Source organism: Durio zibethinus, chromosome 2, assembly GCF_047325235.1.
Source record: "Durio zibethinus cultivar Kanyao isolate XHJ-2024 chromosome 2, ASM4732523v1, whole genome shotgun sequence".
Lineage (NCBI taxonomy): Eukaryota > Viridiplantae > Streptophyta > Magnoliopsida > Malvales > Malvaceae > Durio > Durio zibethinus.
Window position 1 is genome coordinate 32,271,183 of NC_143163.1, and position 72,089 is coordinate 32,343,271.

The following is a 72,089-nucleotide window of genomic DNA, read 5'->3' on the forward strand; positions in this document are numbered from 1 at the left end:
AATATTTATGTGGTAAACAATATGCCTTTTCCTCTTTTCAATCTTTTTTTTATCAAAACACATGTAGAATATCTACAGATTTACAAACAAAAACCCTTCACTTTTCTTTTTGATTTCAAGTTTTTGAGACTAGGATTAGATGGAAAAATAAGTGAATTTTAATAATTTAAGAGATTTTTTTTTCATATAAATTTTTTGGGAATTAGGTCTAGCAAACATTGTTGCAGTTTCATGTACCAACAAAAAGTTTTAACTTTTTGTTCTGAAAATTCTTTAGGGACCTAATTTGGTTTTCAACTTACATTGTTTTTATTTTCTGGAATCATTTTTTTCTTCATTTAATTTCTTTTTACATTTTATTTTCCTTCCATGTTTATCTTGATAATATTATAGTATTTGTTATTGAATTGCAAATAACGAAAAATTTTATTTTACATATATAAGTCATATTTGATGCATAAAATAAGGGATAGGATAGAATAATAATCATCCTATACTATATTTGATTTGTATATAAAGAAAAAGGATAGGATTGTAAGGAGGATTAATCACCCTCTTGGCATAGGATGATTCAATCCTCTCAAAGTGGAGAAGATTATTTTTAATTTTTGGAATTGAACTTACATGTCCTATTATAACCTTAAAAATTACATCAATAATTTAAATTACATAAACTTTGAAAAAAGATAATTTTGATCAATAAATAAATTATTTTATCCTAATCCTAGCACACATTAAACATAAAATAGTATAACATTATTTAATTTAATGCTAATCATAATATCATGTTATCATATCCTATCATAATTTTATGCACTAAACACACTCATAAATACCTGTGTTAAACATTCGACATTTCATTTAAAACATGCATGTCCAAATTTACTTATATAACATGAATCACTTGAACCTATTATTATCACTCATATAATAAAATTAAACAAAACTTTCAATGCCTACCAAGAACATTCATTAATTGTTGCATGACAGATATTGAAACACCAAGAACTACATACCTTAGAGGTTTAATGTCAAATGCATTTAGAATGGATTTGGTACAAGTGAATAACAACATCTTTCTTTGGAATGGATGAAAAAATTTTATTACTGCCCACAACATTGAATTGGATGACTTCCTTATGTTTAATTATAACCATGATGTCACATTCAATGTTTATCTTTATAGCAAAACCACTACTATACTAACAATCACTGAGTTATTGATAAGAAAATGTAATATCTTATTTTCAAATACTAAATTATATTATATACAACTAATTAATTTCACATTGTTTTTTCCCATGGAAAAACAAGCAAACAACTAGCAGCAAAAACCTCCTAAAGTTATCAAAATCGAATATTCAAGTTTAGAATCAGACTCAAATAATGACCTTTCATTCTTTTAATGCACAATGAGCCCAACCAATGTTCAAAGATCTTACATTTTGGTAAAAAAAAAAAAGCTTTATAACACTTTAATTATTGTCTATCTACATAAATCAACATAGCTGTGTTCTCAGATTTTTTTTTTATTTTGTAATGTCATTTTGTAATGTCTGTTTACGTGCACTGATTTTTCTACATATATTAACTAAATATTTTTCCAGATTAATACTTTATAAATTTAGTCATACTATTTTTTCATACATGGTAGCTACTTCTCATTTTGAATGTTTTATTTTTGAAAATAAATTTGTTTTACAAAGTTTAAAGATATTGAAATCTCTCAACTTTGATCACTTTGATTAACTTTTGTTTAAAATGTCAATGTTACAACAACTTCAGCATTATAATACTCATATTCATGTTGAACATATTTTGTCAATGTTAGACATGCATGTCTAAGTAAAGTTAGATTGAACATATTCATGTTGGTCATCAAACATACATGTCTAACTTTACTTATACAACATGAACATATTCAATTTTACAAAATAGGATTGAACATATTCTACGTCTAATTTGATCTCAATCTATAATTTGAATAATGTGGTTATATTCATAATTAATACAATTCCTACTCTTTTATGTAGTATATCCCTACAACATTTGTCAAATGCTTCCTTCGAACTCATCCACTAGATTTAACCTTTTCACCCAAAAAAAAGAAACAGATTCCTCTATTCAAAACACTGGCATTAGCATGAATAAGCAGTAAACAGAATGGTATATCCATTTCATTTACAAAAAAAACAACAAATCATTTATATGTGGTGTCATAATGTATAGATCCGTGGATCTATCACTAAACATGAATTAAAAGAGTCACTACCAATCTTTTTTATTTAGGTGTGATTGGTCACCTAAAACGAATTTTGATATGCAAAATTAGATTTTAGATTCGAGAGTACGATTACATGTGAAGAGGGTTATAACACTTTCACAACACTCATCCAAATGATGATACCAATTTGATTTCAAATTATCTAAGCCTTGAACATGTTTATATTTTACCAAAATATTTAATATTGAAAATTAATCCTAAAATTGTCCTAATAGTTTGATAACAATTTAAGATAATTCTCTCATATCATGAGTATTCATAGGGACTAGTATTCCACCTTAAAGAGGCTCCGTCATCGAATTTATTAAGGTTTTTTATTCATAAAAAATTAGTAAAATCTCTCAATAGTTTGGTAAAACTTACTTTGAAATAGATTTCCCAATAGTTTGATAAAATTTTATTGTAAAAGATTTATAAAAATTTTATGAATTTTATTAAGTCTCCCAATAATTTAGTAAGATTTAATTTGAAGCAATCATCCAATAGTTTAAATGATAAAAATTACTTTTTTATTTTTTAAAAATTGATTTATGAACTTTTCCAATAATTTGGTGGATTCCATAAAACGATTTGAAAAGATTTTTTTTATTCTTTTTTTTATCTTTTGTTTTTATTATTATTTTTTATATAACAACAGAATTTTATAAAATATTCAGTAAAAATAAACAAATAATAAAAATAGTAAAGTAAATAAAAGAAATTTAAAATAAAATAAACTAAAATTATAAAATAAATAAAATCAAAAAATAAAATGAAAATGGAAAATAAAAACCTATGATTCGAATCGAGTCAGAGTGTGGGTCGGTGCAAGGGTCAGCAGGTCAGCACGCAAATCCTGGGTTGTTAAAATGACATTTTTTTGACATCCTATATAGGCCAAACTAAGTGTTTTGGCCTCAGAATTCCCATGGGACTCTCTTTCTCTCTAACTAAACTATCTCTGTCATTTCTCTAAAAATCCTAACAACATCCACTAAAAACTTCAATCGAAAACTGAAAAACCCACCAATTTTTGGAATAGTCATTGAAAAATTCAATTGAAAACTAAAAACCCACTGGTTTCTAAAAAACTGGTCAGAATATGGTTAAAAATTTCAACCTTTTGCCAAAAAATTCATAGTTCATCTAGAACACAATTTCTTCTAGGAAAATCCCATAAAATTCCCAAATTCTTCAGATTTTGCCCAGATCCTTTCAGGCACTTCTCGAAAACCTAAATCTAAACCCAAAAATTCAAATGAACCTAGAATTCCTAAAGATAAAAACTCCAAAAACTCCCTATTGTCCAAAGTTGCAACAACCAGATTTTTGTTTTCACCAATCTCTCGTTCTTACCTAAAATCCCCTGTGTTTGTTCTCTATAATGTTAGCTCAATTTATAGGTAGCCTTAGAATAAATTTTAGGAAATGGACAAAAGTAATACCAAGCTTAAATCCTAAGATTGGATTATACCCGAACTTTAAATTTGGTTTAGGTTCATTGCTGATTTTTTAGATTGATCCCAAAAATCTTCCCTTTGACTGCATTGAATTCCAGGTTTTGGTTTCAATTTCACTGGTTAGGAAAGACAATCGAAAAGAAATAAAATAAAATAAAATAAAATAATAAGGATAATAATATAATATAATATAATATAATATGTTATACTATAGTATAATAATAATAATATGATATGATATAACATATAAATCAATATTAAAAAAATAAAAAAAAATAATAATAGCAATAAAAATTGGTTCAATGGACCTCGGACACAGATAAGTGTCTACAGCTACCCCTCTTTACACAACCTTGTTAAATAGGGATGATGTAAAGATCTAGACACTCACTTTATTTCAAGAGTCAAATCAATAAGAAGAAATGATTGGGACTGAGCCACAGGTTAAGGAAATGATCTGGATCGAGCCAAGATTGAATAGTCAATAAAATGATCTGTACTGAATCGAGATTAAAAATTCAAAAAGATGATCTAGACTAAGTCAAGATCAAAAAGTCAGGAAAATGATTTAGACTGAGCCAAGATTGAAAAGTTAGAAAAATGGTTTGGATTGAGCCAAGATCGAATAGTCAGTAAAATGATCTAGACTGAGCCAAGATCAAATGACCAAGATGAAACTACGAGTCTAAAAGATAAAGTGATCAGGACCAAGTCGAGGTCAAAGATGAATAACCAGAACAAAATCGTGAGTCAAAAAAATGATCTGGATTGAGCCAAGATCGAATGACTAGGACAAAACTATGAGTCCAAAAGATAAAATGACCAAGATTGAGTCAAGGTCGAAGATGAATAACTGAGACAAAACTACAAGTCTGAAACATGATCTAGACTAAACCAAGATCAAATAAACAGGTCAAAATTGCGAGTCTGAAAGTGACCAGGACCAAGTCAAGGTTGAATATGAATGATTGAGACAAAACTATGAGTTAAGAAATGATTTGGATTGAGCCAAGATCGAAATGAATGATAATACGACACTACAAATGTATGTCCTATCTAGGATGCAAAGTAAACACAATGTATATAATGCTGATGTTATGAAATTTTAATTGTAGTGATAAAGTTCTTAAGACTCCATCAGTTTTTCTTAGCTTCTAGGTATTAATAATCTCAAAGCAAATTTTATCAGTCGATCTATGTCATTCTTCTCATCTGATCATAATTCGTAGGTCATGTTAATCGATCTATTTCTAAATTCATCACTAAATCACCTTGTTTGCCTCCTTGTAAATCATTTTCTTATGCTTCTTTCATTCATCTCATCTTGGATTTCTTTCAAAAGAATGAAAAACTCCTTATGAAAAATGTCATTAATTTATTTTTCATCATTCAAATTAGTGACAAATGTGATGCAATTCTTTGGTTCATTTAGGGAATGCTCATTTGGTGAAGGATAAGAAAAATAGGTTTTTATTATTGAAAGAACAAAAGCTATGGCAAAAAATAACTTAAGGGTGAACAAAGGTAAAATACTGTAATTCATTCAAATAGGATATTAACATCCAAAATAACGATTGTTTAGACAATTTTGAACTCAAACTAAAGATCATCTTTCAAATATACATTCCATTAATATCTTCAATCATTGAGCTAATCATTATCTTTATTCTTAAAACCTTCACATGAAGTTATTTTTTCAAGTTTTCATCTTTACTTAAATTGCATTTTTGGGTTTTCAGCTTAAGTCTTCCTTTTTCTTCTTTTTCTTTTTTTTTGGCTTTTTTTCTTTTTATAGTTTTTTTTTTGTATGCATACCTTTTTCTATTTATCCTCTGATCTATCAGTGGCACTTCGATCAAATCTTCAAACAATCCAATGGTAAACCCGCCTAATTCAATTAACGATTCTCCAAATCAAGTATTCACGTTTGATCAAAATAAACTTTTAAAAGACGTAACATAGGCTAGGGTAAAGGTTACCGAAGAAATGAAAAAAGGAGGCCTAAATTGTATTTGTAGGGTAATTAAACTAAGGATCATTTCTTCATATGGAGCGCATTGGTGTTTTACCCTAACAATTTCTCTTCATTTTCTTTGTTTTTCCTTATTTTTTCTTTCTTTTGTCCATCATTTTTTTTTAGCATAAGATGGCTTTGCCCCTGAAATTAGCAAGGGTAAACAAACTTCTCTGATTTTGCCTTTAGTGTGGGGGTGATCTTTGGTTAGGATTCCTTGAAAAAAAATTTCAACAGGCTCAAATGGGAAAACAAAGGATAATTTTACTTTTTTGTTTGTTTTATTTTTTTAGGATAGAAGAAAGATGGCCATTTCTCATTTCGAACATGAATAGTCATAATAAATAACATTTATTGATCAAGAGCATATTTGTAAATGAATAATTACAAATATCATGTGTTGCATCACTTTTAAAACCTTTCACCTGATTTACCTTCCTTTTACTTAGCAATCCCAATAATCTATCATCAATTCAATCATCATGAATGATGTTTTCAAAATCAAATCCTGAATTATGATTATAGCTGTCTGAACATTCATTACTTAAAAAAAGTATGAGAAAGTAAAAGTACACAATAAGGATTCACACAAAAGAAGAATATCATAAAATGCATTAAGTATGTCATTTTATTAAAATGATGAAAGATAAAATGAAATCCAAGTACATAAAAGAAGATACATATTCTCAAAAAGTCCAATATGATAAGTAATTCCACTTAACTTCCTCAAAATTATGCTTCTGAATAATTGGGTGATGAGTTACCACTAACATTGGATCCCGTGTTTTCACTGGTATTGAAATTTATTAGCTCTTTCTTGATCAGACTCTGCATCATATATTTCAAAAAGATATAATTTTATGTGGAATGGCCTGTCACCCTAAAATGGTAGTCACGTTGAACAATGGAGTCATATCATTTAGGATAGGAAAGTTTAGATTATTTTACAGAAATGGGAGTAATCAAATGGTTATTGTAAAGCTTTTAATACAAATCTATGTAGCTCATGGAATAGGGTCAAATATAGGCTTTTCTTGATTTCATGTTTTTCGCACACCATTTGTTACGGTAGTTGGACAAATAGAGGGCCTACGTGTGGATGGATAAAAAAGTCATGGAGTTGATTGGTAAACTACAGCAGAGGCATAACTCATAATAGGATGATATATGGGATAAATTGACTGAGGATGGTTTCTGAATTATTGCCTATCAAAACTCACAGCTTGAGTCTCATTTTCTTTTTTCTTGGGTATCTTTTCAGCAACAAAAGACTCTTCTTCTTTCAATTTATTGCTCTTGATTGTGTTTTCAATGATTTCCCATGAAATCATCATATCGATAAAATTCTTATTCATGTTCCCCATCATCTTCTCATAGAATGTTGACTTTAGAGTAATTATAAATAGTACCATTATTTTTTTATCTATTAAAAAAAGTTATACCTGAACAGTGACATCTCACCACCTTTGGGCATACTCTTTAAAAGATTTAGATGTTTTCTTCTCCATCCTTTATACTAAAAAGTGATCAAGAGCCATATCTATGATGTGGCGATATTGGTTGATGAAAGATCAAGTCAAATTCCTCTATGATTTAATGTTAGTCCTATTAAACTGAACAAACCATCTTACGGTAGACTTGATCAAGCTATCTTGAAACATATGCATGAGCAGCGTCTCATTACTAATATGTGCTGTCATTTTATAACAGTTCATTGTGATGTGTGTAATAGAGCACTTACTATCGTTGTACTTCTCAAATTATAGTACTTTGAATTTTGAAGGAATCGTAATGTCTTGGACCAAACAAAGGTTAACGGTATCTATAAAACCATGGAAATCAATGCCTTCCACAACCTGTAGTCTTTTCTTAATCATATTCATGGCTTGATCGATCTTTGAATCTTTTGAAGGTATAATTGTTTGTAACTTCACCTCTTCTTTTGCTTTATCTATTTTGGGAATTTAGATGGGCACATATATTTTTTCAGCAAAGACAAGAATGGTATAACTCTGAACATTTTTGTAATTTAGGAACATAGTTTGTTGTGGCTAAAAATTTGAAACAGTCTAGGTTTGGTATGGATTAAAGCTTGAAGGGTATGGTAATTCAGTGTCTCTATGTAAGGTATCTTCTTCTACTTCTTTTCTTTTGTTTATCTTTTTTAGAGCTTTAAGAATCTTACTTAACTTCCCCGCTATTATCTCTTGAGCTTTTTTTATTCTCTCAAAATGGCTCACATTGTCTTATTTCATCTTCTTGGCTCTAATCTAAGTGTAATATTGGTGTTGAGCTATCTTTGAACCTTGATTTTCATAATGTGCAAATTTAAAATGATATTTATAGAACCTTCAAATTATGCATGAGAATGAATGCAGAAATAAAATTCATGAATGCAATAAGGCGAATTTACTACATAATAATTTTTATCAAAGAAAATTTTTATTGAATTAAAAGTCACTTTTAGCTGAATCCAACATTACACCCATAAAAAGTCTAGAACTATTGGGAAATGAAATCTATAGCTCGTTGATACTGGCTTCGCACTTCATTAATGAAATCTAATCAATTTTTGGCAATATGCTCCCATCGATGGTACTTTCGCTTTCCATTTTTCAATCTCTTTTATCATGTCTTTGGCTTTGTAAACAACCACAATGATTCAGTCTAGTAGGGATTTCAACTGGTTATGTTTTTGCACATATGCTTTTTTCATTTGCTGACATTCTTCAGTCATGGCCTTCATTTGCACTTTGATTCCCATCACTACTCCATTTAGCATTTGGATATGCTTTTGTGCTTCAAAGAGCATTGCATCCCTTTTTGGTAGTTTTACTTGCAATTATTTGTTTTCTTGCCAAAGTTAGGCCACCTCTTGGTTAGTGGATGACAGTGTTGTATTAAGGTCAATGCATAAATTTCTCAATCCATCATTTTTTTGCTTCAATGTTTGGACTTCCATTTTTAGCCTTTTGTTTGCAAGATTCAACTTTTCAGACTCTCTTTTTAGGCCAACAAAGGATTTACCTAGGCTTTCCATGGACATAACTAAGATTTTCCTTGTTAAAAATTATTTCATGGCAAATATTCCTTATGATGATGTGAATGCATGATAAAAGAAAAGAGTCAGTAAAAATATAAATAAAAAGACCAGCATACAGGATTAATACAAAAAGATAATGGATATCCAACCATATGTCCTATTTAAGGTTTTCTAACAAAAGGGGAGGCATAATTCTACCTATGATTAGCCTTTTAAAGTTGACTATATGTGGTTTGGATTAGTTTTAAAAGGTTCCCAAATTATTCCTTACATCTTTGTCCATCACAGACTAATAAGGTACCTCAATCCTCACTCATCATAGACTACAAATGAAAAAGGTTTAATTTGAGTGGGAGTGTTTCGTAGGCCTATGCGAAGACATGAATCTCACGAGGGCATAGGTACTTCACTCCCTCCTAAGGGTAAAGCTCGGGTAGAGAGATTTATATTATGTATATGCAAATGAATGACAGATATATACAATAAATAAATAAATAACTAAGCGAGTAAAAAAAAGAGTAAATAGGAATAAGAGAAAATAATCCAAAATTTATTAAGCAAGGCTTGGATAATAAAGAATCATTTACTGGCTTGACTCTCAATTTCTTCGGTGGAGTTGCCAAACTATCATAACATATAAATTTGTGGATCTACCACTAGACATGGATTAGAGGAGTCACCACAAATCTTTTTTGTTTAGGTGTGATTGGCCACTTGAAACAAATTCTGATTTGCAAAACCATATTTTAGGTTCGGGAGTACAGTTACGTGTGAAGAGGGTTATAGTATTCTCATAATGCCCATCCAAAGGATGATACCAGTTTGATCTCAAATTATCTAAGCCTTGAACATGTTTATATTTCACCAAAATATTTAATATTGAAAATTAATCCTAAAATTATCCTAATAGTTTAGTAACAAATTTAAGATAATTCTCTCACCTCAAGAGTATTATTCATAGGGACTAGTGTCTCACCTTGAAGAGGCTCCATCATCGGATTTATTAAGGTTTTTATTCGAGAAAAATTAGTAAAGTCTACGAATAGTATAGTAAGACTTACTTTGAAATAGATCTCCTAATAGTTTGGTGAGATTTTATTGTAAAAAGATTTATAAAAATTTTGAGGATTTCATTAAGCCTCCTAATAGTTTAGTATGACTTAATTTGAAACAATTCTCCAATAGTTTAGATGATGAAAATTATTTTTTGAAAATTGATATATGAAATTTTTCAATAGTTTGGTGGATTCCATAAAACTATTTGAAAAGATTTTTTTATACATTTTATTCTTTTTTTTGTCTTTTGTATTTATTATTATTTTTTAAATAACAATATAATTTTATAAATATTCAGTAAAAATAAACAAATAATAAAAATAGTAAAATAAATAAAAGATATTGAAAATAAAATAAACTAAAAATATAAAATAAATAAAATCAAAAAATAAAATGAAAATGGAAAAGGAAAATTTACGATTCGGGTTAGGTCAGAGCGCATGTTGATGGGTCAGCGTACAAATCCTAAGTTGTCAAAACAACATCGTTTTGACACCCTATATAGGCCAAACTCAACATTTGGCCTCAAAATTCCCTTGGGCCTCTATCTCTTTAACTAAACTCTCTTTTCCCTCTTTCTAAAAATCTCAAGAACATCCATTGAAAACTTCAATCGAAAATTAAAAAACCCACTGGTTAATGGAAAAGTCACCTAAAATTTCAATCGAAAGCTGGAAAACCCATCGATTTATGGAAAACTGGCAAGACTATGGCTGAAAAATTCAACCTTTCACCAAAAAATTCATCAAAAAATTCATAGTTCATCCAAAACCTAATTTTTTCAAGAAAAATCCCAGAAAATTCTCGAATTCTCTAGATTTTGCCCAAATCCTTGCAAACAGCTCCGAGAAACCTAAATCTAAACCTAAAAACCCAAATCTAAACCTAGAAATTTCAAACGAATCCAAAATTCCCAAAGATAAAAAATCCAGAAACTCCTTACTGTCTAAAGTTGCAACAACTAGATTTTTGTTTTCACTAATCTATAATTCTCACCTAAAATCCCTTATGTTTGTTCTCTGTAATGTTAGTTCAATTTATAGGTAGCCTTAGAACAAATTTTAAGAAATGGACATAACCAATCCCAGGCTTAAATCCTAGGATTGGATTATGCCCGAACCCCAAATTAGGTCTAAGTTTCATACCAATTTTTTTGGATTGATCCTGAAAATCCTCACTTTGACTGCATTGAATTCCAGGTTTCGGTTTCAGTTTCACCAGTTAAGAAACATAATAAAAAAGAAATAAAATAGAAATAATAATAATAATAATAATAATAATAATAATAATAATAATAATAATAATATAATATGCTATACTATAGTATAATAATAATATAATAATAGTATGATATAACATATAAATCAATAATAAAAATACAAAAAATAATAATAACAGCAATAAAAATTAGTTTAATGGATCCAGGACACAGATAGGTGTCTATAGGTGGCTAGTGTCACATCGTAATTAACAATCACCTCAACCTTAGAGATCAATGCATATTTCACAAGACTAAACCGAACAAGTTCGATATTTTCATCTATCACATTGTTTAATTACACAACCAGGCAAACATTACTATTCCTATTTTGTTAAACAACTGTTGATGTTCCTATTTTGCTAAATTGCATTTTAATCTTTATTCATGTATATAGAACATCTTTTATTCCCATTTTGTTAAACAACTGCTAATGTTCATATTTTGTTAAAATTGACTCTAATCCTTATTCCTGTATATAAAACATTTTTTTTTGTATTTATCAAACAACTATAAAAGACAACCTTCTTTGTAAGTAGTAAAGTGTAGTTTAATGTCTATTATTAAAAATGAAGCATATGGTTGCTTCTATTTGTCATTCAAATTTTTTGCATTTGCATTTTTTCTCAAAAATGAATAATAATTCACAATGAAAAAAAAAAGGGGCATAACTGATAAAAAAATAAAAAATGAAAACTTAATTTTTTATAATTGGCCATCTTTAAAGATAGAGGCATCAATTTTTTCTGACGAGAATAAGTTGTGAATAGCATAGGATGGATGAAGTGATCTTTAGGAATGAAAGCTATGTAATACAGATCACATTTAATGGGTAAATTCCTCTACCCTAAATGAGGTTTCTTTATGGCTAAGAGGAAAATCACTCTTCACTTCAAGCCACTTTAAAAAAAAAAAGAGGTCATGAGCCTGATGACATCATAAGAGGAGTCATTGGTAGACTTGATTAAGAGTCTTGACCCCAGATTTCTTCATAAGATAAAGGATCAAGAAAGTCTTTTTAGAAATGGGATTTGTCATGGTTTCTAGTATGCATTACTTGGAAGGAACTTGGTCTAACTAGGACAATCTACCTTTGGGTGTGGATCTTTAGATTAACCATTTCACCTTTGAGTTGCTCTCCAGACTCAATGAAGTCTATCAAATGGGATTGAATCTCACTAATCATGGAATTGAGGAGAGAAAGAGAACTAGAACTCAAAAATTTTTATAACACTCTTGACGTTTAAATATTATATATATATATATATATATGTATAAAAACAAATTCATCATTAGCAATCTTTGATTAAACAAGTTAGTGTTATAATTTTGAATAGAGTTAAATATGTATTTGGCTCCTAAACTTTAAATTTTCTGTCATATTAGTACCTAAAGAATTATAACTACCACATTAGTACCTAAATTTTTAATCTGTTATCACACTAGTATCTCGAACTAACGATGTTTGTCAATGTTACTAATGTTGTAGGAACATCTAATAAGATGTTGACACGTGCCAAAATGTTCAGTCAATGCCATATCACTAATAACATGTAAGCATAAAAATAAATTTTTTAAAAAACTTTTTAGAAAATTCAAAATCAATTAAAAAATTCAAAATAAAATTCTAAAAACTTTTAAAAAATTATAAATATATCTACAACATATTTTAAAAGTCTAAAAGCTTTTCAAAAAATTCCTAAATAATATTAAATTTTTTTAAAAATAAAAAAATTCAAGAATTTTAAAAAATTCTCAAATAATTAAAGAAACTTAAAATTTTTCCAAAAATCAAAAAATTTTTAAAAAATTAAAAAATCAAAAAATTATGATTTTAAAAAAAAAATTTTCTTCAAATTCAAAAAATTCACAAACAGTTTAAAATACTTTAATAAGAAAATAAAAAAAATTTTGAAAATATAAATATTTTTAAAACATTCAAAAAATATATAATATTTTTTCATATTTTTTTAATCTTACAATTTTTTTTTTTATATATTTTTTGAATTTTATTAAAATTTCAAGTTTTTCTATTTTTATTTTTCATATTTTTCAAAATTTAAAGAATGTTTCCAAAATTTGAAATTATTTAAATTTTTAAAATTTTTTTATATTTGTTCTTTTTTAATTTTGTGTTTTTATTAATCTGTAAAAAAAATTTAATTTTTTTAGTTATTTGGAAATTTTTATTAAAATTTTCTAATTTTTCAAATTATGTTAATTTTCTAATTTATAAAAAATATTTCATATTTTTAATTTTTTAAAAATTTTAAAAATTTTTGGAATTTTTCAAAAAATTTTAGAATTTTTAGAAAATTTTGAAATATTTTAGGATATTTAAAAAAGATTAAAAAATTTTAGAATTCTTTAAAAATTTTGTTCGTATTTTTTGAGATTTTTTTTAAAAATTTTTAAATTTTTAATATATGTTAAGATTTTTAAAAATGTTTCAAAGTTTTTTTAAGTTTTTAAAATTTTTTAGAAATTGTTAGAAATCTTTAATAATTTTAGAAATTCTTAAAAAAAAAATTTAGTATTTTTTTGGAATTTATTTTAATGTTTTAAATTTTTTTTAATTTTTTAAAATTTTGTTTAGAAATTTTGTTTATGTTGATGTGGCATTGATGATATGATATTAATTGGATTTTTTTTATACCTGACAATATCTTATTTGATGTTTATGTTACGTCAGCAAAATTGACTAATAATGTTAGTCACTAGTACTAACATGATAATAGAATAAAAGTTCAAGTACCAATATAGAAGCTATATTCTTTAGGTACCAATATAAGAAAAAATATAAAGTTCAGGGACCAAATATGTATTTAACTATTTTGAATAAAACGAGTTATATTATAAATATAATATAAATTCAGTGTAAATTAAATAAAGAATTCAACCTAAAAAATTATTACCTTAGCCCAATTCAAACATAGGTTAATGTTACACCATGCTAATAAGTTACGAATCCATAACACTAAAATTCAAGCTAGAATAAACCCAAACACATGAAAAGTCAAATATGCATGTTAAATGCTATTCCATAAAATTAAATATAACAACAAAATACAAATATGTGAAAATTTAAATGATTTTCAAACCCATCTAACCTCAAATTTACCTCAATTCATATTGTAGACACCCATTTTTGTCTGGGCCCAATTGGGCCCATTTTGTCAAGCTCAACTAGGCCCATTATAGCCCATTCTGGTCTAATTAGATTTTATTATTTTTTTTTACTTTCATTTTTCTGTTTCTTTTTCTGCTCAATCTACATGTGAATGAAGATCAAGATCATAATATTTTTAGGTCAACATAGAATCAAAGTAATACTGCTAAAATTTTGCACTTAAAATCTCGTTTGAACATAATGCAATCCCAGGAATCAAGCCTAGGATTGATTTTGTTCGTTTCTCGAATTGAACCTAGATTGCCTATCAATTGGACCTATTCTGCAGAGAAAGAACACACAGAAGATAGACAAACAAACAGAGAGAAAATCATTGAAAGAAGTTTGGAGAAATTTCGGGTAGAAAGGGTTCTAGAAATTGGCCTTAGGATTTTGGGGTTAATTTGTGATTCTGGGAGTGAATTCAAGTTTTTGTGATGACTTTAGGGTTGTAGAAGGTTTGAGGAAGGTTTTAGAATCATTTGGGAATTTTTCTTGTTGTTTTGGAATTTTTTTTAATTTTTTTGAATTTTTCTAGGTTTGGTTGAATTTTTCAACGAAGTATGAATTTTTCGATGAAGTTTTCGATGATCGGTTGAATTTTTTGATCACATTCTAGCTAACTTTCTAAAAATCGGTGGTTTTCCAGTTTTCGATTGAACTTTCTAGTAACTTTTTCAGAAACTGATGGGTTTTTCGATCCCGATTAAAGTTTTTGACAGCGATTTCTAGAGAGAAGGTAGAGCTTCTCGGTCTAGAGAGAGAGGGCAAAAGGAATTCTGAAGCAAAGGCATTAGAATTGGCCTGTATAGCTACATGGAACAACACAGTTTCGATAAGCTAGGATCTGCGCGTCGACCCGAAGACTTCACGCTGACTCGTATCCTGACCCGACCCGATCGTAGGTTTTCTTTTTTTCCATTGTATTTTATTTTTTTGATTTTATTTGATTTTATTTTATTTCTAACCCATTTTCTTTATTTTATTATTATTTTTTAAAAAACAAATGAACCAAAAAACAAAAAATTTTATCTTTGCCACTATTATCTTTTTTGAAAAATATATTTTTTAAAAAATCGAAGAAAAAAGGAAAAATTTTTCTTGAAAATAATGTTTTCAAAATAATAAATAAACGAACAAAAATTTTGAAAGGGTTTACTATTATAAGAAAATTCATAAGTTATCTGGCAAATGATAAAAATAAGCAAGGCTCAGATAATTTGAAATCAAATCGGTACCATCCATTGGATGGGTGTTTTAAGGGTGCTACAACCTTCTCCATACACAATCGACTTTCAAATCTAATCTTTGTTTTACAGATTAGCTTCAATCAGGTGGCCAATCACAGCTAATCAAAGCAGATTGGTGGTGACTCATTTGCATTCCAAGTCTAGCGGTAGGTCTACGAATCTATACGTTATGATAGCTTGATGACTTCGCTAGGGACATTAAGAGTCAAGCCAGTAAATGATTTCTTAGTATCCAGGCCTTGTTTAATAAGTTTAAAATTATTTTATTCTCGTTTATTGCTTATATTTGCATTATTATTTATTTTCTTTTTCATTGTGTATACCCGCATATTTTTCATTGCTTATATTTGCCTAATTATCTATTTATATATTTGTCATTCATTTGCATGTGCATAACATAAGCCCTCCACTTGGGCTCTACCTTTAAGAGGTAGTGAAGTACCTATGCCCTCGTGAGATTTCATGTCTCCGTATGGGCCTGTGAAACACTCCCACTCAGATTGAACCCTTTTTGCTTGAAGCTTATGATGGGTGAGGATTAGGGTGCCTTATTAGTCTATAATGGATCGTGATGTAAGGAACAATTTGGGAACCTTTTAGAAATGGCCCAAACCACGTGTAGTTGACTTTAGAAGCCTAACCGTAGATAGAGCTTTATTTCCCACCCTCTGTAGATAATCTAAAATTCTAGGTCATGTTGTTATCTTAATTGTTATGAAATGACTAATTTCTTTATCTTCTTTTATTTCTTTTTGCACACATTCATGAACATGTTCACAAATTGCATAGTACTATTACCCCAAAGATATTTCAACAAAAGTCCTTATGGATTCCATAGAATGTCAGGTTTGCAACTCATCTATGCTGTTCAAATGTGATTTTCTTATAAAGATGAAGATTGAATAAAAAAAAATAGCTAAAAGAAGGAGATTGTTTGCCACCTAGTCATGTCTTACACTATCAGGAAAAGTCCACCTATTTCTCAAGCATAATAACTTGAAAAGCCTATTTGACACATAGAATGGTATAACCCTTTCAAGGCAGAAGGCTTTTTGTGAAAAGTTTGGACATATAGCACATCTCTTGTCAGTAGAGGTTGACTACTCACTTAGCAATGGTACAATTTTGGGATCCCTTCTATCGATGTTTCATCTTTAATTAGGTTGATTTAGTACCAACAATTGAGGAGTACTCAACTTTGATAGGGCATCTATTGTATCCAGATAAAATATACATGAAGAAACATAAATCAGGGAGTCACAAGAAGTTGTGTCAGATTCTAGGGGTAGAAAATGAGACTATAGATTCATACATTTGAGAGAAAGGTGATTACAAAGGTATTCCATAAGAGGGTCTTTTGAGATTTCATTATCAAGCATCCAGATGATGACCATGGAATGAATGCATTTGCTTTAGCCATATATAGGTTGGTCATTTTCCCCAAGGTCTTAGGATATTGAGATAGAAGTGGTGGATCTATTGAATAGATTGAGAGAGGTTATAACCCTTCACCAGTTATCTTGGTAGAAACCATCAAATTCTTGAATTTTTGTAGGCAGATGGACAAAGCACGTTTCATGGGTTATATACCTTTATTATATATATGGATAAATAGCCATTTTGAATGCAAGAAAAGTGTCTTTACCAAACTTTATCTCCATACTTGGAATCCGATTAGAGAATTCTATCAAAGTACTTGACCAAAGGCAAGAACTCGAAAAGAGTGAAAATGTTTGCTATAAGGACTTATAGCTAGTCAAGTAAGATGGTTAGCTCCATGGATGGGCAGAGAACCTATGCTATACCAATATGAAGATGAGATAGGTCCCACTTTTAGGCCTATAAGGGTTAACAAGTTATGCCCCATTAATGGTAAGGAGGTAGTATGGAGCTGAACAGTTTATTCTTATGACCCGCAAGCTTGGCCAGTTCGACTGCTCATATGAGGAACCTAAAACCTTCTAAAAGATTGATAACATGATTAAAGCCTGGAAGAAGCCCAAGAGAGTAAGCTTGGGGCCATTCACTGATTAAGTTACTTAGGGATATTTGGTTTGGAGAAATAAGAGAAGTCAAGAGATTACACTTGGGCCATAAGATCGTCACTTACCAGTGGGTCAAGAGTTCGATAAAAAGCTTTCAAAATTAGAGCATGAGATGAAAAAAGAGAAACTGAGACAAAAGGTTTTGAAGTTGCATGAAGAAAAAAACTAATGGCAAAACAAGGTAAAAAAACTAGAGGTTCAAGCCCATAAAATTTCCAAAGAATATAGCAAGGCCTAAAAAGTTGTTAGAGAATAGGATGATGCCTTAAAAGAGCTGAAAGAGTTACAACAAGAACATAAGAGGTTATGTATACAGGTACAAGCCAAAGAAATAAACAATATTGAGTTGGCTTATGAAAATGAAAAGTTGAAAGAAGAGCGCGACCACATAGAAAGTGCTTTCATAGAGGTTGAGTAGGAGAACCAATAGCTTTCAAACCACATTTTAACTCTGACATAAAAGTTGAGTGAATAGAAAAATCATGTCAGGTTCCTTACAAAAAGGCATAGAGAATTATCCCATCAGGTATGACGCAACAAAAAAGATGAATTAAGAAGACAGAGATACATAAAACACTTCACTGCTCAGATAGGCAAGGTCATGATCCAAGCAGGCAAGATAGCAAAAAAGGCTAAGACTCTGAAAGCTTTGATCACACCAATAGGGGCATATGGATAAAAATTGTTAAACTTCATTGAAAAAGCTAAGGACCAGTATGAGCAAGTTAAACGTGTTTATAGAGGAACAATATTAGGTTTGATGTAAAATATACTTCTGTGGAATAAATGAAAGTTTCTTTTTGTTAGATCTTTTTCAAAGGGTAAATTTTTTTTTTTGTACTTTTTGTTTTCTTTCATTTGCATCACATTCACTCATGCATTCATTATCATAACATTATCATTAAATCTTTAATTATGGTACTAAGGTGCAAGAATAGCTACTCATCAATACAATACTCGAGCTTGAGCTAGAAAGATGGAACATGATAATATAAGTAACTTTGAAAGGATAGAGAAAACCCAAAAAGCAAGAAAGCTAAACCAAATTTTGAAAACCTTGGAAAAGATAAATAAGAAAAAATCAGTAAAAGAAGATACTTCACAGTAAATCAAACTTTTGTATCTTTTCACCAGTCAACTACTCAACCATCTTATCCATCATCTCTAAGATCTCTTGTTACCCAGTCAACACCATAAGTAATACCAAAACTAGAGAAAGACTAACCTTTAACCTCATACCCATAAGTTATAGGAGTTGTACCAAAAAGCTCTACAAAAACCACTTGATAGCCTTTGTCCTTACAAAATAGCTTGACCTCCTTACCCTAAATGGTATGATTCCAATGCCCATTGTGACTACCATTTCAGGGTGGCAAGACATTCTATCGAGAACTGTATTTCTTTTAAACATAGGGTATAGAGTCTGATTAAGGAAGAACTAATATGCTTTGATACCAATGAACTTTTGCACCTAATGTCAATGGGAATCCTTTACCTAGTCATACAATCAATGCTTTGGACACAGGTGAAAGACATGTGAAAAAGAGCATTCATGTGGGAAAACACATCCCAAGTCAAACATGTAAATATCATGATAGGGCACTAGGTCATTCAATTGATGTCTACAAACAATTCTGTGGTGAAGTTCAAAAACTGATAGACTCCCACCAAATAGAGTTATATGAAAAATTGAGAGTCTCAAAAGACGCTAAAGTGGCTATGATAGATAAGTGGGTGCCTAAACCTATAACTATACACTATAAAGAAAAGCCACAATCGGTTGAAAATAAATTTATTTCCAAACTAGTAGCCCTCAATGTTTCACGCCCATTTTCTTACAAAGATAACAAAGTGATACCTTAGAATTATGAATGTGGGGTAACAATTTAAGGGTAGCAAAAAGATGTGCTAAAAGCTGAAACTACCCATATAACATGAGTAAGGGGCATAACTAGAAGTGAGAGATGTTACACTCTGGAGACTTTGAATAAATAAAAAAAAAAAAGAGAAACAAACTAAACCAGAGATCCCAAAGAAGGATACATCAAAATCTGTGCTTGAAAAAGAGGCTTGTGAGTTTTTGAAGCTAGTAAAACACAATGAGTATTCTATGATGGAGCAATTGAATAAGATGCCAGCCAGAATTTTTTTATTATTGCTTCTTCTGAACTCTAAATCATATCTCAATGCCTTGTTAAAAGTATTGAATCAGGCTTATGTGGCCCATAATGTCTTCATGAAGTATGTGAATCATCGACAGGTAATTCAGTAGTGCTACACCATATCTTTTCCAGTGATGATAAGATTTCACCAAAAGATAGAAGAAACACCAAGGCATTGCATATCACTGTTAAATATAAGGGCCATATAGTAGCCAAGGTCCTTGTTGATAATGGGTCAGCCATTAATGTTATGCTCATGTCTACTTTGAAAAAGTTACCCTTTGATATGTCTCATATCCAAGATAATCAAATGGTAGTCCTAGCATTTGATGGGACTAGGCGAGAAGTATTAGAAGATGTTAAGCTACCTATATAGATTGGTCCATGTGTTTTTAATATAAATTTCAAATTATGTATATATTTTCATCATACAACTGCCTATTAGGAAGACCATGGATCTATAAGGCAAGCGTTGTTCTTTCTTCATTGCACCAAAAAACCAAATTCAATGTAGAAAGACAATTGGTGATTATGGTTGGAGAAGAAAATTTACTAGTAATCTAACCTATAAATGCCTTATATGTAGAAGTAGCAGAAGAATCATTGGAATGCTCATACAAATCTTTTGAACTTGTTAATGTAGTGGGTAAAAGGCTTAAATTCAGTCAGATTATGATTAATCAGATGGTTAATAAAGGTTAGAGTATTAGGTTTGGTTTGGGCAAGAACCTTCAAGAGATAAGAGAATTCCCAAGGCTTGAGGACAATAGTGGCAGAGCAAGACTGGGTTATGAGATGGAGAAAGTATCAAGCCTTAGTAGAAGGTTAAAGAATGAGTCGATGGTTGTTTTCCATCTAAATGAGACTTTCACTCATTAAGGATACATGCTTCTAAAAGCTGAAGAAGACACAGAAAAGAACCAAAATGGGAGAAAGATTTCACCAAGTTATCCATTTACATGGTGGATGATGGAAGCCAAAATAAAGAAGCCATGCTTTGTCCTTACCCACCAAGATATGGAGTGCAGAATTTAAGGGTCATCCAAATGCCAATTATTTTTGAATTTCTTTCAATGTAATCACATCTCTTGATCATTTATGCCAAAAAGCATTAGGATGAAATCTTATGTTTGTGCCTTTTATTTTTCATTATTTCAATAAAAGTAGGAGTATGTATTTTGTTCATTTCCTCTATTGCATTCATTCCACCATCAAAATTTCTTGCCAATATTTCCTATTATATTAACTTTTAGGTCCTCAAATGAATGCAAAGATAATCATGACAATGATCTAGGTCTCTGGATTTAATGAGCCTAATTGAATAAGAAGATAAATCTATTGAGCCTCATCAAGAAATGGTCGAATTGATCAATTTTGGTGATCCAAAAAAAAAAGTCAAGATTGGCACTTCACTTTTAGTTGTTGACCAACAACGGTTCGAGGATTTGCTTTAGAAATTTATGGATGTCTTCACTTGGTCCTACCAAGATATGCTCGAACTCAACACCAAAATAGTGGAGCATAAGTGACCAATAAAGTAAGAATGCAAACCAATGCAGCAAAAGCTAAGAAGAATGAAATCGAAAATGTTGTTGAAAATCAATAAGGAAGTTAAAAAATAATTTGATACAGGCTTCTTGCAAATGACAAAATATTTTGAATGGGTGGCTAATATAGTACCTATCCCTAAAAAAGATAGCAAGATGTGAATATGTGCAGATTATAGAGATCTGAACAAAGCTAACCCTAAGGATAATTTTTCTTTACCTCACATTGATACCTTGATGGATAATATAGCTCGACACTTAATATTCTCTTTCATGGATGGATTTTCTGGCTATAATCAAATAAAAATGACCCTAGATGACATGAAAAAGACCACTTTTATCACCATGTAGGGAATCTTTTGCTAAAAAGTTATGCCTTTTAGATTAAAAATTGCTAGGGTAACTTATCAAAGGGCTATGGTGACACTCTTTCATGATATGATGCATAAAGAGATTGAAGTGTATGTGGATAACATGATTACCAAGTCTTGAAAAAGAAAGGATTATGTAGTCAACTTCAAAAAGTTATTTGAAAGGTTAAAAAGGTTCTAACTCAAGCTGAATCTAGCTAAATGTACATTCGGAGCCATGTCAAAAAAGTTACTGGGATTTATAGTTAGCAAAAGAGGGATAGAAGTAGATCTAGACAAAATTTGGGCTATTTAGAATTTATCTCCACTAAGTTCACAAAAAGAGGTTTGTGGTTTCTTGGGTAGAATGAATTATATTTCCTAGTTCATTTCTCAACTCATTCTCAAATGTGACTTTATTTTTAAACTTCAAAAAAATAATCTCGGGGAGTGGAATGAATAATGCCAAGAAGCCTTCAATAAAATTAAACAGTACTTATTGAACCCTCCAATATTAGTACCCCCTATTAGCGAAAAACGATTAATTTTATACCTAGTAATACATAAAGGCTCGATGGGATGTGTGTTGGATCAACAAGATAAATCTAGTAAGAAAGAAAAAACTATTTATTATCTGAGCAAAAAATTCACAAAGTATGAGTCTAAGTATTCATCACTAGAGGAAATGTGTTGTACTTTAGCTTGGACAGCTAAAAGACTCAAGTGGTATATGCTATACCATACAACTTTGCTTACAGCTAAATTGGATCTCATCAAATATATTTTCAAGAAGCCTTCACTATTAGGAAGAATCGCAAGATGACAAGTGATGCTTTTTGAATATGACATAGTATATGTGAGTCAAAAAGTAATCAAAGAAAATATTATTACTGAATTCTTGGCAGATAGGGTCATTGATGATTATAAGCCATAAAGCTTGATTTCTCAGATGAGGAATTAATGGCCATTTTGAAACCAGAATAAGATTATGATGAAAAAGAAACATGGCAGATGTATTTCTATGAGGCCCCTAATGCCATGGGGTATGGGATTGGAGCAATTTTGATATCGCAAATGAAGCACTATTACTCTATTATAACAAGATTGAATTTCAACTATACTAATAATGTCTCTAAATATAAAGCTTGTGTCATGGGGTTGCACGCAGCTTTGGATAGGAAAATTGAAATACTAAAGGTGTTTAGGGATTCAGCTCTAGTAATTTATCAACTGAAAGGTGAATAGGAGACAAGGGCTTCTAAACTCATCCCTTATCATAAATACATTTTAAAGCTGAGCAAGCAGTTTAAAACGATTCAGTTTGTACATTTACGTCGAGAAAAAAACCATATTGTAGATGCCTTGGCTATCTTGGCCGTAAGGGTACAAATTGATGACACTACAAAGATTTAACCTATCAAATACATTATGCTAACTTGGAGGAAAAGAAAGATGGCCATCCTTGGTATCATGATATTATACGATATCTAAAGAACCAATAGTATTCAGACCTAGCCACAAAAAATGATAAAAAAATCTTTAAAAGATTGGCCATGAGAATTTTTTTAGACGGGAAAGTTTTGTACAAAAGAGGTAAGGACTAAATGTTACTGCATTGTGTAAGTGCATCTGAAGCTAAAAGAGTTGTTGAAGAGATGCACAATGGTGTATGTGGAGCACATGCAAATGGGTACATGATGGCAAGATAGGTTATACGAGCTAGATATTACTTGTCGACAATGAAAAAAGATTACATCGATTATGCTCAAAAGTGCCATAAATGCCAAATTTATGCTGATAAGATTCATGCTCCAACCAATACTTTGCATGTCATAGCACCACCTTGGCCATTTTCTATATGGGGCATGGAAGTCATTGGCCCTATAATACTAAAGGCTTCAAATGGGAACAGATTCATTTTTGTGATAATTGACTACTTCACTAAATGGTTCAAAGATGCCTCTTTCACAACGGTGACTAGATTAGTGGTTTGTAAATTCATCAAAAGAGAAATAATTTGTAGATATAAGCTTCTGAAAAGAATCATATCTGACAATGCAAAAAATTTAAATAGTAAGATGATGCAAGAAGTATGTGCTCAGTTCAAGATCAAGCATCATAATTCAGCCCTATATCGCCAAAAATGAATGGGACAATGAAAGCTACAAATAAGAACATCAAAAGAATTATGGAGAAGATGATTGAAACGTATAAAGATTGGCACGAGAAATTACCTTTTGCTCTACATGCGTATCGAACTTTTGTACGCACCTCTACTGGGGTAACTCCCTTCTCCTTGGTTTATGAAATGGAAGCCGTACTATCAATGAAAGTAGAAATCTCATCTCTAAGGGTCCTAAGAGAAGTGGGATTAGAGAAAGCTGAATGGATTCAGGAACGTTTGAGCAATTAAAGTTTATTGAGAAAAAGATATTGATGACCTTGTGCCATGGCCAGTTATACCAAAGAAGAATGATGAGAGCTCATGATAAAAAAAGTCACATCTTGGTAGTTTCGAGAAAAAGAGTTGGTGTTGAAAATGATTTTTTCAAGTCAGCATGATGATAGAGAAAAATAAACTCCGAATTGGGAAAGGCCTTGTATGGGGAAAAAAACTTTTTTGGGAAGAGCTTTGATCTTCTTAGAAATGGATGGAGATTAACTTCTTGGTCCTGTCAATTTTGACACAGTAAAGAAGTACTTTGCTTGATTTAAAAAAAAATAAAATAAAAAAAAATCAAATCGAAAACCCGAAAGGACAGCTTGAATCATAAAAAAAATAATAAAAAAAGAGAGACGAAAACTCGAAAAGGCAACTTGGAACCAAAGAAAGGGTCGAAACTCTAAAAGGCAACTAGAATTGGCATATTAGGGACAGTAAATTTTGAAGAGCTTTGAAGTGTTGGGACATTAAGTTTTAATTGAGTTTTTGAAGGAGATCCAAGATTTGTTGTCATGGCTATCTAATCATTTGTCCTGGGGCATTGCTACCTCAAAATAGCCACTATTGTGCATTTTTTTCTTCACACCATTATTTGTAACTAATTATCCAAATAAATGAAAGCCATCTTATCATTATCTAAATCCTGTACATTACTCTTTTTTTTTATGTCTTGCCAGAATGAAAGAAATACATAACTTGCATCCTCATGCTTAGAAATTGGGATAATGATTAATAACTGAAAAAAATCTTAAGTGTGTCATTTTGAAGGATTGAAGGAAATAAGGCAAAAGATAAACCAAAAAAATAAAAAACATAAAAAAAGAGAAAATTTATTTCTATCGCTATTTTGGCATAAATAGACAAGCGGAAGCAAAAATTCCTATGCCAAAAATGCCTCCAAGATGATGAAAAATAATTTTTTTGCATGCCTCTAGGTTGATGAAAGATGGTTTCTTTACCAAAAAAATACCTCTAAATTGATGAAAAGTAGCTTATTTACCAAATGTAAAAGGGAATTTCTTCACCAAAGTACACAGTGAACATACAGAATAATATTTGTGGTTTCTTTGCTTAAGGTGTACAGAAACAAGAATACACAAGCCTTAGTACCACAATCAATGATTCATTTGCATCCTAGATAAGGCATACATTTGCATTATCTCACTCACTTGATCTTGGCTCAGTCCATATCATTTCTTATGATTTGTGGTTCCATCCTGATCATTTATTTTTGACCTCAGATTAGTTTTGGTCGCCTTATTTGACTCATGGTTCCATCCTAGTCGTTTGATCTTGGCTCAGTCTAAATCATTTCTTATGATTCATGGTTCTGTCTTGATTATTTATTCTTGACCTTGACTCGATCTTGGTCATTTTATTTTGACTTGTGGTTTCATCCCGATCACTTGATCTTGGCTCAGTCCAGATCATTTCTTATGATTCATGGTTCCATCTCAATCATTTATTATCGACATTGACTCAGTCCTAGTCGCTTTATTTTGACTTATAGTTTCGTCTCGATACTTGATCTTGGCTCAGTCTAGATGATTTATTATGATTCGTGGTTACGTCTCAATTATTTATTCTCGACCTTGATTCGATCCTAGTCACTTTATTTTGACTTATGATTTTGTCCCGATCACTTGATCTTGGCTTAGTCCAAACATTTATTATGATTCGTGATCCATCCCGATCATTTATTCTTGACCCTGACTTGATCCTGGTCATTTTATTTCGACTTGTGGTTTCATCCAGATCACTAGGTCTTGGTTCAGTTAGATCATTTCTTTTGATTCGTGGTTCTATCCTGATCATTCATTTTTGACCTCGACTTGGTCCTAATCATTTTATTTGACTCGTGGTTCAATCCCGACTATCCGACCTTGGCTTAGTCCAGGTCATTTTTAAACTCATGATCAGAGTGGGTGTCTAGGTCTTTACAACATCTTTGTCTAACAAAGATGTGCAAAAAAAGGGTAGTTGTAGACACCCATTTTTGTCCTGGCCTATTTTGGTCCAAGCCCAACTAGGCCTATTTTAGTTAAGCCCAACTAGGCCCATTACAGCCCATTTTAGTCCAATTAGATTCTTTTATTATTATTATTATTATTATTATTATTCTTGTTATTTTTTTTTTCATTTTTTTGTTTCCTTTTCTGCTCAATCTGCACGTGAATAAAGATCGAGATCGTAATATTTTTTGGTCAATACAGAATCAAAGTAATACTGCTAAAATTTTGTACTTAAAATCTCGTCTGAACATAATACAATCCTAGGAATCAAGCTTGGGATTGATTTTATCCGTTTCCCGAATTGATCCTAAGTTGCCTATAAATTGGACCTATTCTGTAGAGCAAGAACACACAAAAGATAGACAAAAAAATAGAGAGCAAATCATTGAAAGAAATTTGGAGAAATCTCAAGCAAAAAGGGTTCTAGAATTTAATCTTAGGATTTTTGGGTTAATTTGTGATTTTGGGGTTAATTTGTGATTCTGGGAGTGAATTCAGGTTTTTGGGATGAATTCAAGGTTGTAGAAGGTTTGGGGAAGGTTTAGAATCATCTGTGAATTTTTTTTTGTTTTTATGAAATTTTTTTCAATTTTTTTTGAATTTTTCTGGGTTTGGTTGAATTTTTTAGCAAAGTATGAATTTTTTTATGAAGTTTTTGATGACCGATTGAGTTTTTCGATCACATTTTGGCCAACTTTCTAGAAATCAATGGTTTTCCAGTTTTCGGTTGAATGTTTTGGTAATTTTTCTAGAAACTAATGGGTTTTTCGATCCCATTTGAAGTTTCTGGCGAAGATGTCTAGAGAGAAGGCATGGCTTCTCGGTCTAGAAAGAGAAAGGGCAAAAGGAATTCTGAAGCAAAGGCATTAGAATTGGCTTATATAACTATAAGGAAAGACACCATTTTGGTAAGCCAAGATCTGCGCGTCGACCTAAAAACCTGCGTGTTGACTCGCGTCCTGACCTGACCCGATCGCAGGTTTTTCTGTTTCCATTTTTATTTTATTTTTTAGTTTAATTTAATTTAATTTTATTTCTAACCCATTTTCTTTATTTTATTATTTTCTTTCTTTTAAAAAAAGAAATGAACCAAAAAACAAAAAATTTTATCTCTGCCACTAATATCTTTTTTTGAAAAATATATTTCAAAAAATAATTTTAAAAAAGAAAAAATTTTTCTTGAAAATAATGTTTTCAAAATAATAAATAAATAAACAAAAATTTTGAAAGGGTTTACTGTTCTAATAAAATTCATAAGTTATCTGGTAAATAATAAAAATGAGCAAGGCTTGGATAATTCGAAAAAACTGGTACCATCCATTTGATGGGTACTTTTGGGGTCTACAACCTTCCCCATACGCTATCGACTTTTGAATCTAATCTTTGTTTTACAGATCAGCTTCAATCAGGTGACCAATCACACCTAACAAAAAAAAATTGATGGCGACTCCTTTTCATTTCAAGTTAATGGTAGGTCCACGGATCTATACGTTATGACACCTATCTCTCTCCTTGCCAAACCCTTAACTGATAATGTTGTAATAATAAAAAAACCTTGAATGTTCTAGCTTCCACCCCACAAATGCCTTTTGCTAACTTATTTTTCTATATGCTTGACCCTTATTTCATACAACTATTATCATCATCTTTTTTAAGCTTCTTAAACTATTTTGCCCACAAAAAAATTTATTTTAGGCTAACCTATTAATAAGAAAATCCAAAACTCAAAGTCCAAAGACTCAAATCCAAAACTCATTTTATCCCATAAATATACCTGACTATATACTATGCTACAAGCTTTATCTTCAATCTATTTAAATTAAACTATAAATTCCACACACCACAAACCTTATCAAAATCCATCATCTATAAGAAAAACCATGGCCGATCTTGATTCTTCTCATATTGCAAATGTTAGAAATTTCAACGAACGATCACAATTTATCATGTTTTTTATTCATGAAGATATTATTCAAAATTTTATGGTAAAAATCTTTGGAACACAACCTAATTTTTTTATGCCATTTGTTTTTTCCTTGTTGTTATAATTTCATATCTTAAAAATATCCTAACAATTTGATTTTTTTTCTTGTTTCCCTTTTTATATTTGATTTAGGGTTTAAAATTGTATTACTATTAGTCACACGGATTTCAACTTTTCCCTCTTCGATTTCTTCATTTCTTCCAATCTTTTTTTCGAATAGCTTGTTCTTTGCTAATGATTTTTTGTTCTTTTTTTTTAGAATTGTTGTTTCTACATGTATATGTTCTGTAATTAACTATTTCTGTTTTCATGCACTAATTTATTTTGAGAATTTCTACACAAAAGGGTAAAATTAATGTTTCTGGGAATTTCTTTCCTTTTCGAATTGCTTTTCTTTTCATGCATTTTTGTGTTTTTCTTGCTTAGAATCAGAATTATAAGTTGTGAATCCCTTTTATGTTTACAAGATTTTTTATCAAAAAATTTCCAAATTAATAGTATGAATTTTAAAACCTTATGAAACTACAATCATTTTGCTTGTATAAAATATCTCCATTTAAATCGAGAGCTATTTCAACCAATTGTAACACCATGTATCCTTATATTGTCACTGCATTTTCTTTCTTAAAATAGATTAATAGTTTGATAACCAATTCATTATGCAATGAAAGATCAATGTCCATATTCAATCATTTTACATTCTAAAAACGTTAATCTTACCCTTTGTTGTTAATTAATTAAAGTCTTAACTATTTACATATAGTAAAATTTTCATGTTCATTATAGTTTTTTATTTTTGTGCTAAAACTATATTGATAAACTAAAAACAAAATATAATTACAAGAACTTCCAAAAGGTTTTGTTCAAAAGTGCATTTCAACTATTCAAATTTCCATAACCATGAACATAAAAGGTTTTTTTCTAAATTTATTCAAAATGGAGTTGACAAAAATCAATGGCCGGTTATGCTTCCAAAATAGATGGAAGAAATTTATTGATGCACATCATTTTAAAAACCAAGATATATTAACTTTTACATACACAATTATATGACTTTTGAAACATTTTTGCACCCTAAATTAATCACTACTACAATAGCAAATGACCTGTAAGAAATCAAAAGTAAGATCTTTGCTTGATATACATTACATTTGTTTTCATTGTAGTTAAATTATATTTATTCTATTTCTTTCTGTCAACCTCTAGCTTAAATTATAATACTCAATCCTATTATACTAAAGTTGTCAAAACTAAAAATGGCATTGATTTTGACCCTCTGATTTTTCATTACTTAATGACCAATGCAAATGTTGATATCATAACGCATAGATCCATGGATCTACTGCTAGACATGGTTTAAAGGAGTTACCACCAATCTTTTTTGTTTAAGTGTGATTGGCCTCTTGATTGAATCTGTCCTATTTAAAGTAAAATCCTAAAATTGACTTAGGTATATGTAAATAGTAAATTATGATCTACGAAACCAAAGTTTAAGTTCAAGAGTACAGTTACGCGTGGGGAAAGTTATAGCATCCCTATAATGCCTATCCAAAGGATTGTACTAGTTTGATTTCAAATTATCCAAGCCAAAAAATGTTTATGCTTTACCAAAATATTTAATATTGAAAATTAATCCTAAAATTGTCCTAATAGTTTGGTAGCAATTTAAAATAATTTCCTTACCTAAAAAGTATTCATAGAGACTAGTGTCTCACTCTAAAGGGGTTCTGTTGTCGGATTTATTAATGTATTTTATTCAAAAAAATTAGTAAAGTCTCCTAATAGTTTAGTAAGACTTACTTTGAAATAGATTTTACTATAAAAAAAAAATTTGAAAAATTTTGAGAATTTCATCAAATCTCCAAATAGTTCGGTAATATTTAATTTGAGAAGCAATCCTCCAATAGTTTGGAGGATAAATTTTTTTTTTTAAATGATTTTTGAAATTTTCCAATAGTTTGGTGGATTCCATAAAGTTTAAATCCATGTAAATCCTCTAATAGTTTGGTAAAATTCATGAATTTATTTTGTAAAGAATTTTATTTTAAAAAATTATTTTTTTATTTTTTTTATTTTTCTTCATTTTTTTTCATTGTCTACTTCTTCTATTTTCCAGAAAAGAAAAGAATTTTTTTACAAATATTGAATTACTAAATAAAATAAATAAAAAAAGGTAAAATAAAATAAGATAAAAAAAATTGAAAATAAAATAAAAACTTAAAATATGAAAATAAATGAAAATAAAAAATAAAATAAAAAGAAAAAAGGAAACTTTATGATCAGGTCGGGTCTATGTGTGGGTCAACACATAAATCAATGGGTCTGTTCACTAGTTTAGGACTTTCGAAATGGTGTCATTTTGGCGCTGTATAAAAGTCATGCTCTTCAGCTTTTTCTCAGAATTCCTCAAGCCATTCTCTATCTAATCTTAATTTTCTTTCCCTTGTCTCTAAAATGTCCCAAGAAATTCAATTAAAATCTGGGTTTATTATCAATTTTTAGAAATTTGGCCATAATCTAGCCAAAAAATTCATCGGCCAATTCAAACATTCATCAAAGAATTCATATTTTTTAGAAAAAAACCCAGATTTTCAAAAAAAATCTCAAAATTTCCCAAAATTTTCCAAATTTCTTCCAAATCTTTCTAGAATTTCAATCCTCACTCTAGAAACCTAAAACTAAACCCAAAAGCATCAGTATTCCCAAAAAAATTTTACATCAAAATCCATAAGCCTATGCCTAAAATTTTCTCTAAGTTTTCACCACGAAATCGAAATCCACCCTTTTAGTTCTGTGGTTTCTTGTCCAAATTATAGGCCTTTTAGGATAGCTTTTAGGAAACGGACAAAATCAATCCCAAGCTTGAATCCTGGGATTGGATTCTATTTGAACCCTAAATTGAGTCTAAGTTCTTGGCTAATTTTTTGGGTTGAATCTGTAACCCCAATTATGCAACAAAATCGTTGATTGTGTTAAATTCCTCTGATCAAATTTTAGTTTTCAAAATTCACACCAGACTCAAAACAAGATAGGAAAGAAAAAGAAAAAAAATAATAATTATAATCACTATAAGATAATAATACTAATATACCATATAACATGATATAATATACTACCATAATATAATATAATAGTATTGATATACTATACTAGTAGTAATAATAGAAATAATAAAATTGACCTGATTGAACCTAAACACAAATGGGTGTCTACAATTGCCTCTCTTTACATATTTTTATTATACAGGGATGATGCAAAGACGTAGATACCCATTCAGTTCAAAGAGTGAACTCAAAAAGCAAAAATGACCAGGACTGAACCACAAGTCAAAAAATGATTTAGATTGAGCCGAGATCAAATGACTGGGACAAAATCGCAAGTCTAATGATAAAGCAACCATGACTAAGTCAAGGTCAAGAATGACTGACCAAGACAGAACGATGAGTTAAAAAATAATCTAGACGAAATTAAGATAGAATAACTAGGATGAAACTGTGAGTCAAAAAGATAAAGTGACCAAGATCGAGTTGAGGTTGAAGATGACTGATCGAGACGGAATCACGAGTCAAGAAATGATCTGGATGAAACTGAGATCGAATGACCGAGATAAAACTACAAGTTAAAAAGATAAAACGACCAAGACCAAGTTGAGATTGAAAATGACTGACCAAGATGGAACCACGAGAAGAAATGACCTGGACAGAATCGAGATCGAATGATTAGGATGAAATCACGAGTCAAAAAGATAAAGGGACTAAGACTAAGTCGAGGTCAAAAATGATTGACCAAGATGAAACCGCTAGTTAGGAAATAATCTAGACAGAATCAAGATCGAATGATCGGGATGAAATCATGAGTTAAAAAGATAAAGTGACCAAGACTGAGTCGAGGTCAAAGATGACTGACCAAAATGGAACCACAAGTTAAAAAATGATCTAGATGAAATGAAGATCAAATGACCATGAAAAAATCATGAGTCAAAAAGATAAAGTGATCAAAATCGAGTCGAGGTCGAAGATAATTGACTGGTTTGGAATCGTTAGTTAAGAAATGATCATGATGGAACCGAGATAAAAACTGAGTGATAAATGATATTACGATGATGCAAATGCATATCCTATCTAGGATGAAAATGTAAACACAATGTATAATGCTAATGTTATACAGGGATGATGCAAAGACGTAGATACCTATTCTGTTCCAAGAGTGAACTCAATAAGCAAAAATGATCAGGACTGAACAGCAAGTCAGAAAATAATTTAGACTGAGCTGAGATCAAATAACTGGGATAAAATCGTAAGTCTAAAGATAAAGCAACCAGGATTGAGTTGAGGTCAAAAATGACTGACCAAGACAGAACCACGAGTTAGAAAATAATTTAAACAAAACTGAGATAGAATAACCAGGATGAAACTGTGAGTCAAAAAGATAAAGTGACCAAGATCGAGTTGAGGTCGAAGATGACTGACCAGGATGAAATCACGAGTCAAGAAATGATCTGAACGAAACTGAGATCGAATGATCGGGATAAAACTACGAGTTAAAAAAATAAAGTGATCAAGATCGAGTTGAGATTGAAAATGACTGACCAAGATGGAACCACAAGTTAGGAAATGATCTGAACAGAATCGAGAACGAATGATTGGGATGAAATCACGAGTCAAAAAGATAAAGTGACCAAGACTAAGTCGAGGTCAAAAATGATTGACCAAGATGAAATCGTTAGTCAAGAAATGATCTAGACAAAATCAAGATCGAATGATCGGGATGAAATCGTGAGTTAAAAAGATAAAGTGACCAAGACTGAGTCGAAGTCAAAGATGACTGACCAAAATGGAACTGCGAGTCAAAAATGATTTGGATGAAACAGAGATCAAATAACCATGACAAAATCATCAGTCAAAAAGATAAAGTGATCAAGATCAAGTTAAAATTGAAGATGACTGACTGGTTTGGAAACGTTAGTCAAGAAATGATCATGACGGAAACGAGATAAAAAATGAGTGATAAATGATATTGCAATTATGCAAATGCATATCCTATCTAGGATGAAAATGTAAACACAATGTATAATGCTGATGTTATGAAATTTCAATTGTGGTGACAAGGTTCTCAAAACTTCACCAATTTTTCTTAGCTTCATGGTATTAATAATCTCAGAGTAAATTTTGTCAGCTAATTCATGTCATTTTTCTCATCTGATCACAACTCATAAGTCGTGTTTACCAATCTATCACTGGATTCATCATTTGGTCACCTTGTTTGCCCTTTTGTAAATCATTTTCTCATGTTTTTTCATTTATCTCATCTTGAACTTCTTTCAAAAGAATGAAAAACTTTTAATGAAACATGTCATTCATTTATTTGTCATCATTCAAATCAGTACAGATATGATACATTTCTTTCATTCATTCAAGGAATGTTCATTTAGTGAAGAATAAGAAAAAATAGGTCTTTATTATTAAAAGAACAAAAAGGTATGGCCAAGACGAAGAATGACTCAATGATGAACAAAGGCAAAATGCTATGATTCATTCGAATAAGATATTAACATCCAAAATAATGATTGTTCAGACAATTTTGAACTCAAACTCAAAATTTCTTTCAAAAACATGATTCCATTAGTATCATCCTTATTACTGGGACGCTTATATGGAGCTGTGTTTCTAAATTTTCATCTTTATTTAAATCACCTTTTTGGGTTTTCAGTCTAAGTCTCCTTTTTTCTTTCTTTTACTCTTTTTCTTTCTTTTTTACTTCTCTTTTTGTTTCTTTCTTTACCTTTTTTTTTTTTTGCTTTTTACTTTTTGGTTTTTTTTCTTCTTTTTTTTTTTTTTTTGCACACATTTTTCTTTTTTTTTTTTTCATTTTTCCCCTTTTATTAATCAATGATGCTTTAATTAAAGCTTCAAACAATCCAATGACAAAGCTGCCCTAATTCAATTAATAATTCTATAAATCAAGCATTCACATTTGATCAAAATAGACTTTTAAGGGATGTAATGTAGTCTAGGGTAAAAGGTGCCAAAGAAAAAGATAAAATAGGCCTAAATTGTATTTAAAGGGTAATTAAACTAAAGATTATTTCTTTATATGGATCACTTTGACATTTTGCCTCATCAATTTTTTTCTTCTTTTTTTGTTTTTTTTTTTTTTGTGGAGCACATTGGCATTTTGCCCCATCAATTTTTTTTATTATTTTTTTATTTTGTTTTTATTTTTTTCATGAAAATTTGAACATAAAAGGGCTTTACCCCTGAAATTACAAACTTCTTGACTCTGCCCCTAGTGTAAGGGTGATCATTGGTTAGGGTTCCTCAAAGAAAATTTTTAACAAGCTTAAATGAGGTAGCAAGGAATTTTTTTTTAAAGGATAGAAGAAAGATGACCATTTATCATTTCGAGCCTGAATACTCTCAAAGAAAAATCTTTATTGACTAGGAGCAAACTTGTGAATGAATTTCATGAAGATCATGTGTTGCATCACTTTTGAAAATCTTTTTTACATTTTTTCTTTTATGCAAATGGACCAACAATCCCAAATTTATCAAACAAATGGTGTTTTCAAAGCCAAATCTTGAATTATTATCATAACTGTCTGAATGTTCATTATTTTAAATCAAAAAAATAAGGATGAGAAAAGGTATGAAAAGATAAAAATAGATAATGGGTACTTACAAAAAAAAATCATGAAAATGCATCAAGCATGTCACTTTATTAAAATGATGAAAAACAAAATGAAATCCAAGTACATAAAAGAGGATTCATATTCTCAAGCAGTCTAAGATGATAAGTAATTTCAATTAACTTTCCCAAAATTATGCCCCTGGATGATTGGGCGACAGGTTACCACTAACATTGGATGTTGTGTTTCCACTGGTATCAAAATTTATCAGCCTTTCTTTAATCAATCTTTGCACCATATGTTTCAAAGGAATATAATTTTTAGTGGAATGGCCCATTTCCCCAAAATGATAGTCACAGTGAATAGTTAAGTCATACTATTTGAGGTAGGGAGGTTCGAGTTATTTTGTAAAAATGGAAGCAATCAAATGGTTTTTGTAAAGTTTTTGGTACAATTTTGTATAACTCATAAGGATAGGGTCAAATGTAGGCTTTTCCTAGCTTCGTGCTTTCGCACACCACTTGTTAGGGTAATTGGACGAACAAAGGGCCTAAGTGAGGATAGGTAAGAAAGTCATGGAGTTGATTGGTATACTATAGCTAAAGCATGACTTATTGGTGAATGGTATATGGGATAGATTGACTAAAGATAGTTTCTAGATTGTTGCTTGTCAAAACTCACTATTTGAGTTTTTTTTTTTTTAGACATCTTTTTAGTAGCAGAAGATTCTTCTTCTTTTAATTTACCGTTCTTGATTGCATTTTCAATGATCTTTCCTAAAATCACGATGTCAACAAAGTTCTTTGTTGTGTTCCCTATCATCTTTTCATAGTATGGTGACTTGAGAATGCTTACAAATAGCACTGTTATCTTTTTTTTTGTCAAAGGGGTTGTACTTGAACAGTGACATCCTGCCACATTTGGGCATACTCTTTAAAAGATTTAGATGCTTTCTTCTCCATCTTTTATAATGAAAAATGATCAAGAGCTATATCTATGATGTGGCGATATTGGCTAATAAAAGACTAAGTTATATCTTTTCACAACTTAATGTGAGTCCTATCCAACTAGACATACCATCTTATAACAGACCCAATCAAGCTATCTTGAAACACATGCATGAGCAATTTCTCATTGTCGACATGAGCTGTCATCTTACGATAGTACATTGTGATATACGTAATAAGGCATTTGGTACCGTCATACTTCTTAAATTTTGGTACGTTAAACTTTGAAAGAATCATAATATCTAAAACTAAACAAAGTTTGGCAGCATCTATGGATCCATAGAAATCAATACCTTTTACAACTCGTAATTTTTCTTCAATCATGCTCATTTCTTGGTCAATCTTAGAGTTTTCTAGGGGTACAACTATCTGTAACTTTTTTTCTCTTTTATCTCATCCAGAGTAAGAAATTGAATGGGCTCGATTGCTTTTTCAATGAAAATGGGATTATTATAACTTTGGACATTATCATGACCGGGTGTATAAGTCATTTTCAGGTAGTTGTAATTTGGAATGGTTACCTATTGTGGTTGAAAATTTAGGGCAATTTAAGTATGATGTGGATCGAAACCTAAAAGATATGTTGATTTAGTAACTTCAGGTGAGGTATCTTCCTCTATTGCCTTTTCTCTATTTCCCTTTTCCAAAGCTTTCAAAATTTTGCTCAATTTTCCTTCAAGTATCTCCTAGGCCTTTTCTATCTTTTCGAGATGATTTGCATTATCTTGCTTCATTTTCTTGGTTTTAGCCTAAGTGTAGTGCTGGTGTTGAGCTATCCTTAAACCTTGATTTCCTACAATTATGGTGCAAATTTAAAATGATGTTTATGGACCTATCAGATTATGTATGAGAATGAATGCAGTGATGAATGCATGCGTACACAATAAAAAAGTTAGTAAGCATAATATACAATCTATATGTATGTTTATGAATATGCACAAGAAGATAAAAAAAAGATAAAAAAATTGGTTCGTCACCTCAATAAAAAAATTAAAGAATAAACACTATAAAGCAAGTAAAATAGTAACATGACCCTAAATTTTGGGTTAACTATAAAGGGTGAAAGGACATGGCTCTATCTATGATTAGGCTCTTAAAGTTAACTATATGCGGTTTGGATTATTCTAAAAGGTTCCTAATTGTTCCTTACATCATAATCCATCACAAACTAGTAAAGTACCCCGATCCTTACCCATTATAGGCTAAAAAAAAATGGTTCAATTTGAGTGGAAATGTTTCGCAGGCTCATGCAGAGACATGATATTTTACGAGGGTATAAGTACTTCACTCTTTCCTAAAGGTAGAGTTCGGGTGGAAAGCTCTATGTTATGTACACGTAAATGAATGACAGATATATACAGGTGAATAACTAACAGAATATAAACAATGAAAAAAAAGAAATAGGAAAGAAAGAAAATAATCTCAAATTTATTAAGCAAGGCTTGGATAATAAAAACTCATTTATTAGCCTGACTCTCGATATCCCCAGTGGAGTCGTCAAACTGTCATAATATATAGATCCGTTGACCTACTGCTAGACATGGTTTAGAAGAGTCACCACCAATCTTTTTTATTTAGGTGTGATTGGCCACATAATTGAATCTATCATATTTAAAGAGGAATCCTAAAATTGATTTAGGTATTTTTTAAATAGTAGATTTTGATCTACAAAACTAGAGTTTAAGTTTGAAAGTACGATTACGCGTGAGAAAGGTCATAGCACCCCTACAATGCCTATCCAAATGATGGTATCAATTTGATTTCAAATTATCCAAGCCAAAAAATGTTTATACTTTACCAAAAATTTAATATTGAAAATTAATCCTAAAATTGTCCGAATAGTTTGATAACAATTTAAGATAAATTTTGCATTTCAAGAGTATTCATGAAGACTAATATTTCACTCTGAAGGGGCTCCATCATCAAATTTATTAATGTATTTTATTCAAAAAAATTAATAAAGTCTCTCAATGGTTTGATAGAACTTACTTTGAAGAATATCTCATAATAGTTTTGTGAGATTTTATTGTAAAAAGAGTATTTGTAAATTTTAAGAATTTCATCAAGTCTCCTAATAGTTCGATAAGACTTAATTTGGGAAGCAATCCTCCAATAGTTTGAAAGATAAAAGTTATTTTTTATTTTTTATTTTTTGAAAAAAAATGATTTTTGAAATTTTTCAATAGTTTAGTGGATTCCATAAAGTTTAAATCTATGAAAATCCTCCAATAACTTGGTAAATTTTTTGAATTTATTTTGTAAGGATTTTTATTTAAAAAAAGATTTTTTTTAATTTTTTTAATTTTTTTAATTTTTTAACTTTTTCATTTTCTGTTTTTTCTATTTTCCTAAAAAAAAAAGATTTTTTTATATAAATATTGAATTACTAAATAAAATAAATAAATAGTAAAATAAAATAAGATAAAAAATTAAAAATAAAATAAAAACTTAAAATATGAAAATCAAAAAATAAAACAAAAATGAAAAAGAAAACCTTGCGATCGGGTCAGGTCTATGCACGAGTCAATACACAGGTTAACAGGTTTGTCTATGGGTTTAGGACTTATAAAACAGTGTCTTTTTGGCATCGTATAAAAGTCACGCTTCTTAGCTTTTTCTCATAATTCCCTGAGCCACACTCTCTCTAATTCTAATTTTCTCTCTCTTCTCTCTAAAATGTCCTAAAAAATTCAATTGAAAACTAGGTTTATTGTCAGTTTTTGAAAATCTGACCATAATCTGCTCGAAAAATTCAATTTCCTACCAAAAAATTCATCGACAAATTCAAATATTCATCGAAAATTTCATATTTTTCAAAAAAAATTCAAATTTTTCAGAAAAATATCAGATTTCCCCAAATTTTTTCAATTTTCTTCCAAATCTTTTTAGAACTTCAATCCCCACTCCAGAAACCTAAAACTAAACCCAGAATCATCAGTATTCCCAAAATTTTTCTAGATCAAAATCCAGAAGCCTACTACTCAAAATTTTCTCCAACTTTTCACCGTGTAATCGAAATTCACCTTTTTTTTTTTTTTTATGATTTCTTGTCCAATTTATAGGCCTCTTAAGATAAATTTTAAAAAACAAACAGAATAAATCTCAAGCTTGAATCCTGGGATTGGATTCTGTTCGAAACCCAAATTGAGTCTAAATTCTTAGCTAATTTCATGGTTTGAATCTATAACCTCAATTATGCAATAAAACCGTTGATTGTGTTGAATTCCTCCGATCAGATTTTAGTTTTCAAAATTCACACCAGACTCGAAACAAGAAAGAAAAGAAAAATAAAATAATAATAATAATAATAATAATAATTATTATTATTATTATTATTATTATTATTATTATTATTATTATAACTATAAGATAATAATAATAATATACCATATAACATAATATAATATACTACCATAATATAATATAATAGTATTGATATACTATACTAGTAATAATAATAATAATAGAAATAATAAAATTGACTCAATCGACCCTAGACATAAATCGTTGTCTACAATTAAAACATATTCCATTTTGGTGATGAATACTATACAATGAACTATATATTCAAATTATGATTTACCACTTTTTACAAACTCTATTAACAATTTTTTTACCATTTTGTTTATGTAGCATATTCCAACTTATTTCCAATATCTCCCTTACCATTATAGTTATGTTACCTTGTTCCTGCAGGAAACAAATTCCGAACTAGATGTCACAATACTTGAAACAAATCGTTCTTAAGAGGCTAAAAGAAATTTGTTACTAACAATAAAGTTGACGACTATTTGCTCTTTGCTACGATCACATACAGTACTTTCCAAATTACCATCTATCATGACTATGATTAAATTTATTTATTATTATGCTGTAACTTTAAATTTAACTATCATCTTTTTTTTTTGAATCAATTTTATGTCAAATTTATGGAATAACTTAAAACTTTTAATTTGATGCAATTATTTTCATTGCTAGCTTTAGTTTCACCAGCTAACAACTTTATTAGGATCACTAAAATAAATCCACAGCATCACACGAATGTTCCCACTAGTATAATATAAAATTCGTCTCGCAAGCAATGAATTGAACTGATAAACCAACGAAATCAAGCCACGATTCGTTCTTAACCAACGAATTTTAAACGATAATGATCAGATTTAAAAGAATTTATATGCATAATATTTTTTAATCAAATAAATATTTCAAGGGATAGATTGCGAAACATTGTTCTTTTGACAGACCTACCCACAATAGAAAGGAAGGGAATTCAATCCGACCTGTCAGTTGAAATTTGGTTCTAGTTGGCCCAACCCAATGGCTGCGAGAATTAGAACTGAGATCCGCCGTCGATTTCTCAACATTGGGCTTGGGATGCAAATGCAAGAGGTTGAAACTAGCCATGACACCACACGGTTCAAACCTAAATCGAAAGATACAACGCAAAAAAGTATATTTACAATCATTCACAATAGTAGATCAGGTTTACATCCTCAAACTCAATGGCTGTTGCACAGAGCCTTGGTATAAAATCCAGAACATTCTCGACGTGTATTATCTAAAAGAGCACAGAAGTTGTTGACAACCTGTCAGATATTGTCAGTGGTTTTTGGCCCAGTCAGTTTCATCTATTGAGAAATCTGTTTGCCACAACATGCGAAAACTCAAACCATTAACAGGGCACCTCAAAATAGGCGAGCTAAATATACCTATGCATTTACAACAGGTATTGAAAATACTAAACTTTTTTATGATGATCAACGCCAGTATTGAGCCCACCGATGAATAGTCTCAACCATTTGAGGAAACAAGGCACTAACACTCTCATTGATAAGATCTTGGAAGAAATGTATGCAGGCTTCATCATCCAAGTCCAGTCGAAACTTCTCTTGGAGCTATACCGCCAACAGAATTGGTTAAAACAGGTGAAAAACCTTGTTCCAGCATGATCATCAGATTTATAACATAAAGAAACTCACCTTAAGGATGCCTTTTTCAGGATCAGATGCTATATCTGGAATGTTGGAACCGGCCATAAGATGGAAAAGATTTAAAATGAGGTTACTAGATTTACGGAGAATGTTGTATGCTTCACAACAATAGGATTTGAACCTTGTATAATATTGGCTGCAAAATGAAATAGCATTTATGCATATTAATGTCACAGCAAAACATTTAAGTTTCCTTGGTCAAGACCAAATATGGGCATGTGTAATCTAATAGAGCTTATTCAGCATGAGATGGAAAGAGAAGAAAAAATGAAAAGAAAATAATAAAGTATAATAAAATTTGGGAAAGGAGGAACAAGATACCTCTCTGCTCCACCCATAGCTTCAACCATTTCTTTGCAAAGTTTCATTGGCGGTGGAAATGGCTTAGGATCTCGGCCAAGAATAAAACCAAAATCAACATGGAAAAGGCGTCCATCTTCCCTAAGCAGAAGATTGTCAAGGTGTCTGCAAGCCAAAAAGATTTGTCTTCAGAAATTGCAAATTAAATGATGGAAAATCCATGGCTAATATTAGATGCCAATCTGAAATTTTTTTTACAAAAATGCAATGTGCATAGAAATTATTTAGATATTATAGATGAATAAACAATCACCTGTCTCCAATTCCCAGTATATATGTGATAACAGAGTAGCCAGCGCAACTTTTTATAAAGGTTTCAAGACAAGTGGCAGTAATTCCAAATGATCCATGTTCATCAGGATGAAATTTCTGCAGATAGCTTATAATGCTTCGATGCTCTGAAAGAATCTGCAAAAGAAATGCATCCAAAAACTCCTTAGCAAGATCACAACCATCATGAACACATCAAAGTAAAAAACATCAATGAAGAGAATTAACAATTTGCAGAGGCTATGCATATTGAAAATCTATAGAGTATGCATGTGTACATAATGCTTCATCAACGATGAAGAAAAGAAAAAAAAAAAAAAAGCTTTGCAGCAAAATTTGCAGACGAAACACAGTGATTTAATGCTATTTGCTGCGACTGCCCTTCCCTCATTGGAGAAGCATCTTTTATAGAATATAATACCTGTGCCAAAGAACGGGATGGTATGAATTCCAACATGCCTTCATCTTGTCCGGTTGCCAGCACCTTATATGGAGTTAAGTGCAGATCAAGATTTTCCAACTTTAGTAATCTATCCATTAGAGATACCATTTGAACAACCTACAGGAAACACATCAGTTACATTAACCACATGAAGGAATGTCACCGCCTTTTCTGATCTTTCTACTAGAATTTTGTTAATGCCACGGCAGAAAATTATCAATTACCAATTGGTCTTGCCGAATATCATCACCCTTCTTAAATATGAGCTTGCATTGTCCACCATTGGCTGTTCGGAAAGTCAGTCGCAAAGGATGCAGTGCACTTTTGAATATTGATGACTCTGAAGGCACAATTCCAGTGATAAGGACACTTGGAGCCAAGGGCGATCGTATTGGCTGAAAACAAGATAGAAATACAATTATGGAGCTTTGTAAAACTCAGCAGACACTTGTTCAATTGTCCATAGAATCCTTACAAGGTTATTTAGCATGGAAATTCGTGTCAAATAAATACCTCATCAAAGTAAGTAAGTTCACTAAGAAGACCGGAAAGCAGATGTCTAAGCTTTTCAATCTTCTTTTGGGTATTGCCGCGAACATTTCTCACATCTCTCATTATAGAACACAACTGGGCTGTCAATTCTGTCTGGCGTACCAAACTCTGCCACATTTTATATCCATCTTCTTCTCCATTTACACCAGCTGTCAACTGTAACAACATGAGTGATTACTAATCCACCACAAAGAGAAATCAAGCTCTTCAGTGTTGCAAGTCATAAAGTAGAATTAATGATGCTAACAACATTATTGCAACTTGCACTTTTCAAAAATGCAAATTAGAGACCAATCATTTATCATAATTGTACAAACTATTCCTATTCCTATACAGAAAAGCAGATGGCAATATTCAGTAATAGAAAATCGGGACTCATACCTTCATCATATTTTCTTCTAGGAACTCATAAGTAGAATAAAATCGTTTTGCATAGGCAGGATCGTGAAGTTCCACAGCAACAAACCAGCGTAGAAAACTAGCCAACTCAATATTACGTAAAGCTGTAAAAGTTCAAGAATACTTTCAGATGCTACCAACTGATAAGAGCATTATTATTTGTGAACTTTTCGAATATGAGATAAAATCCAATTTAATTACTTTAATTTACTTAAGTGAATGGTAGATGAACCTTTTTATCACAAGTAAAATGTAGTAATTTTTATGAATCACTACTCCCAACCAAAAAATATTCAGCTAATAAGAGGAGGTTAGATCACAAGATTTATCTCCAATCTTTTATCCCTAATTCCCTATAAATAGGAGAAGGCAAAAAAACACCAAGGAAGATTTTTCCTTTGGGGAGAAAGTATAGGGCTACAGAGTGAAAGAAGAGCAAAAGATGGTTTAGAGAGAGAGAGAGAGAAGAGTTTTAGAGAAAAGAAAGCTCCACTAAAGACATTATAAAAAAAAAAAAGGGAAAGAATGGGAATCTAGGCAATTGTTAAAAGGAGAAGGGAAAGAAATGGTGTCAACAATTGTACTGCAAAAAAACAGCATATATTGTGCTCAAACACACACAAACATTATGTTCACACAAGCATAAAGAAAACATACAACATTGCACAAGGAATTGAGAAGGGCAAGATTTATCAGTGTTCAAACACACACAAACAATATGTTCACACAAGCATAGAGGAACATACAACATTGCACAAGGAATTGAGAAAGGCGAGATTTATCAGTGCGTTCAAATCGAAGTGCCTGAACTAGTTGAAGCAAGTAACATTGGAGCTCTTCATCATCAGCTCTTTCAAGAACACTAACAGCATATGCACGAACCTGTTAAGAATGATCAATACTTTAACATTATTCAATCAGGAATAAGATACCATAGATTATCCAATTCAATCTACACTGTAGACAAAATGCTATAAGGATAAAGGAATAAGATATTATAGATTATCCGATTCAATCTAAACTGTAGAAAAAATGCTATAAGGATACTTTAGTTGTTTCCTGATCAGCCTGTCAAGTATGAAGTAACAGATTTTGGTACAATAAGATATGTCGTGCAAATGACATTTTGTCCCAAACTTTAAACCTTTAAAATGACATATACCTAACCACGTGTATGCACACACTAAATTTTGTGACACATGGATGCTAAACAAAGAAGACATTTTAATACCTAAGATATATTAGAAGAAATTACATTAAAAACAGTAAAGGGAAGAAAATTAGTAGAGAGCAGCAGTTTTATAATGGATAAAGAGCAAGCATAGAGGAGAAATGAAGTACGATGTGGAAAAAGGTCCCACTCACTTGAAAAACTTGAAAGGAGACTAAGTTGGTGAGAAACCAACTCAGTTAGGCTAATTATGTATCAGAATAATTTAAGAACTTTAATGTTAATGACACAAGAAAAACGCACCCTAAGATCTAAGGGTATCTTGCGCAGTTTCCAGTTCTAACAGATGTCCCAAAAGATTCCCCACAAATAACAGCCAAATCTTACTTAGACCCACCTCTTCACTTTCAAAAAGTGGTGATAGAAGCTCCAAAGCATCGCAGACATCAATCATCTCCCACTTGCCCATAAGTTCTATTGCCTGCTTTGCTTCCTGCAGACATATGGACCACAATCTTCAAATATGATCCTTATGTTTAATTAGAATATTTACTATCTATTCTGCTCAGTAACGATATTAAAATAAAAAATCGCAGGTGGAGAAAGGCAGCTAACTCAGAAAAGTTCGCAGTTCAGACCTGTAAATCTGAGCTTAATGCGCATTGATGCCAACAATTACAAAAACAGACCCTTTTACAGATTATTGAATCACATACAACAAGTTTCTTTATTCTGCAGCCCTCCCCTGACATCATTCTATAATTTCAAAAAATTAGATGGTTTATTGGATCAAAAAACAGAATTCATAAAATATGGACATATTCAAAGAAGACCTTGACACCATATATGTTCTAGTATTAGATAAAAGCTGGTAACATAATAGAATCAGAAGATGCCAGCATGATGAATTAAAAGAAATTAATGGGGAGAGAGAGAGAAGTTTGAAGCAGAAGAGATACAATGAAAGAATAATCAGGGAGTAGTTTTCCCATAAATTGGCCGAGACATTGAAATTCACAAGAAAAAACAAGAACAAAAAGGATTTGCTAACCTGAACATCACTCCATTCAACACATCGAAGAAATTTTGTGAGGGCCCTCTTCTCAGACATCAACGAGAAGCGAAATTTCCAAAGGAGCTGCCTCTCATCTCCACTCAAAGCCCTTGTAGGTGGATATTTCAAAATTCGTTGTATTGACCTTACAATTAAAGACAAATTATATAGTTCTTTCCCAAGAAAAAATGATTGATGAACACAATTCTATTAAAAAAAAATCACTTAGAAGAATGCATATTGTAGGAATAAGAAAACCACCCATGAGAGTCTTCAAAGAGTTGTTGCTCTCGTATTACTCAACCAAATTTCAGTAAATACTTGCTACAGAACTATAAACTTCTATGCACAATCAGATGAATTGATGTAGTGTTCTATTTCAACTATAATATGCATGTTAGAAGCAAACATCCAGGCTGACAGACAAATTTGCAGGGTAGGAGAAGTTTCAAGTTGTTTTTGAACTTACTTTCGTTCATTAGAGCTTGGCTTAAGCTCCCTGTCAATGATACCACGAGTTAAACTCCTTGCAAGCTTCAATTGCTTGTGCTCAGAAGGGTTTATCTTTCCCACTTCAGGGTCCCACACAATAACTAGTTCATTTGATGACGCTATTGGAGAAGGTAATAAGAAATTTGCCCCTGATTCCTGCAATACAAAAGAAAATTAGGTAGGACTATTCTGGTTGGAAAATAAAAATTTGCAAAACTTGGTTAATGCAATTTCCTTTATATTATGTTTGGAAAGATGAATTTGAGGTAGTGGATTTAGATTTAGTTTGCTATACAAATTGTGAGAATGAAATGCACAAACCATGCACAAATTAGTTAAGATTCAATAGGCCTACATATTTGAAAGGGTATAAGAAGAAGAATTTCAATTTCCAAATACCTATGGGTATTTCAAATTCACCACTAAATAGAGAACCAACAAATCCATGAATTTGAAAATAATCATGAAGATCATATTTACTTTGCAACTTATACTAAATTTAAAATCCAAATCCCTCCCTTTAAGTTCAAGTTACAAAACATAACCTTAACGTATGCACTGAAATGTAATTGTTAAAATGCTCAGAGATGTCATGAATATGTTAAACTTCCCTTATAAGTCCCCGAGAAATTCAGTATAAGTAAGAAGAAAATTACAATTTTGTTACCGAATGTCAGATTTTAGCTTTTGAACTAATATTAAATCATTCAAATAATTAAATTAGATTTGACCAGATTAGTATGAGAAAGAAAAGGATACATTACAAAAAAAACACCCACCATATTTACCAACCTGTGATTCTTCCATTAATTTTCAAATCAAGACTATTATAGGAAAAATGACATATATGACATTGTTAGAGAGAGAAGGGCTACAAACTCAAGGAAAAATAAAGGAAAAAAAGCAAGGGAAAGGAAAAATAATGAATGATTTTGGCTTCAAAATTGACGTAAAAAAACCACTATCACTTCTTAAACCTCATGGGGCATGTGTATTCCACCCTTAACCCCAGAATGAATTTTTGTAATTTACCCCCCAATAAGAGAAAGAAGAAAGTCATAAATAAGTCGTTATTATTGAGAATATAAACTATTCAACAAAAACCACTAGCAAGTAAATTGTATGATAATTGTGGATCCGGAGCATACCTGAAAAACAACTCGATGTTCAAAACTACAGAAGTCAACAACTAAGTATAAATGAGAGCTTCCATTTTTCAAGCTTTCCCTTTCCTTGATTCTCTCCATAGCCTTGAATGTGAGACGATCTAGCCAATCAACAGGTTGAATCTGTCCCCTTTCATACTTATTTGCAAGCTTTTCCAAACGCTCTAACTCTCCACGCTCATCCCGAGGGACCTATATTGGGATATATTAACGTATACATTAAAAAATGTAACTATCTAACCAAATGCCAAAACCAGAAAAATTATGCACCGCAACCAAAACCTTTCCAGGTGTAGTTGTTGGAAATGATCCATCTGCTTGTTTTCCTAACCAGAGCCTAAGTTTCTGTTTCCCCGTTTTAAGTTGCATTTTGCCATTGAATAGAAGAATAGTAGCCCCACCAATTAATCCATCATCTTTCCCACACGACACATCCCAAACCTGAGCACTCCAGGAGATTGACAATAAGTAAAAGGTTAAACCAGGAAATGTCAAAATATTATTTTTAAATAGAGGGAAAGAAAATTTACTATAAAAAGCTCAATAACATTAATTTTTGGCAATTTATATGACAAAGGCAAAAATCTCCATGAAAGCAATAATGCAAACTCTAAAGTTTAAATCTTGAGCACTGCAAAACAGCTGAAGTTAGGTAATCTCCATCTATTATCTGCATGAAAAATACCAAAGAAAATTTAACACCTTGTGCAGTAAATGCCACGTAATACCTCAGGGGCATTCCTACTTAATCTCAAGAATAGATACCTCATCTCAAAAAGCAACTTGTTGAGAGGTTGTCTTCAGACCAAGATATATTCATGATCAATAATTTTAAAAGCTTTGCTAAAATACACGCAGTGCCCACCAAATGGACTATTCGACAGTCTCAGAACTAACATCAATGACATTCATACTAATAAAGATACCATCAAGGACATTCAAATTAAAAGAAACCAGGTGATGATTAGTAGCATTCTGGAGAAGCCTTTTCCATTTCAGGATTATACAGAAATTCCTATGGGACATAACACAACAGATGCAGTTAAGGTTTTGCCCCATATGCATAGAAAGATTCAAATAAGGGAGGAAGTTGATACAATGGATGGCACAAAATTTATGGAATGAAGCTCTCTTATGCATATTTGTTCACACTCAAAACTGACAAACAAACTCACATTGCCAACCCACACAAACAGAGAATACAACTTGAAAACACCTAGGCCATGAGAAAGCAAAGCAACATTTTTTTTTCACTCACCGTCAAAGCAAGTTGTGAGTGTGCAGTTAAGTCTCTATATTTAGTACTCAATGTGATTAGTTCATTCCAGCAATACAATGGTCCGGCAGACTCCAACCTGATAACAAAACAAGATATCAGTACCCAAGCACTGATAAATTATTTGAGAGAGTAAAAACATTAAAAAAAAAAAACTTGAAACACAAGAAAAGAAATTGATTAATTAGTTGATTAATGGAATTTTCTGTTCTGAATAGAAGGAAAAACCTTGTTTTTGTTGGAAGGCCAAATGGCGCACCATCAATGTACAATGCACACTCCACATAGAGCTCTGCTTTCCTCTCCTCTGTAGTGGAACCCATTCCTGTAAAGCAATCAGAAACCGATGATAGACAATTATAACGATTCTTAAAAATAATATACAAGTAATTTCAGATTTTCAAATTGAAAGTGAAAGAAAATTAGACAATTATACCATTTTTTTAAAAAAATATACAAGTAATTTCAGATTTTCAAATTGAAAGTGAAAGAAAATTAGAATTTCAGTATGCTGCAGCATAAAACTTTAAAAATTTTAAATAATTCGCTAAATTTTTTGTGCTAACTGTAATAGTGAAATTATCATCAAAATGGTGCAAAGATGAGTTAGAAATTGAAAAGTTAAAATAAAGTGATTGAAATTCGTAATAGCAAGTGAAAATGGAGTGAAACCTGAATTGGGAGATTTGGTGGAAGGCAAAGTCCCTTCCAATCTCTCGACGCGAAAGGTGACGGGAAGATTGATGTCGCAAGACAAGAAGAATCGAAATTCGTTGCCACTCATTCTCTCTTTTTAGGGTTTTGATTAGCTTTAAATTTTCAACTAAAAAACATGGAGATGGAGTTGGCCTACGATACCATCAAACTGAAACACGAATTTGGATTTTCTATTTATTTAATTTAAATATATAAAATAAATTTCAAAGAGAATGAATATTAGAAATGGCAGAAAATAAGAAAAAAATGAAATTTGTGTTTGACATTAAAAAGAGAAGTCAAACATAATTATTTTTAAAGGAGCGAAATTTGATTTGGGAAAAAAATTTTGACGTCATCATCGGTTTTAATCCGCTCCAATTTTATAAGGTAGATTTTAGTAGTGTAAAAATCAAATTTCGGATTTTTTTTTTTTAAATAATTCAAAGTTGGGGGGAAGACTAATTTGTCTCAAATCGTAATTAATTTGATGCCAATTAATCTCTCCTTTACTCTCCCCCTTCTTTTTTTTTTTTTTTTGTTTGACAATTTTTTTTATTTTGAATTTTTAAATTATTTTTTAGCTGGTGAATTTTTAAAAAAAAAAAACCAAGATTTTGGTTTTTAAAAGAATATTTCATATTTTGCCTTTTTAAATATTCATATTTTAATTTTTAAAAAATTTCATATTTTCTCTGATTTTTTTCTTTTTCTTTTCTTTTTTACTTTTATGATTTTCTTTAAAATTCCAGATTATAATTTTTAAAAAAATCAAGGTTTCGAACTTTTTAAAAAATCAAGATTTTTATTTTTTTAAAAGAATTTTCGATATTATGATTTTTTTAATTTTTTTCAAAGATTTTGAATTTAAAAAAAAATGTTTTAATTCTTTTAAAAAAGATTTCATATTTTCTTTAAACTTTTTTCCTTTTAATTTGTCCACTTTTTGTTGCTTAAAAAAATTGTTTTTTAATTTTTTTTAATTTATTATTTTTGACGTGATGAAGATTCGAGGACGCTGAAGCGCTAACTGAGTAACCTTAATCCTACATTTACTCTTTTTTATTGATCAAATATGTCACATAACTTTTATAATAATTTTAGTTACAAATACAAATTCAAATATCTAATTAGGAATTTTTATTTAATTAAAAAATATATAATACAAGTGTATTTAACTTTTCTTTTTTAAGTAACAAACATGGCATCAACAGAGCAAGCATATTTTACACCATTATAATTGATAACAAGACAGATTCGAATCCACCCCCAATAGTTTCGTGTCTTTGTTGATTTAGCCGTCTCATTTTCATAAATTAAGATAACTGTTGTTTGATACTTTATTGAAACTTTTTAGAAATAAGAAACCAAAAACTTGACATTTTTAATGCAAATGCAGCTTCGAAGATTTAACTTTAAGGTCGCCTAGGAAATTTCGAAAAATCTGGGCGCCTACGCTGCACTTATGCTGTCTTCCCCTCATTCTCTTCTTGAGTGCCATAAAAAATGAGTGGCGCAGTTCCACCAAGTTCCTGGAAAAGTACAGGAAATGAAGCCATTTTGTTTTCATACTGAAAAGTTTTTAACTTTTAAATAGAGGGTTTGTTAGGAACCGGTTTGGTTTAGCCATTGATTTGGTCAAAATAGCCTGCATCAAAAAAAAAAAAAAAATTGCGGGTTCCTGGAGTCCTGCATAGGTACCTGCATGGTCATCATCAGCTGCATTATGACCTGATTTGAGCACTCGAATTGCTGTTGGACTATTTCTTAGGATCTCTCTGCACCATTTAATTGCTTCTTGCTCTAATTTCTCTAGCTGGTCAAATGCCAAATCAATTAATCTTTAAGTGTCTGATTTTTATCAATCATAAGGGTTGAGGGAATTGATCAATTGGAGAAAATGAGGACATGCTCATTAGATGGAAGAGGCAAAGGGACTCTTCGTAAGAAGAGCAACTCACCGGCGCAACAGCATTGACAAGTCCCATTTTCACTGCCTCAGACGCTGTGTAAAATCTTGCAAGAAACCACATTTCACCTGCCTTTTTAGGTCCAACCTGTTAATCAGAATTCAGACAACACACACTGTTCAGACTTCAGATTGCATATGAGAAAGCAGAGAACAAGTATCATGCCAAATAAAGGCTGACATTTTCTTTGGTGCTTGCCAAACGGGACATAATGGAACTTCCATAACCAGCATCAAAACTTCCTACCTTTGGCATAAGCAATCAGATAAAAGTAATCAGGTTAACAACAATAACAAAACTACAAAAGTAACACAAGCACCTTGCACCAGAACCACCATCCAAGGAGAAAATCACAAAATCAACCAAGCAGGGGGTAGAGAAGGGCATTCCTAGTGAGCTTTATTACATAACATAACAGAGCAAATTACATGTAAGCACCTTGGGACCAGTTTGGCCAAAAATGGCATTATCCGCCGCAATGGTCAGATCACAAACCATATGTAGCACATGTCCTCCTCCAACAGCATACCAGCAACCTGGATTATAAGATTGAGAGGAGTCTAAAGACCAAATCAAATTGAAAAGCATGATGCAATCCCACAGAATGGAACCATAAAGCCATGAATATTGTCATTATGCTGGAATAAGGAGAAGCAAAAGATTACCATTGCCATCACTGGTTTCGGATGGCGCCTAATTTGCACATGCAATTGGGTTTTATTCAAAGGTCAGAAGATTAGGCATATTATTTGAATTCGTAGAAATGTAAATACTACTACTAGAACAAAATACAGCCGAGCTTCCACAAAAATTCTGGCTGGGGCAACGCATCAAAGCCAACTCAGTGCAAGTTTACAACATGTGAAATTTGTACCTGGAGATCTAAAACATTAAGGGGGCCAAAATGTTCAAAATCAGTATAACCATCTGCTTTTCGCAACGCCTGGTCACCTCCGCCACAAAATGCCTTGGTTCCCTACAGCAACAGATTATCAACATAAAAAAGCCAATAATTTATGGATAGGATGGAAATCGGACATTACCTTCCCAGCGAGAATTATGACTCCCGCGGAGCTGTCATCCCTGGCATCATTAAATGCACGTATAAGCTCTTTGATCGTCTGCGGCCGAAAAGCATTTCTTCTCTCTAGCCTATTTATGGTAATCTAAACAAAGCAACAGCAAAACAAAGACAAAAAAAAAAAAAAAAAAAAAAATTAAGCATTTGCTTTAAATTGAACAATACCCTTTTAAGTTTTAAGTTTTCAATGAAGCTAAAGTTTAATGGACCTTTGCAATGCCTTCGCCGACAGCCTTTTCATAAATAATATCGGTGAACTCTTTGCCATACTCATCACAAGCAGTTTTCCACTCAACCTATGGCTCGCAACTTCACCATGGATTCGATGATAGCTATCATTCATCGAAGCATTACAGAACCCGATGGAACCAAGGCTCGGAAAGGAATTCGAGCCCGAATCGACTGGCAGGAGATGGTTGGAGACGGTTGCAATCCCCCTTGTCACGGCGTTGAGTTCCTTGTCCGAAATCTGCGCCATTGTAGAAAGAAGAGATATGATGAGCTTTGACTTTGGATTTTGAATATTTGGTTTTGGTATAATTTTAAAAGGGAATTTCCTAAGTGAAGAGCGGAGTTTGAAAGAGAGTGAATAGTTTCTTTATTTCATGAGTTGGTGATGACTCGACAGAATGGAGGAGGGATGGCGTTGCTGGCGCCGTGGGACTGAGATTTTGTGCGCTATGTCGTAGCAAGTGCTAGAGATCGGATAAGATGAGATGTTTGTTACGGACGCCGTAAACCGGTGCGTTTTGAACATTGGCGGAAGTTTACTCAAACGCATCGTTTTCGAGCGCTGCCAGTGCTATAAATATAATATATAAATAAGTAAATAACAAGGAAATACTGCGGGCTGAAAGGTCAGTGAATTTCAGTCTGGTCTCAGACTCTCTGCTTGTGTTTGCGGAAGAGGACGTCAAAGGATAAAAAGCGGAGAGAGAAAAGGAAGGAAATCAAGTCCGATCATCTTCTCCATCCATCTGTTATGTACCCTAATTGCCCTGTTTCTTTGATTATTAGTATTTGATTTAAACTTAAACTGGTTGATGTTGCTTTTTAGGTTGTCGATGCGCTTGAATTGTCTGCTTGAAAAACGTAAAATGAATCTTTTGCTTACTGTATAAAATTAATTGATCTGGTACATTATGGAAGAATTATCAGTTATATGTATTCTATATTAAATGTTCATATGATTCATGAGTCATCAAATTCAGAAAACAAATCACATCATCTACTGAAAGAGCTGATTCCCAATCCCTTTCCCCTTCTCCCAATCAATGATTGCAGTTCATGGTTGCCGCCATTGTTTCTTAATGCTTATTGCCATTTATTGTTTGTCTTAGCTTGTTCCTTTCGATATCTAATCTGTTTATGACAACATAGTTTTGTCATTTGATCTTCATGCTTGCTTCTACTTTAATTCTTTTTGAATGCCTGACCAAACTTGAATGCTTTAGAAGATAGACTGTTTGTGCGAGTTTAATTTTATTTAACCTTATGCTTATACCTTTGTAGTCTTTTAAGTGATTGTTATATATGAAGAACGAAATGTCTCTTTATTGCGATTTATTGATGCACATCTAGTGGATAATGCATTTGTATAAAATTTCACAATCGAACAATCTGCCTTAACAAACTAGACAGACTTGGACTCCAGTATTTGGCTCTACCTGATAGCAAGCCTGTATAATCTCACATAGTGGGAACTAGGAACCAGTGTAATCCTATCAAAGAAGAATGCCTATAAACTAGGAGGGCGCCTAAATATACACTCTATACCTGATAAATGAATGGTGTGAAAGGGGTCAGATAACCATGCCGACCACACAAGCGAATACACCATAAATTACCTAGACTAAGCTCAGCACACATCATGATCAGATTGGACTCTGTTATTTGAAGGCTTGCCAATTTGTAAACAACTGATTGGTGGGACAGTTGGGGTGGTCAACTGTCCAAAAGTTTGCCAGCAGAATGGATCATATAGGTGGTAGTGTTCCTGTAGTGGCTTTAGCTCAATGGCAGATAAAGTTACTCCTATACATGGAAGGCTGTCACTACAGGCTAAGTGCACAGGTTTTACTGTGTATGTTCCTCTTATTTTTTCATAGGTGATTCCTGATAGAGCAACTGCAGCTGTTTCATTCTTACATGCCCTTTTGTCACAGTAGAATTGATCGATCACAATTGGAAGTTGGACCTCAGAAACTTGAATGTTTGAGAACAGAACCCCTTGAACAGAGCCCAATCCACCCTGCAAATGTGATTTGAGATTATATGTAAGAAAAGTTACTATGGACCATAAAAGAACAAAGAATGTTACGAACTCGCACTAAAAGTCTTTAATTTCCTATGAGTGGTAATTGATAAGATTTTTTTGGACTTATTAAAGAAATGAAATAAGATATAAAGGTGTAGGGAAAACTGAGAGTATGTTAGTATTCAAAATTTCTTGTAAAACTGAAATTTACTGAGGAGGAAAGTGAAATTTCAAATAATCAAACTTTCTTCAAAATTGTCAAATCCTTTATATTGCATTTGGAACAGGAATTTCTTGTAATCTATGAAATAGAGCTAAACCCAGCATTGAGTGATTTTAATGTCATACCTTGTTGAGGCAAACCTCAAGCTGAACATCTATACTATTTGGATAACTCATTTGCAAACTTACCAAAAGGAAATAATAGATTACATTAGATTGGGAATTTATCAGTCATCTTTTGCATATTAGGATTATGTCTTTACCTCAAGTCTCCTTCCTCCTACTTCTCCTTATTTGAGAGAATATACAAGGTCTCTAGTTAAATAATTTCTTGTAATTTTTCTCCCTCTTTCCTTTCCTCTTGCTTTTAGCTGTCTTTTTTTTTTCTTTTTTAAGCACGCTCATGCATGTCATATTGCAGGTGGCTTGTAATATAATACTGAAGCCAGTCTTGTTATAAATTATGGTTAAAGTACATAGTTTTGGTTGTGTTTTGGATTTAATTAAAGCCAAGTTCAGCACATTTACTCCAACAGTGTTTTCTGATTGCTATATTTTAAACTTGCTGAGTTTTTAATCATGTGGGAGTGAAGATTGTATAGTTACCTGCCATGTCTTTATTCTGACTCCATTCATCGTGTTATGCATAATGATATCGCGCACAGTGATGTTAGAGACACAAGCTTTGGTATTATCCTTTCCCAAGCTTCCTATGCTGATTCCATGCCCTGGGCCACAGTTCACATTGTGAATGTATACATTTGAGCATCCTGTTTGTATGGAAACGCAGTCATCCCCTGCACCAATTGTTAGATTTAAAAGCTCAGGTTAGTGTAAACACAAAAAATAGACGTCTTTTATGCTCATTGTCAATTAGCTCTATGTTCATAGCTGATTCAATTTAAGCATTTATTACCAGCCCAAAGCATTAGAATTGTAAGGCCTATTATCTTATTAAAAGTTGTTATGAGAACCTGTTTCTAAGCAAAAGTAGACAAGAGACTAGGGGATCAAAACAAAAAGTTTTAGCTGTTAGTGGAGACAAAAGGAAACTTGAATGAATAGAACAAAAAATGTATTCTTGTTGTCTCTGTGGTTCAACCCTAATCCTATTTTGGGTGGTGGATGCCGCACTGTTCTTTAGATATTGCACGTGTCAAGTGACTAGTGACTTTAATCCTTGAAATTTTGGATATTGCTGGCAGCCACTTGTCAAATTATTAGTGGAGATAGAGAATGTGTGGAATAAGATGGTGAGCAGGATAAGATTGTGATATGTTTCCTACTGCATCCTATCGGAGGTAACTCAATTTGTCACCTTTTCTATGATACGTCAGTTGTTCACAAGTTCTTATCTTAACCCTGTATCTTCAATGTTGACCCGCAGGTCTTACTCCTTTTTGTCAAGACTGGAGCTCAACCTGCGGCCCACCATTGTTTAACTGAATGTGGTGTGGCAACAATATTTATTTACTAGCAAGATAATTAAAATAATTACCGCAGGCAAGATTACTGCCATGTATTAGCACATCTTTGGAGTTTTGTAGGTGGATTCCATCTGTGTTAGGACTGTCCCCAGGAGATGCGACGGTCATATCATGCACCACAACTCCTATGCAATTATCAAACTTGAGATGGCATTGAGGACTGTTTTGAATTGTTATGCCCGTGATTGTCACATTAAAACTCCCATAAAACCTTAGTGCCTGTGCAGCAGAAAGAAAGAAAGAAAAATGTCATAGGACTGCGTAGTCATGGAATATGATTGGTTTTTCATAGCTTGGTCCATACAGTTGGTTTGATGCTCGGCATTTTTCCACTGAGTTCATTTCTGACCTACCACCCAATTTGTAAGAGAAATATGATTAGTTTACAGACAATCAACAATAGAATTTCAGAGGCAAGTGAAACTGATGTAGGTAATTACCGGCATGGGTGGTTTTTCTTGAACTGTACAGTTTAATGGAATTATGAGTTTTCTTTCATCATCATATGGATCTTCGTATGGGGCATCTTGCCACCACCCTGAGCCTCTTCCATCAATGATACCTTTTCCCTGAACTGTTATACCTCTCAGCTTTGTGAATTCAAGCCATTGTAGAATGCCTTTACCCCAGGGTTGAGAGTCGGTTGGAGCGATAATTGTACCATCCAGCTGAGAAAAAAAAAAATTCAGCCACATCAGCATTGATAAGTGTTAATTCTTTAATACTATGATAATCATAAGGTGCAGCAGCAGCTATTTCACTTGACAACTCGATATCAGGCTGCTATTATCATTTCTCTTTCCATTTTCTTTGGTAGCGTTATTTGGAGATGTCATTGAGTCATCGTACAATCTAGAAGGAAGTAGTAATTAAGATCTCACATGTTTTACCTGAAACACAATATTTGCTTGACAGTATGGACCAGAGAATGAAATGGGTCCTACAAGGAACACGAATTCAGCTGGAACAACAACCGTTGATGCCTCCACCTTACATGCTGCTGCCCAAGCGTCTTGGAATGCCTGCATTGCACCATAGCAAAATCAGCTATGTGGCTACTGTGCGGGTACGAGTATAACTAAATGCATATAATTACGGTTGAATGTTAGTTAACTGTATGCTATGGTAATTATTGCTCCAATGGTGACTAAACCCAAATAGAATCTTCTCTTTATTTTGAAGTGGACCCGCCCAGCTTCCAATCGTTGTGCCTCTCTTCTGTGTACGGCGTCTTTTTCTTGCTTTTCTTTGTTTCCATATACGAATTTTGTGCATTCCATATTTTAACCAACAAATTCTGCTGTGCTAAATTTTTGTAATTTTTCTTCGGTCTTACTCCCAAAGATAGAAAAAGCTTTTTTGTTTTTGGCCTTAATACTCCTGACTAAATGTGAAATAAAAATTTATTGATATGTAGGTGCGTGAGGTGCATTTTGAACTAGAATTGCTTCCAATATTTGATTGAACTAGCTAGAATTGCATGGAAGTTTGAGAGCTTTGAATTTCTTCCCTTCATCTTCTTGTAGCAATGATGAATTTTTTTTAAGCAATATCAACCCTTTTTGTTGTTTGATTTAGAGGGGAAAATTAAAACTTCCCAAACAACATTGAACTTTGTATATATTGAGCATAAATGAGAAGTTGACATCACCTTGGTATCATCAGTTTTCCCATCACCCTTGGCGCCAAAATCTAGCACGTCGAAGACGTTAGACCGCTGTCCATTGCTGTAAGCTTTCTGGGGCGGGGGAGCTGAAGGGAAATCTTCTTTGGGCGTAGGAGATGGACGAGGTGATGGAGTAGCAATTTCCTTTGGAGGTGGAGGAGCTTTCAGCTTGGGAGAAGGAGGAGTTGATGGAGTAGTGTTATGAGGAGGAGCTTTCGGCTTTGATCCTCCATTTTGGTAATTGTGATGACCATTACTATGCCCTTTTCCTTTCTTATTAGATAGTGAAGCTGCGGCATACCTGCTCTGCCTCCAATGCTTGCCTCTTCTAGCAATGCAAGTTTCAATACTTGAAGACCACACAAGAAAAGCAATCAAAAACATAAATGCGAGGCTTCTGAAGCTAATGCCACTCATTTTTCCTTTCTTTATTTTGGTGTCCCTCAAGGTGAGAAACAGAGGGAAGAAAGACAAGGTGGGAGAGGGAGAACTTGTGCTTGAGTACCAAAAATAAATGATGGTTGATGTATAAATAGGGAGAGGACTCCAAAGCAATGAGGACTATTCAGACAAGGACAAAAAAAAAAAAAAAAAAGGGGTTTGATAATGCTGGGTTTTTATGTTTCACTCTCCCTCCCCTCCCCTTCCCTTCTCTCTTTTTTAATTATCTTATTCCCCTTTGTGTGAATTTTGGTTGGGATTTATTTATTTAGCTGGAACAATAGGTTCTTACAGGGTTCCATTTGCACACCACATGTAAAAATATTATTACATGCGACTCATCCAATTTCCTCATCAGTTATCAATACAAATATATTAACCAACACCCAACTCCATCCAAAATGCACCTATACTTCTAGATACTACAGAATTTTCTTCGTCCCTAGCTTTCTTTCTTTAATTAAAGACAGACAACCTAGAACTCCGAATATCGAATTAACCGGGAAAAAAAAGTTCACGAGGAATAGGGAAAAGACCAGAAATGAAAAGCAAAGTGAAAGTGGTTTTCCTCCAATTTTTGCAAAATTTAAAACACAACATTTTTTAGGTGTCTTTGTGAATCCTGATGCGCTATTTTTCACATGCGCTCCAAAAAAGATGAAAAGAAAAATTAGAAATGGACTGGAGTGATAATATTATAAATTTATGATTAATGGACAAAATATCGATTATAAAGAAAATAAATTTTTTATAATTTTTTAAAGGGATATTAATTCATATGTATGTTTATAATTATTTTTGTAATGTTAACTTTTGATTTATTAGATTGCAATTAGATTTGCTCATTTAACTAGCTACTAGCCCAGCTCAACTCACGTGGAGCCTTGAATAGAGATTTTAATTATTATTTTATCAATAATATATTTTTATTTAATTTTTATTTTAAGTATATTTAAAAATATTAAAATATTAATATAAAAAAATTTTAATGGTGAAGGGGGTTTAATTTAAGTTTGCAATGGATGGATCAAATTGGACCTTAAGCAAGATTTAAAAAGTGTCAGCTTAGATACCTGTAACCGAAAAATTAAATGTGTCACTTTCTTTTAATAAGTAATTACGCAATTTATAATATTTCGTTTAAAAATTTTACTAATATTGATTAAAAAATTATACTAGTATTTTATAATGAAAAAAAATTAAATTCTGAGATAATTCACTTTAATGTTCTAAAATAAAGGATAAATGCACAATAAAATATTCTTGATTGAGGTATAGTTTAATTGTTAAATTGAATATAATTACATAGTAAAAAATATTTTCAACATATTGTATAAAATTAAGAAAATTTAAAGTAAAGAAAAAAAGACTATATTTTTATTATCTTCTTAAGTTATTCAAAGACTAATACTTTATGATATATTTATTAATTGTAATCAAATTCATTACTAAAAGCAAAAAATAAAATTATATTAAATCTAAAATTATGTTATAATCTTTGGAATTGTTCGAGATTTCACTACTTTACCATTTATCTTTTAAACTTAAAAATTTTATAATCATTCTAAATTTTGTTTTCATGCTGGAAATTATAACAAGCCTTAGACAACTTCCAAAGAGTTTTATTTTTATTCATGCTTTTAAAACATTTTAAACAAATCACAAATAAATTTAAAGAAAAAGATTAAATTTTATTTTCAAAACATAAACTTCATTTTATTGCTCCTAGGCCGAACAAATATTTACTAAGAAATTTATAAATAAAAAGTAATTTTTTTCTTATAATTTACAATTTTTCTGATATTTTCTTCTTAATTAATACATGTTATCATAATTATAACAAGAAAAATCTTTATCATCATTCCGTTATGTGATACAATATTCGTAATATCAATAGAACGTGTGAAAAGAACTTTGCATTATTTTTCATAACTACCCCATATCTCGAACAAAGAGAATTGAAATTAAAATTTCTCCTGTTGAAAATAAATATATAACTTTGACTATTAACAGAGGTGTACCTTCTCCGGCCTTTTCATCTCTTTTAGTAATTAATACATTATTTATGGAAAGAATTAAATTTAGAATTTACACTGTTTAAAACAAAGTATGATGTGACTAGTAACAGAAACATGCCAGTAATTGATTTTTTTTTCTGCCATTATTTGCAAAAATGGTGGTTGGTTGGGGCTGCTATGGCCGCAGCTGCCATTTTCTTGAGTATTATTTATTTCTTATCCAGCTTTCCAACAATGTGTTTTTAATTATTTAATGTGGATTTTATAGAATTTGATGAAAAATAAAAAGCCAAAAAGAGACACGTGAATGAGTGGGTCTATACGTTGTCAAGTGGCATTGATTATAACAGCTCTCCATTCTCACATGCAACGTTCACGGGCTTCAGTTTTCTGCTTTGTCTTCATAACCCACATCCATTGCCTACTTTTCTAACTCAAAAAAGCCTCTTTTTTTTCTACTACTTTCTTTTCCTTTTCTTTTTATTTTAAATAATAAAATTCTCTCCATAAAGTATTAACTCGTAATTTCTTTTTTAAATATCCGTATTGGTTACACGTAAATAAATATATAATTTTCTCGAATTCATTTATAATTTTTATCAAAAATTGAAAATGTATTATTTTTATATTTTTTGTACCGCTTACCCCAGCATGAGAGAGAATGGTGCAAGGAAAAAAATTTACTTTAAACTGAAACTAATTGTTTCCCAAGAGAAACTGATGGTCTTGGTCTCACCTGATGAGTTTTGTTTTTTAGGGGCTTCTGCTTTTTTATTTTCAATTTTGAAAACAGAAATTAATATGCAATTCTGCATATAACGCCAAACTGGAATTAGTACTTGATAGGAAAATTATTGAAAGAAACCACCATGCGCCCATAGTTTTGTTTATACCATCACTTTAAAAATTAGTACAATTGCCCTAGTAGCTATACTAGTTCACATAATTTTTTAATATCAAAATGCTTTTATACGAAAGTCACATGTTTATTTTTATGGATATACGGAGTAATAAGTTTTGGAAAGAAAATAATGGAATTAAGAAGGAAGAACAATGGAAGATTTATTGTTTCAAGTTATGAAAAGATCAAAGTAAAATTCACCGAGTAATTTTTGTGAACTATTTCATTTTTGTTTACTATCTTTAAAAATCACAATTTTAAAACTACAATATTATTTTTTTTTTAAATGTTTCAAATATATTCATTACGTGAACTGTCATAAAATTTTAATAAAATATTTCATATCAATATAACATAAACATTCACATAACATAAAATATAACTCAAATATCATGAATAAAATTTTTTATCAAAAGCACATCCGCCCGAATGTTCACATGTGCTGAAGTAATAAATTCCGCAATTTACGAAATAAATTAATTGAAATAGTTATTAAAGATTACAAATTCAAATTTTTAATTTAAAAAATTATGAATGAAAATGCAATATCAAACAAAAATTATAGATAAAAGTGAAAAAATTAAAAATTGATTTAAAACTTTAATATTTGGTTCAATAATAAATGGTTTTAAAGGTTACAAGTGCATATATTAAATATTTTTATTAAATTCAAATTGAATTTCAAATAAGAAAGTAAAAAATTTTGAAAATGTCCAAATCGAACTAAATTATATATTTTTATTAATTTTTATATATTTTTTAAATTTTTGTAAAATAAAATTAATTATTTTATATATAAATTTATTTAAATATATTAATAATTATATTAAAATGACACTGAAAAATAAAAAATTAAAATTAAAAAAAATGATGAACCTAATTTATAAAATTTAATTTGAATTTATTGATTTTAAGGAAGGTCAAATTAAATTTTAAAAATCTATAATATTATACATTTTTAAAAAATCAAATTAAATTTGATTTAATCCTAACCATTAAAAACATGTGATATAATTTAGTCTAAAAAATCAGTCATACATTTTTTTTTTTTCCATTTAAGTACGTTATACTTTCTAGAAGTAAAATTGGAAAGATAACTTACTGTTAGGATGGCAAAAGCTGCCATCATCCTACCATTAACAATTAAAGTGGAGTGAAGGGTTATCCTTTTTAATGATCACATGGTGAATTTGATGTAACAGTATCATAAATGTGTATGGTGTTAATTAAGATGACTAATAAATTTTAATCATCCTCATGCATTCTATATATGAACATGAGAGAGGATAATTAGATTATACTAATTGTCTCATTAAACTTAACTTTTAATTGTCTTAATTCAGAAAACTATCGTAAAAGATGATTGATAGATTTGGGAAATACTTCATTTAATATATACGTACGGCTATATGGAACCACACCTCATTTTCATCACCCGATATTAAAAATGTCTTTCTTCAGCCATAGACTGACATCTTTGGTTTTTTTTTTTTTTTTTGTTGCTAAGGACTGACATCTTTATTTGATTTGGTCTCCTCCCCCCACCACCACTTCTAACCATACAAAATCTGCCTCTTGTTCTTTTATGTGCTCCAATGCAGGTGAAAGGTGATTCATGTTTTATTTTTGTTTCAAGTATGGTACAATATAATTCTCCATAGTCAACTTAATTGTGTATCATTTGCTTCAAAATTACTTTAATTAGATTATCTCAAATCTCAAAATTATTTATTAATCAAATATAAATCATATAAAAAATATAAAATTAAATTAATTTTATACCTACACAGTAATTTCATAAATCTTAAGTGAAAAATTAAGGAGATAAAAAGTGTCTATTTTATAAATTAATGTGGCTTTAATATTTTAGTATATGCTAGAGTTAGATAAATATATACAAATCTCTCGTACTTGTAATAATTACATAATTTATTGTTAAAATATTGAAATTTAAATCATAATAATTTCAGATATATATATATATATATATATATAAAATCTCTCATACTTGATGACATAAAAGCTAGCAGCTAGGTAGCCGCATACAAACAAATTGCAATTAACTATAGTTATGTGTATTTTCTCAAAAAAAGAAAAAAAAAACTATAGCTATTTATGTTCCAAATGGCAAGGATTGATTAACTTGTTGCTTTGAGACAATCACAAATTATATAAAGAATTTTGGATAGAAGAAGAAGAAGAGTACACCTTCCTAGCCGTGGTTTTGTGCGCGCATGCTATTAATATTGCTCGTGAACTATGTTCCTCTCGTGAACTCCATTCGTCGAGATTATTATGACTAGGTTTCATCATCTTCATCCCCTTTGGCCCCTCCATTATTAATTTTGGCTCTATAATTTTGTCATCAATTGTGGCACTCAGTTCATTTTTTGCCCTTAAAATTTAGTCACCTAACATTAGCATTAACACGGGAAAAAGCAAATTAATTAAATTTTGTTTGGTAAATATTTTTTGTTTTTTACTTTTATTTTTGTACATAAGATTTTTTTTTTTTTTTAAATTACAGCAATCGAAAGAAAATAAATAAATAAATAAATAAAGCATAAAGATCAATCCAAAATTTGAAGAATAATACATCACTTTACAACATATATATATAGAATAATTGTGTAAAACCTAAATTTTCCAAATTAGTAAGTACAAATTTTTTATAAATAGAAGTAAAGTTAGAATTAGAAAAGGAGAAAAAGTTTTGGATGATCTTAAGCTACATATGTAGGTGAGAATGCATGCTGTTAGCATAAATTTTTTAGTGTATGTAATTATAGAATGAGCTAAGTGCAGTAAGAAAATGACCTAAAAAGTTAATTTTTGTTCCTGCTGCCCCTCCCAACCGAAAGAAACGAAAAGCAAAGAAAAGCATGACCCACAAATTAGATTAAAGGTCACAGGTAAGCAGTACAAATAGAGAAGGCTGCCGATTATCTCCTTACCATTCAATTTACTTCTAATTGGGAAAATTACAAATTGCAACCAATTCTTCATCAAGATAGCTATCATTCCTTTTGGATGGGAAAAAAAAAACTTCAGAAGGAAGAGCAAAAAAGATAGGTCAAAAAAAAAATTAAATAAGAGTTATCAGATCATTCTAGAACTCTTTTTGGGTTAATTGTGTTATTTATTATTGAACTATAACACTTTTGACAATTTAATATTTTAAAAAATCAAATATTTTAATTTTTATTCTGTCAATAAATTTGCATAATTGACAATTATATTAATCAAAATGCTAACATGACAAATGTTGATCAATAAAAATTTGTCAAGTGTCATGTTATTTATTTATTTATTTTAATTTTTTCAAAAAAAATTTAAATATAAAAAATTGAAAAGGAAAAATAAAAAATAAAAAGAAAATTTTGTTAAAGTTTTTCTTTTTGAAAAAAATATATGTTTTCCTTCTTAAAATTTTTATTTTTAAAATTAAAAATAAAAGAAATTTGAAAAATAGAAAGCTAAAACAGAAAAACTAAAAAATTTACTTTTCATTTTTAAATAAAATTGAAAATTTAAATAAAAGGTTAAATAAAAAAGAAAAAAAATGGAAAATGACAATTCGGAAGAGAAGGAAAAAAGAAAAAAGAAACAGAGAATAGGTCAAGAAGGGAGAAAAGAGGGGGGCGCTCGATTATCTCGAGGATAGATTGACTTAATTTGGCTCAAACTAGGGAAATCAATATTGATTTAATCGCAAAAAGCCAAACCAACATCAATCTATCTAGTGCAAGGCAAATTGAGTCGATTTGTTGTCAGGTCAACCATAACTACTGTTGATTAGTCTTCCCTTTCTCCCTACCCTCTTTAGATCTAGCAATTCGTGTATTCTATCAATGATATTATAGTAATATTCTAATAATATTCTAAATTAATTTCAATGATATTATTCTAGTTAAATTTTAGTAATATTCTAGATTAATTTGATATTGATTTAAAGAATATTAGATTTTGATTTGGCATTTTATAGGAATTGATTTAGTCATTATTTTTATTTATTTTATTTCTTATTTTGTAATATTTACATATGTATAAATAGGCTTTGAGCCTCATTGTAAAACACAAGTCATTATAATAAATGTTTTCATCATTTTCTTCTTTATCATGGTATCAGAGTAATTTCATGGTTTTATTCCGAAGGTGAATCACCTTGGAATAACCAATATTTGCTTATTCTCATCATTGGTTGATTTTTGTCTCCAACTTTATTTTTGCTTCTACACTTCAACTTTTTTGGTTTATCTTCTCATATTCATGATTCATTTTTTATATTAGTACCCATAACTTTCCACATCTCTATTTCATTTTTTTTTAATCAAGAGCTTAATGGTAAATATTCAACGAGAAAATGTATGATCAATTTAATTATCCTTGGTGAAAATAATTACAATCAGTAGGCTATGACTATGCATAATTATCTAAAACGGATAAAATTATGGTTTGTTGTTACCGAAAAATGTAAAGCACCATAAAAGAAAGAAGAAGAATCCACTGATAAATTTACAAATCGACTAGAGGAATAAGAAAGTAAGAATCATCAAATTCTTACATGATTTACTAACATCACTATTTCTTCTATCAATGTATATTTTGGATGATTTGAACTTGATAAAAATGCTTGGGATTTTCTTACCAAATGGTACAGCTCTCTAACCTTGCTCATAAATATCATATTTTAACCACTTTATCTCACCTTTGTCAAGATCTAGGTTAGTCGATTGATATTTTCATTCTAAAATGCAACATTTATGGGACATGCTTGAGAATTTTGAGCCAAAATTCAGAAATGAAAGTAATGCTAGTAATTTTAATAAAATTTATCTTATTCAATTTCTAATGGCACTTTGAAATGTAATTGAGAATATCAGGTCTTCACTTTTACACCAACATCCTTTACCAACTATAGATAATACCTTTATGGAATTGATATATGAGAAAACTCAGTTAGGTATAATTCAAACTCATGGTGTTGATACTATTGTTGTTGCTATTTTTCAAAAAAATACTAACTCTATTTTTCACAAGTCTTATTCACGATGTGAGAGAACTAATCATTCTATTAAAAAATGTAGAGCAAAATATCATCATAATGATAGTCAAATTCATGATCTTCACACTAACAAGACGTTGCAGCAACATCTACTGAACCAAATACTTCTAAGTTTTCTTCTAAGACTATTACAATCTCCACCACTGATCTTCAAACTTTGTTCAATCAAGTATTATCTTGATCTCATGTTTCTACCATATTTGCTGCCACTTTAGTAAATTTTTTGTTGTTTGATATTGATTGTGAAAATTATATGGCTGTTAATCCTTCTTTATTTAAAAGTAAAATACTTATACCTAATGGCCCAATCATTAAAATAGTAAATGGATTTGTCTTAAAAGTTAGCCACATTGGTAATATTGAAACTTCAAAACTGTGCATATCTGACAGTTACCTTATTTCTAATCTTGTCTTAAATTTGTTTTTTATTAGCCAACTTTGTGACTTTAGTCTTAATTTGTATTTTTCACAAAAATATAATTGTACTATATAGGATCCTTAAACAGGTTAAAGAGTTGGGATAAGGCGTAAGATTGGAACATTATTTAAGCTTGAAAGTTTAAAAATTCCACAACATTTGATTACTGCCGATACATCTCAAACAACCAATCTTCAATTTTTTTAGATTTATGGCATTCTAGACTATGACATACATTAATTTCTTGAATAAAGTCACTTACTTTCGCTAGTATCTTAGGTAATATTTCTTATAATATTTTTTGTTGTTTGTCTTGTCAACTTGGAAAACAAATAGCACTTTGAAATTTGGGTTCTAATTCCTACAGCAAACTTAGGAGGTTCACATTACTTTATTATATTTATTAACAATTTCTCTCGTTATACTTGGATATATTTATTCAAATAAAGAATTGAATTTTTATCAATTTTTTGTGAATTCAATAACTTGATGCAAACTCAATTTTTTAGAAAAATAAAAATTTTTAAGTCTGACAATGCTGTTGAATATACAAAAATTGAGTTTTGTAACTTGTTAAAAGATGATGAGATTTTTTCTCATAGGTATTGCCCATATATTTCACAACAAAATGATTGAGTTGAAAGAAAATATCACTATATACTTGACACAATTTGTGTCCTTCTCATTTTCTCTTCATTTTTTAAATATTTTTAAGGTTAAGCTGGTTTCACGACTGTTTACACTATTAATCGTGTTCTCACACTAGTATTAGGCACACGATTTCCTTACGAGTGTCTATATAATAAGGTACTTGATTACCATTCTCTCAAAGTTTTTGGATGTGCTTGCTTTGTTTTATTTCCTACTTATGAAAGGATTAAAATTGAACCTAGAGCTAGATTGTGTGTTTTTTTTTTTAAGTTATGGTATAGAACACAAAAGGTATAGGTGTTATGATCTAGTGTCTAAGCCTCTTCGCATTTCAAGACATGTATTTTTTTGAGAACATAAAAGTTCACTAGTGTGTCATTATATTCACCATGTTCTTCTCCGTGTATTTTTACAAATTCATTTTTTGATTTTTCTTCAAATGAGAAGACTATTATTGGTACTTTTGACTCAAACAATGATCCATTTTGTCATAATGATTTTGTGTCCGTCCGACGAATTTGAAAACAAAATAAAAATATAATGGAGTCACCACTAATCTTTTTTGACTAGGTGCGATTAGCCCCTTATTAAAGCGTATTCTTTTAATGAAATCTTAAAATTAATTAAAATTTATTAAAAAGATAATTTTAAGTTCTACGCAACAGTCTGGGTTCGAGAGTCGGTTACGTGTGGGGAAGGATTAGCACCCCCACAGCACCCGTTTAAACGGTACCAATTAACTACATGTTATCCTTTGATTTTGATAAAAACAGTTTTATTTTTGGTATTTGAAAATTAATTTTCTTGATTTTTTTATTTTTTATTTATTGTTTTTATATTCAAATATTATTTGAGAAAAATAAATTAGAACTTTTTTATTGAAATAATTCTTAAAATGTTTCAGTACGTTGGTAACATTAGAAAAACTCTTTCTCACCTAAAGATTTCTTAGGCATCACTTCTCGGAATACCTTAGAATCTCATCTTTGGATATCCGAATTTACTTTTCGTAAAAAAATTGTGTCATGTATGCAATGCAAATAATAACATGTTGATGCACACATTTTATTATTTTTTTTAAAAAAAATATTATTAATTGTTTTATTAAATTTTTTTATTTTTAATTTTGAAAAAAAAAATTTATTGTATTAAAATTTTTCTATAAATATTTCAATACACTGGTAATATTTTTTAAAAAAATCTTTTCATCTAGAGATTTCTTAAAACATCTCTACTCTGAATACTTTTAGAATCTCATCATTGGATAAAATTTCTTTTTTTCTTATTTATATTATTATTTTTTAATATATTAATTAATTTTTATTTATTGTTAACAAAAAGAAAATTTTTATTGTATTGAAAAAATTTTATAAATACTTCAACACACTGGTAGTATTTAAAAAAAATTCTTCTCACATAGAGATTTCATAAGTATCACTACTCGGAATACCTTTAAATCCTATCATTGGATAAAATTTCCTTTTCTTATTTTTTTATCAATATTATTATTATTATAAAGTTTCATTATTTTTCATTTTATTATATTTTAAATTTTATTTTAAAATTAACAAAATTATAGAAATTTTAACTATATAAAAAAATTATTCTAACAAATTTAAATATTTTAGTATGCATAAATATTATAAAAATAATATATAAAAAAATTTTTTAAAAAATTTTTTTTACCTGAACCAGACTGATCAATAGTCCGATCAACGCGGGTTCGATCGGATTGATGGTTCAGTTCGGTCTGACGATTCAAGAATAGTTCAATTTTGGTATCAGCGATTTAACGACGGTTTGGTCCGATTCACCTGAATCGTTCTGGGTTTGAGGATTAGTAGGGTAATTGAGTCGGTTGCGCGGAGCCCAAGTAAGGTCACGGGTCGACGCGCAAATCTTCAGATCTAAAACGATATCATTTTGGGTTTTAGTGAAACAACGCCCTTTTGGGTTTTGACCGTTTACATAAAACTAAAAAAAAAAATTTTTTGGTCATTTCTTCTTCTTTTGCCAAAACAAATTACACAGGGAAGCTCTGAGGCCCGGTCGATGTTCGACCTCTGACGTTTGTGCTGTCGTGCCGACCATCGTACTTACCACCATTGGTGGGCCACTGCTAGTGGTCGAAAAACATAAAACTTTTCAAAACATTCACCTCATCGTGATCTTTTCAGATCTTATGCCTGTTTTGCCAGAAATTACCTTAATCGACATAGATCATGGCTCAAAGCTTTCGGTATTCTTTTCTTTTTTTTTTGTAAAACCAAAATTGATGTTATTTTTTCTTGTTGCAGGTACCTTCTTTGGCGCTAGGTTCCTCTCTACGGAGAAGACTGTGTTATTTTTTTTTTGCTTGATTTTTCTATTTTGGTGTTGGGGTTGTTTGCATTTTTAGCTTCTATGCCTGAGAGGTTTTTTTTTTTTTACAAAATGAGCTAGGGTTTTTGTGAATAGATCCTCCTCTGAAAAATGGAAGAAACTAGGATCTTTATAGAACCGGACGTATATTCGAGAAGGTGATCTAAGAGTCTGTAGGTATGGCTGTAGGTGTCTATAACGTGTGGTTGTAGGGGTGGTGAAGGTCATAAGTGTGGCTGGTCTGATAGGACTAGTCTAATGGCTAAATGAGGCTGCTGGGGCCGACGGCACCACCATTTTTTAGCCTTCTATTTTTTTTTGTCTTTCTCTTCTTTTTTTTTTTAATTATTATTATTATTATTATTATTATTATTATTATTATTAAAATTATTATTAATATTAAACTGGAAATGAAGACAGTAGATCCGGACAAAATCGATGCCTACACATCTTTTTCTATTCTTATTGTTTCTGATCTAACTGAGACTTGTATTGATACAGTTATCCCTTCACCATACATACTACCTTCAATTTATAATTCTATCTAGGTAAGGGAACCCAATATTTAACTTCATGATTTTTACTGTTATTATGATTTAGCCATGTTACATGAACATCACAATTTTCGTGAAGTTATTTCTAATCCTATATGGTAGCAAGTAATGGCAAAAAAATTCAAGCTCTTGAGAAACTCATACTTAGGATATTGTTGAATGACTTTTTGATAAGTTAGTGATTGATTGTAAGTAGGTCTACAAGATCAAAACTCAATCTGATGGGTTAGTGGAATGTTACAAAGCTCGTCTTGTGGCTCGAAGATTTAGACAAGAATATGGCATTGAATAAAAAGAGACTTTTGCTCCAGTTGTACGTCTCACATTTATTCATTCACTATTAGCTGTTGTTGTAGCTTTTAACCTATCAAATGGATGTTAAAAATACCTTCTTGAATAGTGATCTTCCTAAAAAATTCTATATGAAGCCACATTCTGGTTCATTTATACCTTCTAACATGGTTTGTCATCTTTTACGTACTCTATATAGTCTTAAGCAAACTCTTAGATCGTGGTTCTTGAAGTTTAGTACCACTATTACATAACATAATTTTACATCAAGTAATCATGATTCATTTCATTTAACTTAAACTACTAAAAAATGTACTACTATTCTTTTACTTTATATGGATAATATGATTATTATGGATAATGATGCAAATGGTATTCAAATCTAAAGACTTTTTTTCATTTTAAGTTTGAGATGAAAGATCTTGGCCCTTTAAGTTATTTTTTAGGCCTTTAAGTCACTAGTGATTCTATTGGCTTACATTTGTCTTAAACAAAATATGTTTATGATCTTATTGCTGGAATAGGTTTAACTAATAGCAAGATTCTATCATTACTAAAATAGACTTTGAAGCTTTTTCTTTTTTATGGTACACCACTTTTAGACCTTACTTTGTATCGAACTTTAGTGAGTAGTCTTGTATACTTGATAGTTACTCATCTAGACATTACTTATACTATTTATTTGGTTAATCAATTTTTGTCTGCTCCTCAATCTATTCATTGTGCTGTTGTCCTTTGGATACAATGATATATCAAAAGTACTATGTTCCATGATTTGTATTTTTTCTCTAATTTTTTTTGGACTTGCATTGTTATTATGATGCTGATTGGGCAAAAGATCCTACTAATCGTTGTTCTACCATAGGCTATTGTTTTTTTTTTTCTAAGTTTTTCTCTTATTTCTTGGCAAAGAAAGAAACAAATTATGGTGTCCCACTCTAGCACTAAAGTTGAGTATCGAGTTTTTGTAGATGCCACATCAAAACTTCTATGGTTACAATGGTTACTTCAAGATATTGCTATTTTTCATCACTCTAATACTCCTATATTATGTGATAATCAAAGTGCCATTCAAATAGCACACAATGATGTTTTTCACAAGTGTACTAAACATATTGAAATTGATTGCCATTTCGTTCATCACCATCTACTCAATCAAACTTTTTGACTTGTTCCTATTACCAATACTAATAAAAAAGTAGATATTTTCACCAAATCATATCTACCTGATCAATTTCTTGTTCAAGTTTTCAAACTCAAGTTGGCCTCTACATTATTATATTGAGTTTGCAAGAGGAATGTCAATGATATTTTAGTAATATTCTGATAATATTTTAGATTGATTTCAATGATATTATTCTAGTAATATTTCAATAATATTCTAGTTTAATTTGATATTGATTTAAAGAATATTAAATATTAATTTAGTTGATTATAAGAATTAATTTAATCATTATTTTTATTTATTATATTTCCTATTTTATAAAATTTTACTATGTATAAATAGGCTTTGGGCCTCATTATGAAAACAAGTCATTATAATAAAAATTTTCATCATTTTCTTCTATATCATATTTAGTGTCTTATAAAATATTGAAATTCGTATATTTATATCGTGTTTTATATAAAAATTATATATTATAATTTATGTTGATACCAAAATATAAAATATATTTTTTATTTATTAAATTCATATATAATTATTATTAAAATCTTAAATTATGTCACATTTATATTTTTTATATCATCTTTATATTACCTCTTTTTATATCGTTTTCATATTAACTCGTTGTGTGGACCCTTCTCCCTTTACTTTCGGCTCCATCTAATCTTATCCTTTCCCTTTGCTCTCCATGACATTTTTTTTAAAAATTTCATTATTTTCTTTTATTTTATAATTTCAAAATTTCTTAAAAAGTTTAAAAGTTGATATGGCATTTTTGGTTGCTTTTCATGATTTTATTGATTGTCTTTTGACCGCTTTAGCTATTAATAGAATTAGTGTCTGAGAAAATTGCATGATGAAATAAAAATTAAGTTACTTTGTTATAAACTTTTTCTGCAAATGTCAAGTGATATATTTTCAGAAGTAAATAAGGCATTAACTTTTTTTTAAGCATATATCATTCTAAAGAATTTGAACCTATAT

General features: G+C 30.7%; 3 protein-coding genes, 1 long non-coding RNA gene and 1 pseudogene across 9 annotated transcripts; 1 reads left to right on the forward strand and 4 right to left on the reverse strand.

Annotated features, from left to right (window-relative positions):
- Positions 1-39,839: 39,839 nt before the first annotated feature.
- On the reverse strand, positions 39,840-48,735 carry VPS34 (vacuolar protein sorting 34). Of its 5 annotated transcripts, XR_016332113.1 has the most exons (19): positions 48,534-48,735; positions 48,090-48,186; positions 47,844-47,940; positions 46,868-47,026; positions 46,568-46,777; positions 45,397-45,575; positions 44,925-45,072; positions 44,271-44,366; positions 43,449-43,584; positions 42,685-42,806; positions 42,265-42,459; positions 41,976-42,146; positions 41,731-41,868; positions 41,293-41,447; positions 41,001-41,144; positions 40,668-40,815; positions 40,433-40,583; positions 40,275-40,328; positions 39,840-40,111 (listed from the first exon to the last, which is right to left on the reverse strand). XR_016332113.1 is itself a non-coding variant. In XM_022920379.2 (18 exons), the coding sequence occupies exons 1-17, from the start codon at positions 48,643-48,645 to the stop codon at positions 40,446-40,448; spliced, it is 2,445 nt and encodes an 814-aa protein (XP_022776114.2). In that variant the 5' UTR covers positions 48,646-48,735; the 3' UTR covers positions 39,840-40,328; positions 40,433-40,445. The 5 variants fall into 5 exon arrangements, 3 of the variants coding, with proteins under 3 accessions (XP_022776114.2, XP_022776113.2, XP_022776115.2); XR_016332111.1 differs by having other exon boundaries at positions 40,275-40,583; XM_022920379.2 differs by having other exon boundaries at positions 39,840-40,328.
- A 1,085-nt stretch (positions 48,736-49,820) lies between these two features.
- On the reverse strand, positions 49,821-52,351 carry LOC111317879 (1,4-dihydroxy-2-naphthoyl-CoA synthase, peroxisomal-like; annotated as a pseudogene). The gene is made up of 8 exons (XR_016332117.1): positions 51,818-52,351; positions 51,571-51,693; positions 51,402-51,503; positions 50,966-51,063; positions 50,708-50,773; positions 50,519-50,614; positions 50,259-50,373; positions 49,821-50,089 (listed from the first exon to the last, which is right to left on the reverse strand). The product of XR_016332117.1 is annotated as a 1,4-dihydroxy-2-naphthoyl-CoA synthase, peroxisomal-like (transcript).
- On the reverse strand, positions 50,021-50,914 carry LOC149520135 (1,4-dihydroxy-2-naphthoyl-CoA synthase, peroxisomal-like). Its single transcript, XM_089753332.1, has 5 exons — positions 50,854-50,914; positions 50,708-50,769; positions 50,519-50,614; positions 50,233-50,373; positions 50,021-50,089 (listed from the first exon to the last, which is right to left on the reverse strand). Exons 1-5 carry the CDS (start codon positions 50,912-50,914, stop codon positions 50,021-50,023), a joined length of 429 nt encoding a protein of 142 aa, XP_089609458.1.
- Positions 52,352-52,432: 81 nt separating the features above from the next.
- On the forward strand, positions 52,433-57,928 carry LOC111317882 (uncharacterized). The gene is made up of 5 exons (XR_016332118.1): positions 52,433-52,587; positions 54,753-54,914; positions 55,293-55,388; positions 55,475-56,640; positions 57,240-57,928. It is a non-coding gene; the product is annotated as an uncharacterized LOC111317882 (long non-coding RNA).
- LOC111317881 (polygalacturonase At1g48100-like) lies at positions 53,190-57,743 on the reverse strand. Its single transcript, XM_022920382.2, has 7 exons — positions 57,226-57,743; positions 56,465-56,596; positions 56,015-56,242; positions 55,879-55,923; positions 55,586-55,793; positions 54,694-54,884; positions 53,190-53,859 (listed from the first exon to the last, which is right to left on the reverse strand). The coding sequence occupies exons 1-7, from the start codon at positions 57,655-57,657 to the stop codon at positions 53,467-53,469; spliced, it is 1,629 nt and encodes a 542-aa protein (XP_022776117.2). The 5' UTR covers positions 57,658-57,743; the 3' UTR covers positions 53,190-53,466.
- Positions 57,929-72,089: the final 14,161 nt, after the last annotated feature.

What these genes read in the sequence shown, in the direction of transcription:
- VPS34 (XM_022920379.2), bottom strand. Translation starts at nt 48,645, where the DNA reads ATGAGTGGCAACGAATTTCGATTCTTCTTGTCTTGCGACATCAATCTT. An exon ending in TTGAATGGAGTGATGTTCAG is followed by an intron (nt 44,367 to 44,924) that starts GTTAGCAAATCC and finishes ATATGTCTGCAG; the next exon opens with GAAGCAAAGCAGGCAATAGA. An exon ending in ATATTCGGCAAGACCAATTG is followed by an intron (nt 41,869 to 41,975) that starts GTAATTGATAAT and finishes TGTTTCCTGTAG; the next exon opens with GTTGTTCAAATGGTATCTCT.
- LOC149520135 (XM_089753332.1), bottom strand. Translation starts at nt 50,914, where the DNA reads ATGCCCTTCTCTACCCCCTGCTTGGTTGATTTTGTGATTTTCTCCTTG. An exon ending in CTCCTTGGATGGTGGTTCTG is followed by an intron (nt 50,770 to 50,853) that starts GTGCAAGGTGCT and finishes TGCCAAAGGTAG; the next exon opens with GAAGTTTTGATGCTGGTTAT. An exon ending in TTGTCAATGCTGTTGCGCCG is followed by an intron (nt 50,374 to 50,518) that starts GTGAGTTGCTCT and finishes GCATTTGACCAG; the next exon opens with CTAGAGAAATTAGAGCAAGA.
- LOC111317881 (XM_022920382.2), bottom strand. Translation starts at nt 57,657, where the DNA reads ATGAGTGGCATTAGCTTCAGAAGCCTCGCATTTATGTTTTTGATTGCT. An exon ending in GGAAAACTGATGATACCAAG is followed by an intron (nt 56,597 to 57,225) that starts GTGATGTCAACT and finishes GGTGCAATGCAG; the next exon opens with GCATTCCAAGACGCTTGGGC. An exon ending in TGGCAGTAATCTTGCCTGCG is followed by an intron (nt 54,885 to 55,585) that starts GTAATTATTTTA and finishes CAATTGGTGCAG; the next exon opens with GGGATGACTGCGTTTCCATA.